We start from the raw sequence: 72089 nt of genomic DNA on the forward strand, positions 1-72089 counted from the left end.
TTCTACCCAAACATAGGAAGCACTTAGGACCCCAAACACACATGATAAGAATCTCTTCATTATAACATTATAACCAAAATGTTAAGGTCATAAAACAAAGAAACAATATTAAAAGATGCATGAGGAAAAACATAAACAAATAACAAACACATAGAAAGGCCACTTCAGGAGAATAACTTCCAACTCTCGGCAGAAACCTTAAAAGTCAGGAGAAGGCCTAAGGGTGTGCCTCAAGCCCTGAAAGTAAATAAATGCTAACCAAGAAACTTTAGTAAATTCACGTTTACAATTGAGGGATAAACAAAAGAATCTTGAGACAAATACAAACACAAATCCCTAATTGAGACGATGAATGCTACAAAAGATAGGTATGAGAATCTACCCAGAGGGAGCAGACAGACTGAGGATCAAAGGTGAACCGTGTAAGAACCAACGAGGACCAAACTCATTAAACCAGCAAGTCCCTAAGGCAAAGAGGGGTCCGAAAGAAATGCAAAACAAAAATAAGAAACAGAATGACGGGAATTAGTTAACACCTCTTAAAAACAACTACAAATGTTGATGGACTAAATTCTCTAATAAAATAATACAAGCTGGTTGGATTGAAAAATGAGATAGCGCTCTTTCTTGCCCGTGATAAATACGCTCGTCAGCACTGACACTCACAGTCTGAAAACACTGAGATGCAAATGCTATAGTTCAGCAAAGTTAAGCAAAAGCCAGCTATGGCTATGCTTCTAGCTACTGAAGTGGCTGTCAAGTTAAAACCAGACAGAAGAAACATCAGGGTGGGGGAAATGACTCATTAGTAGCACTTGCTGCTCCTCCGGATGACCTGGGTTCAGTGCCTCAGATCCATTTCAGGTGGCTCAAAATGGCCTGTGACTCCAGCTCCAGGGGCTCTGACACCCCCTCTTCTGACCTCCTCCGGGGTACTGCACTCAAATGCCCCGAACCACATACAGACACACATACGCACATAATTTAAAAATAAAACTAAGATCCTTTCTAATCTGGGAAGACAGAATAAAGTCGGTAATTGTTTTTAAAAGGAAAAACCCACGAAGGATAGGTAACAACTGAAACGTAATGCATCAAATATTGAAACCCCAGATTTCCTGAAATAAACACCGCTGGACAGATCAGTCAAGACTGGACAGTAATGAGTGAGGCACATACTCATTTTTCCTCAGTAGATAGATCATTTAATCGCAGACAGAGAAAATCAATCAGCAAAAAGACTTTAGAGTTAAATTGCACTGTAGATCAAATGAACTTGATAGGAGTCAATAGGATTCTCCATCACAGAGCCACGGAAGACACCTTCTCCTCAACAGCCCTGACCTTTTGCTGAAGTGGATGAGAGGTAAAATACGTAGACTACTTTTAAAATACAGAAAATGATTTCCTGTATTTTTACTTGACTCCATATAGTGGAACAACACCAGACACCAGTAGAGGATTCACTAAATCCATGGAGATTAAGGCAAGTGCTCTCAAATACTAAACCTGGCATTGAAGCACCTGAGGAAAACTTGAATCCCCAGAGTCAAGTGGAAGCAGAAGGGTAACTTAGAACTTTGGGGAAACACCAAAGACAATTTTACAGAGGAGACTATAGCTTTGAGTGTTTATATTAATTGTCAAAGAGCATACAGAAAAATAACAAATGTAAACAATAGAATAAAATAAAGGGGGTAAGGAAGCAAGGAGGACACCTACACCAATCCGTTTCCATGCATCTCCATGGAGAGCACACCCTGGAGCTGCAGGGCTTGACCAGCAGCACCTTACCAGCACGTGCATGGATGTGTTACATGTGGTGGAGATGCTCCTCGGGCAACTGCATTCTGCGTGTCAAGTCCATGCATCCATTCAGATGAATACGAGCAAAGTGGACAGGGTCCCAGGCCGCTTTAACGACCAGTTTCAAACGTATGCTACCTGCTGTGCTGTGCTGTGCTGTGCTGTTCCCAGGGATGGGCAAGTCAGGTGATTTTATTCTCTGATTGGCTAAGGTTGATAGCATCATATCAAATAACTTCTGACCAGGGCAGACTGGGGGAACATTTTCATAATAAACAGTGTGAAACTGCCCCCAAATAAAGTATTTATTGTCATCACAGAATGGTAGAATAATTTACACGCCCATGGAGGAAGCCACGGGTGGAGACATGATTCTCCCTAGCCTGTCTCAGCAGCCAGCTAGATAGAAAGCTACCATACAGAAGGAAACGGAAATGTTAAACTGCAACTTGGTGTCATGGTTTCTACTAACCATGGATCCATCCTGTCAGCACAGTCTGTCCTCCTAGCTCACCCTCGCTGTACTCTCTTGGTTCTGCAGCCAGTTTCTGTTGAACAGGTGAGCTGCTGATCCTGGAGCTCCTCCCCCTCCAGTCGTCATCCCTCATACTGATTTCCTTCCGTGCTGAACTTGTCCTGAGATGGCTCCACTCGTCTCCCGTGCTACCTCCTGCTCACAATCTCTGGAAACTTTGAAGAAGCCTAGAAGTTGCTCCTGCCAGACAGTGTTTATGTCTGCGATTTTGTGACTCACAGTGTGGCTTTATCTTGGGGGTAGCTGTTGGGAAGTCATGAGCCACAAAAATCCCATCTTCCCAATTAGTGTATTTCACGGCCTCTCTGAGCTGTCATCACAAGGAAGACACAGAGAGGCGTCTTCCATCCTTTATAATCTACCTTGAAGTTAAAGGGAGTTCTAGCCACGAACCAGGAAGTGGCTTCGCACAGCTCGCAGGCTGAGGACCGTTGCCTGGAGATGCCCACATGGCATTGATGAATCTTTAGTCCGGCATTTCCTGCAAGTCGCTTACACTTGATTACCAGATTTTACAGGCTGAGCTTGTCAGCTCACAGAAAACAGCGTTCTGGGCTCTAGAGAGCTTTGCCTCATGTTGGTCCAACTTCCCCTTTACTATTTATGCCTTCTTCCAGCCCCTTCACTTTTGTACTTGATGGCTTTCCAGACTTCATGTTGAGCCAAAAGAATTAACAGATAACCCAAGGCAACGACTTCATTGCTACGGACTCCGAGTCCTGCCATCACACTGAAGAACGTAGGATTTTAAGGCCTCTCCTTTCGAGAGTCCATCCAAGAAAATGTGAAATCCAGCGGTTATTAACCATCAGGAAGCTGACAGGGCCAGGGCTTTCGGCAGTGACTGCTCCTTGGCATAGTTTTGCTACCTAGGGAAAGGGGAGCTCCAAACTCTCCTGCTGGAGTAAAGGGAAGCTTTATTAAACACTTTGACATGAGGCTTGGCTTGTCCTCTCAACCAGTTCAGCATGTGTGGCTCAGACAACACCTCCTTTCTTTCGCTTTACGTAACTTGTTTAAGATTTGTAAATTTCCTGGACCAAAATTTTGTGGCCTGTCTGAACTCCTTTTCTCCCACTAAACTTCCATCTTCTCTTTCTCCGGAATGAGAACTGGCAAGGCGAAGATGGTGGCTCTTCAGTGGTAGAAGTCCCTCTAACATCCCCAGGGGATGATTTGAAGCAGACAAAGCCCAATCCGTGCATTAAGGGCAGCTTAATGACTTCATTGTGCTTAGGATAAGGTGTCGGCCCCTCAACGCAGCTTCTCTGTGTAGGATGCCATCAGAGAGACTGGGAAAAGAGCCTCCAAGTTTACACGCCTTCCCAGCCACAGGTCAAAGTGGCGTTACCACTGTTGGGTGTGCAATTTTGACCTGAAGTCAAGAACAGGGCCCTGGGAAGAGGGGGATAAAGAAGGGAAGACATGAGAGAGCAAACATGGGGGAAAGGGAAGAAATATTTTCTGAGTCATACAGCGTATTGGCATGTGGCTTTATGAGATGATTTCCATCTGAACTTGAAAGTTGGCCTTTATAAGTCGAATCTGTTCCTAGTGAATGTATCTCTCTGTGTCTCTGTCTGTCTGTCTCTGTCTATCTCTGTCTGTCTCTGCCTCTCTCTGTCTCTTTCTCTGTCTCTCTTACTCTCCCTCTCTCTCTCCCTCTCTCTGTCTCTGTCTCTGCGCATGTCTGTGTGCATGTGTGTGTGTTTACATGTGTGCGTGTGTGTGTTCGTGTGTGTGTGTGTGTGTGTGTGTGCATGCACGAACACATGTGCACGTGCATGTGAACGAGTGTGGGAGGGCCTGTGTGTTTGGTGTATGGAGGCCAAGAAATCATCCTCAAAAGCATCACCTCCCTCCTTTGAGAGAGAGTCCAGGCCTGGAGCTCACCAATTAAACTAACCTGCTTGGTCAGTGAGCTCCAGTGATCCTGTCCCTGCCTCCCTGGTGCTGTGATTCTTTTTTTTTTTTTAAAGATTTATTTACTTCATGTATATGAGTACACTGTCGCTGTCTTCAGACACACCAGAAGAGGGCATCAGATCGCATTACAGATGGTTGTGAGCCACCATGTGGTTGCTGGGAATTGAACTCAGGACCTCTGGAAGAGCAGTCAGTGCTCTTAACCGCTGAGCCATCTCTCCAGCCCCCTGGTGCTGTGATTCTTAGCCCAGCATTTATAAATGGTTACTGGGGATTGAACTCAGGTCCTCATAGTTGTGTCAAATATTATTGAATGAGCTATGTCTCCTGCCTGGGCTCTACCTCTTCCTAGCTATGATGAATCGGGCAAGCTACCAAATCATTTTCTGCCTCAGTTTCCTTCCCTTGCATGGCTTATGTGTGGATTAAATAAGATATGTAGCAAGCACTTTACTAAGTGGGCTCTCCCCAGGCCCAGCAAACACACCCTCAAATTCACATTCACTGTCTAACAGAGCTCAGCTGTGCTCCCCAACTCTATAGCTAGCTCTTCAATCTACTGATCATTCCCTTTGGTGTTCAGAAGGTATTTTAATTTCCTGTAATTTCATCTGTCAATTTTTGGGATTACATTATATATATATATATATATATATATATATATATATATATATATATATATATATATGAGTCCATTTCAGATGAGAGGTCCTTGTCTAGGCCTGCATCATGAGCGTTCTGCCTGTATTTTCCTCTAGTATGTACAAGGGCTAGAAAGAAGACCATAAAGAAATGAAAGATCTTATAGGAATTGGATAAATGAGAGAGAAATGATTCAGGGACATGCGACATTGGAGCAGAGGGCGACTATTTGTGGAGAAAGGAAGAAAAACAGCAAAGTATGGGCAGGGTAGAGGGGGAGAGCAGCAGGAGACGGAAGTAAATAACAAAGTATGTTGACACATGCTTACGGAAATGCCAATGAAGCCCATTGCTTTGCAAGCTAACTAATAAATAATAATAATAATAATAATAATAATAATAATAATAATAATAATAAAGCAAACAAAGAACCCTTTGTTTGCAACACAACTAATCTGGGAAAGATCACCCTCTATGTGTGAGAAAGTAGAGTCCTGTAAGAGCAAACCTGGGAGGACCAGACAAGAAGCCATGCCAATAAACCAGACAAGAGCTAGAGGTGTTTACAACAGGCTGTGTCAGCCCCTGGCACCCACCAAGCACAGCAGACAGGAGATTGTGTGGGAGATCTCATGTGTCAGATCCCACCTTAGAGCTAGGGATCCCTGTATCCTACCAGAGTACCTCATGAACAGAAAGTGCCCAAGTGTACTTGGGAGAGCCTCCGTCTCTCCAGCCAAACCAAGTCAGTGAAGTGATCTGACACTGTGATGGAATCCCGGACAGTTTCCTTGGGTTTGGAAACATTGTACCCTTCAGATCACATGCAAGCTGTTAGCAATGCGAAGTGTTTCAACGACACCGATTACAGTGTTGCTATTTACACTGCTCCAACCACAGGACTACATTTTTCTCTGCTAACATGGGATTCCAAGTGCTTTATAGCAAGCTCGAGAGTTTGCTTACTGAAAGCTGGCATGCATAGGGAGTCATAAACTTCTTTTCAATTTCCTGCAGAGATTCCATCAACCCTTTCCCAGAAAGCAAAGCTGGAATTGTAAGTAAGTGTTTGTATCATCAAACTTGTGAGTAAATCTGCAGGTGAAGAAATGGAGATTTTCAATAAGAGTTTGTTCCATTAATGGCCACGGAAAACTATATCTGTTGAATTGTTCAAATCCCTAAATTCTGCTTAATTTAGACAAGGATTTTTACTTTTATTTATTTATTTTTTATTTATTTATTTATTTATTTATTTATTTTTTTGGTTCTTTTTTTCGGAGCTGGGGACCGAACCCAGGGCCTTGCGCTTCCTAGGCAAGCGCTCTACCACTGAGCTAAATCCCCAACCCCTTACTTTTTTTAAAGGAAAAAAACATCATTATCTTTGATTCTTAAAGATAATGTCAACATTGGATTTGATTTTTTAATTTATTTTCCTTTTATTAAAAATATTTTTTTTCACATGCTATATTCTGATTGTAGTTTCCCCACCTTTCCCTCCTTTCCCACCTCCCCTCCCATGCAGATCCACACCTTTCTGTCTCTCACTAGAAAACAAACTGGCATCTATAGAATACTTTTAAAATAAAATAAGATAAAACAAAAACTAACATATCAGAATTAGACAAAACAAACAGAACAGAGGCCAAGAGAAGACACAGGAACTCATTCATCTACACACTCGGGAGTCCCATAAAAACACTAAACTAAACTCTATACATATATGTCTTTTATCTGTAAATATACAAGTTATATATTAAATATATTTAAAATTAAAATAAAACCAATAAAATTCTTTTAAAAGAAAAGAAACAAAGAGCTTTGACATGGAAAGGACCCCCCAAAGATGCCCTTGAGATCTCTCTATCTGCCATTGACTGCCGGGCCTGTGGCCTATCCTTGAGTTCAGTCTATCGGCCATCTACTGCTGAGCGTGTGGCCTGTCCTTGAGAGTAGTTTCATTCCCCAGTGAGACTTCCTTGAGTGAAATTAATATTTCATTTATGAGTGGTTATCTATCAGAGATAGCTTCTGGGCTAGAGCTAGGGACACATGTTCACTTCTTTTAGCTTGAGGGCCCTAACTGGTGCAGACCCACACAGGCCCTGTGCACACTGCCAGAGTCTCAGCGAGTTTATACCTATCTAGGTCCTGTTGGTTTAGAAGGCCTTGTTCTCCTAGTATCCTCCATGCCCTCTGGCTCTTTCTCTCAGGCTCCTCTTCCACAGGGGTCCCTGAGTCCTGAAGGGTGAGATTTGATGGAGACATTCCATTTTGGTCCCTGTCTTAGTTAGGGTTTTATTGCTGTGAACAGACACCATGACTAAGGCAACTTTTATAAGGACATTTAATTGGGGCTGGCTTACAGGTTCAGAGGTTCAGTTCATTATCATCAAGTCAAGAAGCATGGCAGCATCCAGGCAGGCCTGGTGCAGGAGGAGCTGAGAGTTCTACATCTTGTTCTGAAGTCAAACAGGAGAAAATTATTGTCTTTAAGACAGTTTAGGAGGAGAGTCTCAAAGCTCATCCCCACAGTGACACACTCTGTTCAACAAGGACACACCCATTCCAACAAGGCCACACCTACTCCAAAAGGCCACACCTCCTATGAGTGCCACTCCCTGAGCCAAGCATATTCAAACCACCACAATGTCTTTCCAAGGTCTCTTTCTCCCTGTATAAGGCCTGGGTGAGAGTCTCTGTATTTGTTCCCATTTGCTGCAGGAGGATCTGCAGCCATCTGATGATGGCTAAGCAAGGTACTATGAGCAGAGCAGAGGTCGTTAGGAGGCATTTGATTGCTACTTTTTATTTTTTTTAATTAAAAGTCCCTGAGCTCTCTAGACTCAGACTCAGGCTCTTGGTCACCCACGCAGGGTCAGTTATGGGCCCCATCTCATGGAGTGGGCCTTCCTAAAGAGGGAAACAAGAGCAACCATCTTAAAACCCAACGTCTCACATTAATCTGTTGATTTGCCTCTTCTTGCCAGAGGAGACTTAAGAATAGAAAGAGTCTGCTCGTTCATTCGGCCACATTCACAGGAGCACAGTGTCTCAAGTCATTTCACGGTGGTTAAGCAAGGAGCAAATATAATGCATCTGTGTATGTGGAGACCAGAGGTTTGCTTGATCCTCCTCAGCTTATGCTGTTGCTTGTGTTGTTTTGATACAGCATCATGGGGTCTCCTACTTGTCCTGCAGCTTCATGTTAGGCTAAGGCACTAAGTCCCAGGGATTGACCTGTGCCTGCCTCTCTACCCCTGAGATTATAAATAGGTATCCTTGCTCCTCACCTGGCTTTTATATATGGAGTCTGAGGCTCAAACTCAGGTTTTCATGCTTGTGTGGTGTGGAGGTCTTGGTTGTCCACCAGACTGGATCTGGGATCAACTAAGCAACAAGCCTCGGGACACAGCTGTGAGGAATATGCTCAATCAGGTTAACTGACGAGAGATGACCAACCCTAAATGTTGGCAGCATTTAGTGGTGGCATGGATATAAGGGGGTCTGAAGGAAAAGTCCTTGTCTTTCACCTACTTGGCCTTTCATCTTACTGGCAAGTTCCTCTCAGCATCAGGTAGGGATTGCTAAGTCAGCTACCAGGTGAAGACAGTTATTATTGGAAAATTATATTGGACTATATTGTATAAGCCAGTCTAATAAATTCCATTTGTAATATACACATATCCCATCCTTTCTATGAATGCAGCAGGTTAATACACACACACACACATACACGTGCACACACATACACGTGTGCACACACATACACACAAGCACATACACATACTCATATGCACACACACACGCACACACTCATACACACACACACACACACACACACACACACACACACATCCCTGTGAAAATTCACATCAAACAGTCAAGGAAAAAGAAAAAAGGTGCCCATCCATTTCTGGCTAATGCTGGCCCACACAGGAGTTCTTTGCAGCTCACGTAGACCTGGCGTTATATACAACACTTCGCATGCACTTTCCCCCCTCTTTCCTCTAGGTCTCAGCCCCAGGTTATAATCTGAGCAGTTAAACATGTCTTCCAGAAACATGAACCGCAAGCTTGGCTATTTTGAACAAATGGAAGCTCTACAGAGCAGAGATAGCATCCCCGTTATCTCTAAGACAGACTGGCATGAGATTTACCCCTCCAAGGTACCGCCATAATTACTCTGTAAGTAGACCAGTGTTTCTCTCTTGGGGTAGCTGTTATCCAGAGGCATCCTGCCTGCCTGTTCTTCGATACTGGAATTGGCTCTAACTCCCAATCTTGGTGGATGAATCCAACAGAGGTACACTGTCAGTAAACCTCAACTTCAATCGTGCTGGCCGAAGGAGCAAAGCTTTCCTTCCTACCCGTCTGGTTAGTATGATATGAACTACCACAGTTCTACTAGAGGCTGTGCTCCTTTGGCTAAGCCTCACTTTGTGAACTTAACATTTTTGAAGCTAGTTCGGCAGATCCTTGTCTCTTCTATTGAAAATAGACCCATTTCTCAAACAAAGATCCTGATTACAGTTTCCCCTCCTCTACTCCTATCAGCCTCCCTTCCCTCTACTTTCCCTCCCTTCCAGATCCACTCCCTTTCTGTCTCTCACTGAAAAGAACAGGCTTCAAGCCAACAAGAGGAAAAGAGTTCCAAGAGCAGGCAAAAGAGTCAGAGACCCACTGGTTCTCACAGTTAGGAGTCTCAAAAGAATGATAAGTTAATATTTATGTGCACACACACACACACACACACACACACATACACACACACGCACACACACACACACAGGACCTGGTACAGACTCGTGCACACCCTGTGCTGGCTGCTTCTGTCCCTGTGAGCTCATATGTGTTTAGTTGCTTCAGGGGGTCTTGTTCTGCTCTCTTACCCACTCTGACTCTTACACTCTTCCAGCCTCCTTTTCCATAAGGTTTCCTCAGCTCTGAGGGGAGGGGTTTGATGGTAACCTTCCATTTAGAGTCTCTGTGTCTGTGTCTGTGTCTGTGTCTGTGTCTGTGTCTGTGTCTGTGTCTGTGTCTGTGTCTGTGTCTGTGTCTGTGTCTGTGTCTGTGTCTGTGTCTGTGTCTGTCTCTCTCTCTCTCTCTCTCTCTCTCTGTAATGTCTGGCTGTGGGTCTCTGCATCTGGTCCCATTTACTATGGTAGGAAACCTCTCTGGTGATGATAAGGAACATTTCTGTGAATACAGCGGATTATCATTAGGAATCAATTTTACTGATTTTTGTTTGAAGTTCCATAGTGTTTGGTTTTACCCTAGATCTCTGGGCTATATAGTCTCTCTGGTTCTTGGTCAGCCAAGCAGTGTTGGGTATGGGTCCCTTCTCAGGGAGTGGGCCTTAGGTCAAATCAGACATTGGTTGGCTACTCCCACATGTTCTGGGCCACTGTCCTGGCCGATTTTGCAGGCCAGAAGTAGACCCTTTCTCTCATCTCTTTAACATTCTCAGTTTCGCCGTTATCACTGTTCCTGCAGAGAATTCTAACATAGAGAACTAATAAACATAGCAAGCAAGCACTTCACTAAGTGGGCTCTCCTGAGGCCCAGCAAACACACCCTCAAGTTCACATTCACCATCTGACTAACAGAGCTCAGCTGTACCTGGGTAACCCAGACAAGGGGCAGGATGGGCTCCCATTTTCGGATGGAATGGGTGTCTGCCATTTCTTTGATTTCCTTTAGGCCACCCACGGGCACGAAGTGTGCGGAGCAACGGGACCATTTTCAAAAGGTGCTTCGGAGAGGTTTAAGAGACAATAAGAAAATAATTTGTTAGTTCGTAAGTCAGCTGACAGGGCTTTTGATCATTCGAACAAGACAGTTCTGCCTGCGGGGTAGGGCGGGGGAGGGGTCAGAGTTTTGTTGTTGTTCCAGAGACTAACAGCAGCAGATAGAAATCAAAGGAGGTGTTCTTTCAATAAAGGGAATTCCAGAAGAGAGGCCGGGGTTTAATTAAAATTGAAGCCTTTGTTTCGGAGAGGGGGGCTTTTCTTTCTTTTGCAAGAGGAAGGATACTGAAGTATACAGCAGCGTGCCCCGGCTGGTGAGCTACAGGTCTCCAGCAAGTGAGGATCTGCCTGCGCCGTGGAGCACCTCAGCGAAGGCTTGGAGGGCGTTGTGCCTGGAGTCCCATCTGACTTAACTCTCAGCACACATCCTCTTCACAATATAATGAGTGTTATTACTTCCTCGTGTGGCCTGTGGGCTTTGTTAATTAAAGAATGGAAAGGTACGGGGGTTCCAACCTTTTGCTTTTAATTAATCAAAAGATGTGGTTTCCATCTTCATGTGGCCGGGCAGCAAAGTATTTAGTCTGCCTTCCAAGTCTGAGAAGAGTCTGGCGAAAAAGCTCAGCTGCTGCTTTGAGGTTGTGGACCCGGCAGAACACAGGGACCGGCTGTCCTTTCCTTTTGAGATGTTCAATCAATGATACTGGCCAGACAGATGCCTACTATAGTATCTGGAGAAAAAAAATATTAAAAGTTGTCCCATGTCATCATGTCAGCATAAATCTGCTTCTTAAAGGAGACAAATACCCAGGTTCTTGGTTATTCATCCCAGGACTAGACATTCAGTCCCAGGAGAGAAGCAGCTTGTAGCACCAGAGTCTGTGCTCTTTGTCCTGTTGGACTGTCTTCCTGCCTGCCAGACTTACGGAAACATCTAGCGTCAGGTCATTTCTCCATGTTCAAATAGTCTCTGTACTTAAAATAGAAATATCTTAACCAGGAGGAAAACACAGCGGTGCTTCAGCAAGGGAGCCGTTGAGGGCTGAGTAGGTGCTGGCATCCGGCCTTCTAAAGGGAGGGTGGAAACAGTCAGGGTAAAGGTTGGCAAATGGAGTATAGCTGGTGTGCCAGTCCTGTGCTTTTAATGCTGAGGGATGCTGAGAGCTCTCTTCAAGGAGGTGCCTGGGAAGTGTCAGTCCTACAGGAAAGAAAATTGTCACCACTTAGTGACGTCACCCCTATGGAGTCCATAGTAGAACAAAGTTCCCACCACTGGGAAAACTGACCACTAAGCTACCAAAAGAGGTGAAGCGGCCCAAAGTCAAACCAGTCTCCTCTCTTAATAAAAGACCAGGTCGTTATAGGATGATGATGCTTGCAAGACAACCTCTGAGGAGGGGGTGGGAGGAGGCAGAATGGAGGATCCCCTGTCACTCCTTCTTCCGGCCTCCCATCAAAGCAAATCAAGAGGCGCCAACCACGTTCCTGTGGCCTCAACACATCGTCTGGCTCCCATGAAGGCAGAACTTTTTCTCTCCATAGCCAAGAGTCTGCCTGAAGCAGCTGGACTTGTTTACAGAGAGCCTCTGGAAGGGGCTGGAAGGAAATAGGTGCGGAGAGAAGATGCCCCTTCAGTAGGTCCCGTTGGAAGCCAGTGCCCTTTGGTAGTGTCTGTGAGAGTAATGGCTTAAAGCATGAGAGGAAGGATCGAACAAGCAACGTCTCTCAAAATACACTTGGAGTATATTAAAACAAAACAAGTGTGAGTTCTACTAACGTATGGGATTCTTGACGTGTCCGTTAAATAGGGGACGATGAAGCTGAGGATGCAGCTCACTTGGTACTTCCCACACAAGCACAGCAGCCTGAGCCCTATCCCCAAGACACTCATGAAAGAGCATAGTGTGGGGACGCCTACTCGTAATTCCACACAGGGCAGACAGAGAGAGGTGGTTTCCTGTGGTCTGCCACCCAATGTCCCAGAAAGACACCCTTTTGGCAAAAAAGAAAGAGAGAGAGATAAATGGCTACAGAAGCTAATGTCTCCCACATGAAAATATGCTAATGTGTGTTGTTGTAAAATTATAAAAAATGGTGTCTTTTACCCTCACTATATCTGGTACCACAGTGCCCCAAGCTATCTGGTAGATTTCTTAATCTCAGTCAGCAAAGCCTCTCACCCCATATCTGCTCCATCCCAGGTCACACTGCTGATGGCCTCTCTCTGAGCCTGGCAACAATCTCTCTACCCATCCAGTTCCCAAGGCAGGCTGCCACCATGCCAGACATACACATCCCAACTCCGTGGCGGCCCAGTGCCACCGCACACGCTCTTAAACTCAAATCGTCACAAGAAGGAACACACAGCACAGTACCCTCTGACCCAATTGACAAGCTATAACTGCCCATCTAGACACACAAAGCCCTGTGTACATCCATTCCTTAAGAACACTCATAACAACCTGTAAATACAGAGTGGAATCTTAACATCCACCTCCATGTTCTCTCAGCGGCTTCTTTTCCCATCTCCTTCCATTCCAGTCTTCTCTTCCCTCAAACTTTTCTCCTGCCCATCCTTCCTTCTCATCCAATGACAGGCCTCGTTCTGTCTTGTACCAGCCTCACCTGTATGACATCATCCTGCAAACATGTGCCCACGTGAACATGAACCTGCAAATACACACACACACACACATGCACACACACATAATATAAGTAAAAAATAAGAGATACTACATTTAAAGCAGAGGCAGGTTTAACATTTTTTTAAAGGAAGTTTTTAAAGATATATAAAAACTATTGGTCTTTTTTTTGTCTTTGCTATTGTTTCAAAATGTTGTACATTTATTTAATGCATGTGATTAAATCCACCCCCTTCTAATTCCCTCCCCTCCAATTCTTCACCTATAACCTCATAAATCCACATGCTCTTTCTCTGTGTGTATGTATTTGTTGATTTTTTAACTTTTTATTGATTTTTTTTGTGAATTTCACACCATGCACCCCAATCCCATCCCCTCATATCCACCCTCTGCCCTTGCAACCTCCCTCTGAAAAGAAAAGAAAACAAAACAAAAACAAAAAACCTTCATGGTGAATGCTACAGTGCGTCACAGTGTGTCACACAGTATACCTTTTGTCCACACATCTTTATTTTATGCAAATGTTCGTTGCTGTGAGTCATTGATCTGGTTTTGTGACCTCTGGCTTCTGCTTCACTGTCAATACCAGATGTTCACCTGTTGTTGACCCATGTCATGGAGATCCTGCAGCTTTGGATCTATAGGATAAGTCCCTTTTTGAGCTCCAGCAGATGGGTAGTTGTTGGGGTGGGCCTTGGGATACAGAGACAACTTATCCCAGCATCTGTCCAACACTGCCCCGGATAACTCACCCTATGCTGCAGACAGCAGGGGCAGGGTCAGCTCTCCAGGCTGCAGGTAGCAAGAAATGAGGTAGGTAGGGCATTTGATCCATGCTACCTCAGGGTAATCAAGAGGTGGGTCCAGCTGTCCCACACTCACATCCTGGGGTGGGGAGGGGAGGGGGCTCACCCGTGCCCCCAACCACAAGGTTGGCTCTACTGTGCAGCCCACCATGTGCTCTTTTTTTCAAAGCCCATTGAGTCTGCTGGTGCTACCAGTACATGCATGGGGGTCAGATCATCAGAATGTGGGTAACCTCTCAGTGCCTGCATCCCTGAAGAAAACTAAGTCTTCCTCTCCCAGAGCCATTGATTGCCAATTGCTTCTGGGCCCCTCCCAACAACTGTGCTGGGAGTTTTGTCTGGCTTGAGTCTTGTGTATGCAGTCACAGCTGCCATGAGCTCAGATGAGCAACTTCCCTGCTGTGTCTGGAAACACTACCTTCCTGTAGCCATCCCCTACCTCTGGCCCTTATAATCTTTCTGCCTCTGCTTCCATAATACTTCCTGGGTCTTGGGGGGTAAAGAAGTGTGATAGAGCTGTTGCATTTTGAGTGAGCATTCCACAGTCTTTTACTCTCTGTATGTTGACCAATGGTGGGTCTCTGGATTAACCACTATCTGTTAGGAAAAGAAGCTTTCCTAAGGCGAATTGAGAGGCACATTAATCTATGTGCACAAAAGGACTTAGGCACAGTCTATTACTATGACCATTTAGCAGAGTAATGGTGGTGGGTTCTCCCCTAAGGCCCTTAACTATCCATGGGTTCTTGGCCCAGCTAATGGTCTCAGGCAGGAATGCTGTCTTGTAGAGCATCCCTTAAATCCAACCTGAAGTGGTTGGTGATTTCCAGAACACTCATGTCACTGTTGTACTGTTGGGTACGTCTTGCCAAGGGAGTTGTCATTGTTGCTTATGATTCTATTGGTCTTAATTTGGATAGTGCAGTCTAGTTAGAAGTTCATAGTTATCAGTGTTTTCCCATGCAAATTTGTGAACCTCATCAAAGCAGAGTCAGAACACTCAGTCAGGAGTGTTCAGGCGCTGGGCCAATTTATGTAAAAAATGTTTCAATTGCATTCATTGTGGGTACCCAAATATCAATAAGCTATGTTGTCCATGCGTAAATACAAAACCTAGAGAGTCATGGTAGTAACTTTCTCAACTTGGCAGGTCACTCGAGCAGCCCCTGTGTGAGCAGAAGGCGATGTACGATGGCTTCCCTATTTGTAAGAAAGAGAAAGAAAGAGAAGCCTGTTTGCAGAAACCCGAAAGGATGGGGGTTGGGGTTTTCAGTTTTCCCCTGGTCCTGGGCAGAAGCTCGGGTGCATGGTGTCAGTGAGTAACATGAAAGATGAATGAATGACTGTAGACATGAGCAGTGAGTAGAACTCATCCGTACTCCGCCTGGATTTCCTCGGACCATCATTCCCTCTGTGATGCCCACTCCCTCTTTTCTTATTTATTTATTTTTTCCTGGCTTCAATGCTGTTCATGAGTTCTGACTCGTCTCTTTCCAAACTCCCTGAAATGGTATTGTTTGACCACCGCCATGCACCCGCACACAACGCACGCACATTCTAAACCGTGTGAAGTCCTCAGACAGTGCCTCTGCGGGGTTGATTTTTTTCCCTCCTTCCTCCCTCCCTCCCTCCCTCCCTCCCTCCCTTCCTTCCTTCCTTCCTTCCTTCTTTCCTTCCTTCCTTCCCTCCTTTCTCTCTTTCATCTTTTCTCCTTGCTCCAATGCCCCACCACGTTGGGGATTTAACCCGGGACATCTCTCACAGGCTAAGCAAGCACTCTAGCACTGAGCCTTCAGCCTTGTGGCAGAATTTCTGACTGAGATGAGCTAGAGGCAATGACTAGCATGAAGTGGGCACTCCTCCTGGAGATGTGGGCAGACTGAGTAGTTTTGACTTGGAACGCTGGCTTATTAGGAGAGGACTGGGGGATGGGGGAATTAGTGGGGCAATCCAGTCATTCTTTGGCATCCTCCTTTCTGAATTGGGAAGGATAAGACCGTACCATATTTGGGCCCCAGAGAATGAAGGAACTCACTACAGAACAAATGAATACCTAAGCGTAGGGGCATGCTGAGGCAAACAGAATGAAACACCAATAATCAATAGAACTGGAGCATTTATCTGCATCCAAGTACAAACTCAGCCCACCCTTCACAATCTCCTGTTTCCCAGACATTTCTCTGAACCAAGTTCCTCCATTGCCAGATAGAAGAAGTTCAGCCCACAGCCAATGGGCATGCAGATCTGAGCACTAGTACCAAGCTGAAGAAGTACCCGTCCCCATGCTCCAAGGTGACAAACAGCAGCAGCACATCTATCTCCAGGACATGGAACGTCTAAATGTAAGTTGTGGGACGACTCTTATACAAGAATGGGCGATACGCACCATGTACTAAACGGTTCGTAGCGATGGAGCAGTGGACTGTGTGATGTTAGCCAAGCAAATTTAAAAAGTGACCTTCAAGGAGGAGAACCTAGACGCTGACACCCACACGACACACCCACTTGGAAATGGGAGTGCACACTTGAAACCCCGGTGCTTGTAGGACTGAGACCGAGTCACTGAGTTCAAGGCTAGCCTGGGCTACAGCGTGAGACTCAGTGGCTCGGCTATGAACCAACCTGAGGTGTAACTACTTTAACATCAGCTGCCTGAAAAAAAGAATTTTTTTTCTCTAGATCTCCTAAAATATCTGAAATCCTAGAAGGTAGCAAAGTCATATTACTGGAGGCTGAGAAAGATGTAAAAACAAAATGGGGTAAATAGCAAGACGCCAACAAAAAAATGCTCACGAAAGCCCTGCTGGTCATAGAATAGATTGAAATGTTCTTATACAATAGAGACTGGAGACCCCAGAGAAGGGGGATTCCCCAGGGGATAGCACCCTCTAGAGGTGAAGGGAAGGGCAGAAGGGTGAAGAAATCTGGGGGGGGGTGGGCAACATTTGGGACATAAAATAACTAGAACAAGAAAAGTTTGTTAAATCGTAGTGCTTAATTATTTTTAGATAAGAAAGTTCATTAAACAAACTACAGAAAAACTGTGACTGTTACAGCTCAGACAGAACAGACAAACAAAAATGTCACCCTGGATGCTAAGACCTCATCAGCTCTTCTTTCTGAATCTGACCCAGTTCTCCCCAGGCCCACAGATGCTGATTCTCCCTGCCCAAGACACTCAGCTTTTTTTCTGTCCAAGGAAGTTCCTTTTTGGTTAAAAAAAAAAAAAAAGCCCCAACCCCACAAAGAGATTCTTCCACACTGACTTTACGTGAGTTACCTACAGTGTGGCCTGCTTTAAACATCATTGTATGCCCAGCACCAGCAAGATGGTCCAGGCTTTCCTACACAGAAGTCCTCCCTGCTTCAGTTTGGTCTGAAAGTCAGGTTCTTAAAGCCTAAGAGTGGTTCTCAACCTTCCTGATGCTACTGTTATGAATCATAATGCAAATGTCTGACATGCAGGATATCTGATATGCGACCAACAAAGGGATCATGACTGACATGCTGAGAACCACTGCCTTAGCATTGAGACCCTTACCCATTGAGATAACTCAGTGGGTAAAAGCACTTGTCATATTAACCCGATGACCTGAGGCCAATCCTTAGAGCCCGTGGTAGAAGGAGAGAACCCTTGACTTTCCTTCCCTACTACACACAGGCACACACACACACACACACACACACACACACACACACACACACGATCAAGTGCATTTTGAAAAGTAAAATCAGGCCCTCCAAAACAAATACTTAAACCAAAAGAAATACATAAGCTAAACAGCTTAAATCCAAGTATAGAGAGGGAGCACCCACCCCCTCGGGATCCTACAACCAATTCAATCAAATAGAAATAAATAAATAAATAACCCACTAACCTACGGAGAGTTAAACATCTGCCTCAGACTTTCACTGCATCCAGTCAGATAAAACTTTAAGACAAGCAGAAATACGTCAAATGTATCTACAGGGTGTGTGTGTGTGTGTGTGTGTGTGTGTGTGTGTGTGTGTGTGTGTGTGTGTGTTTAGCATTCTGAGGTGAACGATTACTTCCAAACACTGGTGCTAGGTAGAGGGGACAGGTGGAGACCTCTATCTGATCCTTCCCCTCAAAGTTTGGAGAACACTGTGGAAGAGGGGGAGGAGCCACTGTTGGAGCCAGAGGAGTAAAGGACACCATGAGAACATGGCCCATAGAATCAACTAAGCAGGGCTCATAGGACACTGAAAAGACAATCACAGAGCCTGCGTGGGTCTGAGCTGGGTTCTCTGCAAAGACATTGTGGTTGTTAGCGTGCTGTTTCGTGGGGAGTCCTGACAGAGGGAGTAGAGTCTGTCTCTGACTCTTAACTAGTCTTACTGTATTGTGCTATGTGTGCCATGTTTGGTTGACACCCCTGAGAGGCCTGCTCTTTTCTCAAGAGAAACAGAGGAGGCATGGATCTTGAGAAGAGAGGAGGTAGGACAGGGACTGGGAGGAGGGGGGAGGGGAAGGCTGTGGTTGGGGTGCATTGTACGAGAGAAGAGTTAGAAATAAAAACCAGAGGGGACAGAGGAAAACATGCCCCTGGGACATCACTTACATAAGTTTGTCGTGTAAAATGAGCACCAATCCATCCCAACTGGACACTCCAAGAACCTCAGACTAAGAGTCTATCGTATGGGGGACCAGATGTTTAGTGCCCTCAGTCAGGTGATAAAAACAAGCACAAATTCACGACAGAAGAACCTCAGTGGAGTTCATCCTATAAAACCAGGGCAGCTTCCAGTAAGAACAGAACAAAACAAACAAGTGAACGGAGCCAAAGAAACCACAGACCACAGATCGGAACCTTAGTGACTCCAGATACAGCCATCCAGAGGACCGCAACATCAAATGAGTGCATTTAACGGCCTCTTGTAAACAGAAGGCTCTGGAAAGAATGGTCCCAAGAGAAACAAAAGAGAACCTTCTGCAGATGGAAAGTTCAGTAGTTGAAATTAATTCAATAAAGCAACCCAACGCCTACGATACATAACCACAGTTCGAGGGGTGGGGGTGGGGTGGGGGAGTAATGACTCGGGAACAAAAACTGAGGAAATTATCTAAAATTCAATCTGAAGATGAAATGAGAAGGGAGAGTAAGGTACACGGAGATGGAGCCTTCCAGCATCGTGGGGGAAGATCCTAGACCTTGGTGCTATTATTATAAAGATAGGAGGACAACACCCGACAGATGCCCAAGCCTGGGAGGTCTTGAAGGATGACTCCACAGTGACTCATCCGTTTAAAGAGGTGTGGCAGGGCAACAGCTGAGGAGGAGGAATTTAAAGACCTTGCTTGGGTTAAGAAAGGTATTTCACTGAGGGTTTCAGCTCTTTGATTCAGATTTTATTGAGATTTTCAAAGGGAATTTAAAATTGAGAAGGAAACAACCACATCACAAGTATGAAGTGATCCCCCCCCCCCTTGAATGGAAGCCTCTGATTTATTTTATTTATTATCGGAGGGTGGCATGCCTGTCATTATATGCTTGTGGAGTTCAAATGACAACTAGGCTCGTGATTTTTCTTCTTCACAATTCTTTTAATTGACTGATTGATGATTGACTGGTTTACTTTACATCTCAATAGAAGTTTCTCCTCCCAGTTACCCCCTCCTCCCCTCCTCCACCATCTCCTCCTCCCCCTCCTCCTCCTCCTTCTCTTCCTCTTCCTCTTAGAAAAGGGGAGGCCTCCTGTGGAAACCGACCAGCCTTGGCATATCAAGATACAGTAAGACGCATCTTCTACTGAGGTTAGACAAGGCAGCCCAGTTAGGGGAAAAGAATCCCAAAGGCAAGCAAAGAATCAGAGACAGACCCTGCTCCCCCTGTTAGGAGTCCCACATGAAGACCCAGTCTCACAACTGTCGAATGTGTGCAGAGGACCTAGGTCCATCCCATGCATGCTCTCTGGTGGTAGTTCACATCTCCCCAGGCCCCTCACCTCCTCACACCCCTCCCCGACCCCCCATCTCCTTCCCCATAAGTCCTCTTTAACTTTCATATCTTTTTGTTTTAAAGTAGACATACACTTTAACCCAGGTTGACCTGAATATAGTCCAGGCTGATCCTCCTATCTCAACCTCCAAAATGCTGGGATTGCAGGCACTTGACCACTTCCAGCTTCACAATTAAATTTCTGGATATTATTGACCACATAGGATTTGAGGTTCTCCAAAGCAGGGAGATCGTTTGAAGCGCTATGGAGTGTACCGACTTTTCATCTTACTGGAGGAAGGTACAAAGGAAGATGGATTAAAATAAATAAGCAAGAATTAAAAATAAGTGTGTTAAAAGTAGAGCTGCTTGAAAGAGCAACAAAGCATTGGGAACTGCAATTTAGTCTAAGTGGACTAACTCATCAGATCAAAGGCAGAGATTGGTCTGCATGCATGTGTAAATGTATGCACAAGTGTGTGCCTGTGCGTGCGTGTGTGTGTGTGCGTGTGTGTGTGTGTGCGTGTGCGTGTGTGTGTGTGTGTGTGTGTGTGCGTGTGCGTGTGCGTGTTGGAAGAGATACGTCTTCTCTTCATAGTAGAAGACAGTCTGCTCCTTACTCTGCATGCACAGTGAAAAGGTTCCTTAGTCTTCCAGTTTTTGTCTTATGAAGGCCTGAAGGTGCCATAGCGTGAGTGTGCTCTGTCTTCACGGCTACCCCCTTGTGTCCACAGACCTGCCTCCATCCCTCAGGGGAATGTCTGCCAGGCATCCCTTAGACGCAGCCCCGGAGAGCAGCAGTCTGTCTTCTCAAAGATGGAGGAATCCTCGCTCAGACTCTTCCAGCAGTCTTCTCGGCAGTTTTCCGTGGCGACTTTCCCTTGTTCCTGTCCAGATACCCCCTAGTGTAGATAACGCGTGCTCGTGGCCTACTGACATGGTGCCTGCCCCTGGATAGAGCCATGCAAGGACACAGAGACACACGTGGTAAGTAAATGCTCACAGAGACGGAGGGAAGGAGAGAGGGAGGGAGGAGAGAGGGGGGCTCAGAAACAAAGAAAAGGAAAAGTAAAGAAATGGCATCAGCGTGACCACATCGCAATGCCTGCTGGGAGTGACAAGGGGGTGTCTCCCACAGAGCTGTCGAGACTGCCACTCACAGCTCCTTGAAAGGGTCTGGCCTGAAGAAAGCACTTCTTGAAGTTTATTCTTCCTTTCTTTTTCTGGGGCACGCTCCCTTTTCCTCTGATTTAAGTCTGGGCGTTTTCCTTCCCTCCTTTTATTAACTTAAAGCAGTGAAACCACAGAGTGTAGCTGGCCGCCGAGAAAGTCTTGACCTGGAGCTGACAAACCATAATTACCCCTAAAAACTACTGGTCTAAAGTCTCAACTCCACACAGAGCGGTCCAGCCTGAGGAATAGTTGAATAGGGTTGGAGATCTACCTAGTAGCTGTCTCCACACCACTGACAATCACTTATCCTGAATAGTCAATCTGGTGTATCATCACAATTTACACTTAAATTACTATTATTATTATTATTATTATTATTATTATTATTATTATTATTATTGCTTTGTTGTATAGATACAGTGAGCACACAGAGATATTTTTGAAATGTCAGTTTAGAACTCTCTCATTCATATGCACACACATAATTTTCTAGAGAGACTAGCACACTTAACCCCAAGCACACTATATGCTACAGAGTGTCAAACTATAGCATAGTAGAGAATTCTCTTATTTCACTTAGGGAAGCTAGTTTTCTTAAAATGATAATAGCAGTTAAAAGTTACTGAAGCTCACAGAAACCAAACACGCTGCTTTGTGCTTTCCACTGATTAAATTAGCCTAATTTGATTTAAACGGATTTAATTGGGGTGAAGAAACCGAGATACCAAGATTAAGTAACTTATTTGTGATCACAAGAGTCAAACAACCTCACACTGAGGAACCTTCTCTCACGTTCCTCGTACTAAGGAACGTTTTGCTTCCGAACTCTTTTGAACTGAGCGGTGGTGTCTCCAAGCCCAGAACTCAGTCTCTGCTTCCCTCGTCTGCTCCCTGTACCTGGGACATATTTAGCATCCACCGTTACCAATGGATCTCCGCTTTTCTTTCTTCCTTCTCTGCTGACTCCAGCTCAATTCGCCTCTCTAAAGGAAGACACACTCATAAGCACATGCATGCCACACTGTGTCCAGTGTGAACCGAAGCTTTGGTCCACTGACCTTCTCTCCTGATCAACCTTCTTAGCATGCGCTGGGTGACGTCTTTGGAGTGATGATGAAGGGACTCAGCTCTCCAGAGATAGAAAGAAAGATATATTCATTCCATCCTTTGAAACTAGAAATGAGCATGACGCTTGGCTCCGCTAACTTCACACTAGAATGTGTTATAGTTGATGAGGTCCATCTCTGACACACTTCAACACCCTGGCACTACCCGTGCCATCTCTTTTTTCAAAATGGCATGGCCTTCCTTTCCTTCCTGGTACAACATTGGAATTTGTCAGGAGTGTGGAAAAGATAGATGTAAATACTGTATTCCACGAGGAGCAGAGGTAAGAAACAATGCCCACAGCCCCGTTGGAGACCTGTCCCTCTTAGGCACTGATAACCACCCATGTCACCGATCAAATTCTCCTGCCCGGTCCTGTGTTTCTGAATCTAAGCAACAAATTTTCTAAACATTAATCATTCCAATACAGGGTATTAATTTTTTTCCTATTCAAAGCTAAATTGCTCCATGGAAGGCAAATGGAGGGGTCTGGGTAAGAATGAAGTCAGCACATGTCTCTAGAAGAGAAAATCTAGACAAGATGTGGTGGAGAAAACCGACTACCACACTTCACTTTGGGGATGAGACTAAAGAGTAGGAAGGTCCATGTGGGCTTCTGAGGTAGGACAAACTCTAGTGAGACGGTTCAGAGAGACACTGAACCATACAATGCTGCTCACTCTAACTGCTCAGGGAACGCTTGTTGCAGTACAAATAAAAGAGTGACGAACCAGTGGTTGTGCTAGCTCTGGCTCACTAGTTCTGGCTCCGGCGGGCCAATGGAACTAGTGCTAATTTATCTCAGATTAGTATCTCTCCTCGCAGCTCTCTGGTTCCAGCTACCCAGCAAAATCATGGTTCTAGAAGTGCAGCAGAGGCTGGCCTATCTCGGCTCCCTGCCAGGGACTGTGCCCACACTCCCAGCACCTGTCCCCTGGTATAAACTCCCAACTTCCCGGTAAAATCAAGACTCAGCAAACTGTGACCTAACAATCAGATTTATGTGTTAAATCCTCAATCCACAATACATCCACAGAATAAACTCACTGCCAATTAATAAAGGTAGAAACTGCCCACCTAGACAAGGTAAAAATTGACCTAGACCACCTGGATCGGATCCTCCTCCTCTGTCTCCATCTTCCCCCTCACTCCTCCTCTTCCTCTCTCCTTCCTCCGTAGACTTTTCCCCGCCCATCCTTCCTTCTCATCCAATGATAGGCTTCGCCTTATCCTGGATCCACCCTGCTGCGTAATGACATCATCCTACAAATACTCAGCACGATAAATATGGCCTGTTATTGTTTCGATATTAGAACATTCTTTAAGATGACTATGAAGGAATATTGATGCCTGCCAAGTAAAAAGAAGGGACAGAAACAGACAAGCTTCCCAGGGACAGATCATTTATGGGTCACATGAGTAACAGTAAAAATAACCCATTTTTAACTCTTTGAAATTTTATTTTCCACTTCATTACTTGACACTTATTCCCTCCTCTCTATCGTCTCTACACCTCTCTTCTCTTTCATATTTTAAAACATGTGATTGACAGGCAGAAGCCATGTCTATTTCTAAGGTGCACAGTGTGATTTGATACACGCACGCAGTATATATATATCCTGATTATCAGTCAAAACGTCAGAGCTATCATAGCCCACTGTCATTATTTGTGTATGGACTGTGGTGAGAACTCTTAAAATCTGCTCCCTTCAACAAATTTCACAGCAACAATATGGTATCACCATCACATGGGAAGACAATACTTAGACATCCCATTCGCCCCCTCATATGCATGCATTACACCCTCGAACCTCCTTCTGAGCTCTCTGAGGGAAGAGCTCTATATTTTAGGTCTTGTTTTAGTGATTGTTGTTTTGGTTTTGTGCTTTGTGTTCTTGTTTGTTTGTTTGTCTGTCTGTTTTACCCAGAGCCTCACACGGGCTAGGCACTCTGCAACTGAGCCTCAGACCGTGAACCCTGTCTTCTTAGTTCTGATGAGCCCAATCTCTTGCACCCTGCTCAGAACACAGTAAAAACAGAAAATTTTTTAAATTGTTCAAAAGTATCAAGCATCGAGAGAACTTGAATAAAACATTTAAATCCATGCAAAGGAAGACACAAACTGATGGGGTGAGTTGGGGGTGGGGGAGCATAATCCCTGTGTTCTTAAAGGCACTGCTATGTTCTTAAAAAGCACTGTTTCCTAAAGTACTGTGGTGGTTTGTATATGCTTGGCCCAGGGAGTGGCACTATTAGGAGGTGTGGCCTTGTTGGAGTAGGTGTGTCAATGTGGGCGTGGGCTTTAGGACTCTCATCCTAGCTGCCTGGAAACAGCCTTCAGATGAAGATGTTGAACTCTCAGCTCCTCCTGCACCATGCCTGCCTGGATGCTGCCCTGCTCCCACCTTGGTGATAATGGACAGAACCTCTGAACCTGTAAGTCAACCCCAATTAAATGTTGTGCTTTATAAGACTTGCCTTGGTCATGGTGTCTGTCCACAGCAGTAAAACCTGAGACAAGCACAATGGTTATAGCCATGTAGCCTACATGATAGGCAGTGGACTGCCAGCAAGTGTATCAGAAAACTGTCCTTGACGGAGAAGCCAGATACCTTGAGGACTAATAAACTGAGCTTTCTGAAGCTGGGAGGAAAGAATGGAGGAAAAGAGTCCACAGTGACAGGTCCCTCATCACGTAGCAGGTCAGATATTGAGGTAGTCTTCTGTGACTGTTCTTCAGTCCCTGGAAGTGTAGCCTCAGTCACTGCAACTCAAAGGGCTTCGGATCACTCCTTGTTTGATGTAAGCTGGAACAACATCAAATAGCTGTGATAAAGAGTGCATCTAAAGGGTTTAATCTGACTGGGGCTCTTCATATTTCTGAGGAAGGACAGAATGAGAAGCAGGCTTCCTCCACTGTTATTGTGGTTGCTCACACGTTTTCCATTTACTACATGAATTTTAATCTGAGTCCATTGTATGAAACTAAACCCAGGTTGGAAACACATGGTCTGACCAATGTTTTCTGTTCTAGAAAAGGCTTATTCCAAGGCACTGAAGAAACAAGTAAACAAACTGTTGTTTGTCACTAAAAGAAACTCAGACATAATAGACCCTAACACGTTTTTAAACACACATTAACATTGTTTGACAGACTTCTCCCAGTCCAAGGGGAGCAACTGCAAATACAGATGAATAAGGTGTATTTAGTCCTCTTCTGTTGAGTTTAGATTTTCTCTCGAAAGCTATGAAAATTCTGTTTCTTCTGCTTTCAGATGGAGGCTGAGAACCAAGGAGATGATGAGGGAAAGCATATTAATAATAAGAGGGTTTCATTGGTACAGGAGACAATTTCCTGAACAGAGCATCAATGGCTCAGGCTCTAAGATCAACAGTTGATAAATGGGATCTCACAGCATTTTCAACAAATGGTGCTGGTTCAACTGGAGGTCAGCATGTAGAAGAATGGAAATTGATCCATTCGTACCTCCTTGTACAAATCTCAAGTCCAAGTGGATCAAGGACCTCCACATAAAGCCAGGTACACTCAAAATATTAGAAGAAAAGGTGGGGAAGAACTTCGAACCCATGGGCAGAGGAGAAATTTCCCTGAATAGAATACCAATGGCTTATGCTCTAAGATCAACAACCAACAAATGGGACCTCATAAAACTGCAAAGCTTTTTTGCAAGGCAAAAGACATCGTCAATATGACAAAACAGAAACCCACAGATTAGGAAAAGATCTTTACCAATCCTACAACCGATAGAGGGCTAATATCCAATATATACAAAGAACTCAAGAAGGTAGACTCCAGACAATCAAATAACCCCATTTAAAAATACAGAGCTAAACAAAAATTTCTCAACTGAGGAATACTGAATGGCTGAGAAGCACCTAAAGATATGTTCAACATCCTTAGTCATCAGGGAAATGCAAATCAAAACAACCCTGAGATTTCACCTCACACCAGTGAGAATAGCTAAGATAAAAAACTCAGGTGACAACAAATGCTGGTGAGGATGTGGAGAAAGAGGAACACTCCTCCATTTTTGGTGGGATTGCAGACTGGTACAACTACTCTGGAAAACAGTCTGGAGGTTCCTCAGAAAATTGGACATAGTACTACCTGAGGACCCAGCTATACCACTCCTGGGCATACACCCAAAAGATACTCCAACATACAACAAAGACACATGCTCCACTATGTTCATAGCAGCCTTATTTATAATAGCCAGAAGCTGGAAGGAGCCTAGATGTCCTTCAACAGAGGAATGGATACAGAAAATGTGGTACATCTACACAATGGAGTACTACTCAGCTATTAAAAACAATGACTTCATGAAATTCATAGGCAAATGGATAGAATTAGAAAATATCATCCTGAGTGAGGTAACTCAGTCACAAAAGAACACATATGTTATGCATTCACTGATAAGTGGATATTAGCCCAAGAGCTTGGAACACCCAAGATACAGATCACATGAAGCTCAAGAAGAAGGAAGACCAAAGCATGGATGCTTCAGTCCTTCTTAGAAGAGGGAACAAAATATTCACAGAAGGAAATATGGAGACAAAGTGTGGAGCAGAGACTGAGGGAAAAGCCATCCAGAGACTGACCCACCTGAGGATCCATCTCATATAAAGACGCCAAACCCAGACACTATTGCAGATGCCAAGAAGTGCATGCTGACAGGAGTCTGATATAGCTGTCTTCTGAGAGGCTCAGCCAGAGTCTGACAAATACAGAGGCAGATGCTCAGTGCCAACCATTGGACTGAGCTCGGGGTCTCCAATGGAAGAGTTAGAGAAAGGACTGAGTTATCTGAAGGGATTTACTACCCATAGGAAGAACAACAATATCAACCAACCAGACCCCACCAGAGCACCCAGAGACTAAACCACCAACCAAAGAGTACACATGGAGGGACCCATGACTCCAGCTGCATATGTTACAGAGGATGGCCTTATGGGTCATCAATGGGAGGAGAGGCCCTTGGTCCTGAGAAGGCTCGATGTCCCAGTGTAGGAAAATGCCAGGGTGGGGAGTTGGAAGTGGGTAGGTGGGGAGCACCCTTATAGAAGCAGGGAAAGGGGGGCTGGAATAGAGGAGTTCCAGAGGGGAAACCCAGAAAGGGGATAACATTTGAATGTAAACAAATAAATAAAATATCCAATAAAAATAAAGACAAAAAGCTCGTGTAACCAAAGGACACTGTCCATAGGAAAAGCGGCAGCCTACAGACTGGGAAAGAATCCTCACTAACTCTCCATCTGACTGAACGCTAATATTTAAGATTTATAATAACTCAAGAAGTTAGATACCAGCAACCCAAATAACCTAATTAAAAAATGCAACATGGGGTTGGTAGAGTGCTTGCCTAGCAAGCGCAAGGCCCTGGGTTCAGTCCCAAGCTCAAAAAAAAAAAAAATGGTAAAAAATGCAACATAAAGCCAAGCAGACTTCTCAGCAGAGGAATCGCAAACGGCAGAGAAGCACTTAAAGAAACATGCAAAGTCCTTAGTCATGGGGGGGGGGGGAATGCAAATCAAAACAACCCTGAGAGTCCACCTCACACCAGTCAGAATGGCTAAGATCAAAACCTCAAGAGATAGCACATGCTGGCAAGGATGTGGAGCAAGGGGAACACTCCTCCTTTGCTGGGGGAAGTGCAAACTGGTACAACCCCTTTGGAAATCAATTTGATGGCTTCTCAGAAAACTGAAAAGACCTCAAGAGACACCTATACCACTCCTGTGCATACACCCAAAAGATGCCCCACTCTACCACAACGACTCTTGCTCAACTCTATTCATAGCAGCTTTATTCATAATAGCCAGAAACTGGAAACAACCTAGATGTCCTTCAACTGAAGAAAGGGTAAAGAAAACGTGGTTCACCTACACAATGGAATACAATTCAGCTGTTAAAACAAAGACATCATAAATTTTGCAGGCAAATTAATGGAACTTGAGAATATCATCCCGAGTGAAGTAACCCGGTCCCCAAAGGACATGCCTGGTATGTACTCACTGATAAGTGGTTGTTAGTCATAAAATACAAGATACCCATGCTGCACTCCACAGACCTAAAGAAGCTAAACAAGAAGGAAGGCACAAGCCAGGATGCTTGAATCTCACTTAGAAGAAGGAATAAGATAGTCATGAAAAGACAGATGAAGGGAGGGAACTGGGTGGGAGAGAAGATGGGGAAAGGAAGGGGGGAGGGCATGGGGAAGGACAGGAGAGAAGCCTAGATGGCCATGAAAGTGAATCAAAATCTGCAACTGATGGGGGTGAGGAGATGGGGGTACTCTCCAGGACAAGACAGAGACCAGGGATAAGGGAGGTACCCAAGAACCAATGAGGGTAAACTTAGCTGTGACTCACAGCATTAGGGATATGGAAACTGAAGAGGCCACCTCCTGTAGCCAGGCAGGAACCCCATGAGTGATAGGGACACCAACTCACCCACAAAATTTTCCACCCAAAATTTATCCTGTCTACAAGAAATGCAAGAATAGGAAATGGAACAGAGACTGAGGGAATGGCCAACCAATAACCAGCCCAATGTGAGACCCATCCCATGGGCAAGCACCAATCTCTGACAGCATTAATGATACTCTGTTGTGCTTGTAGGTAGGAGTCTAGCCCGCTGTCCTGAGAGGCTCCACCCAACTGCGGACTCAAACAGATACAGATACTTGTAGCCAAATAGTGGGTGGAGCGAGGAGATTCTTATGGAAGAGTTGGGAGAAAGATTGCAGGCCCCGAAGGCGATAAGAACTCTACAGGAAGACCAACAGACTCAACTGAACCCTTGGGACTCTCAGAGACTGAACCACCAACCAAAGAGCGCACACAGGCTAAACGTAGGCTTCTAAGCACATAAGCAGCAGATGTGCAGCTTGGTCTTCATGTGGGTCCCAAACAACTGGAGTGGGACCTAAAAGCTGTTGCCTGTCAGTGGGTTATGTTCTTCTGGCTGGGTTGCCTTGTCTAGCCTCAGTGGGAAAGGATGTGTCTAGCCCCTCAGAGACTTGATGTGCCAGGGTTGGAGGGATAGCCAGGGGGACTCCACCCTTTCAGGGGAGGAGAGGGAGGATGGGAGGAGGATTGTGGCATGGGTGACAGGGGCAGTGAGAGGGATGTAAAGTGAATAAGTAATTAATAATGATAATAACAATAACAATAATAATAATAATAAATAATGGTGTTATCTATTGTTTGTGAATTCATATGCAGTTGGTGTTTGTTAGGACCTGGGCAAAATATTAAGGCCTAAATGGAATGTTAAGGCCTAGATGCAATGTTAAGGCCAAGGTGAAATGATAAGGCCTAGGTAGCTGTTACCTGGCTAGCCTACCATTGTAAGGAAAGTTTCTCATGTGTTTCTGCTGTTCCTAGGCAACTTTCTAATGCCAAGATTGATTACATAGTCTGTTATATTTTGTGCCCTTAGAAACCAATCATGATAGGAGTCAGCAGAACTGTTTGTAGATTTGGGACTTAAAAACCATGCAGAATCATAACTCAGAGACACAGTTCAGATTCCGAATCTGGACTGGCCCTAGTCGACCACTCCCGGGCGTATGCTCAATAAACCTTCCCCACCTGACTGGGATTGGTGTTCATGTGCTTGTGAGGCTATTTCAGGACCCTGAAAGTGTTCTTTCTTTCTGAACTATTTGGGATATTTTAGTCAGTAATCTATCTGGGCATAGATTTTTTTTCCTAATCGGAGAATTTTAAATATAATTTCTGTAATATATAGAACCATGCATATCCTATCTACAAGTAATATTTGTTTTTAATTGAGTTATTTCAATTTCATCTAAGGTGTTTGTCAGTATAATATTGACTGTAACAGCTACATATTACTGCTTTAGACTGTAGGGTCCCTAATGATGCCCTGTTTTTACTCTTGCTATTGGTAATTTGCACTTTATCTCTTTAAAACACATTTTCAAATACATTTAATTTTAAACTTATTTACAGCCTTTTTTTGTTATCTTGCCAATGTTTTAGTAAGTATTTGATTTTTTATAGTAGTTCTTTCCGTTCCCTATTATGTCTTGCCTTCCCCTTCATCGATCTTTAAGAGCACTTGATTTATTATAATGTATTAAAAAATATGTTCTTACTGGGTGCTGTGATGCACACCTTTAATCCCAGCACTCAAGAGACACAGGCCAGAGGCTCTCTGTGCAGCAAGTCTGCTGCTTTCTACAGTGAGTTCCAGGCCAGCCAAGGATGCGTAAAGAGACATTGTCTCAAAAGCAGCCTCTCCTCTTCCTGTGACTCCTTCTTTGAAATGCATTGGTTAATTTCCAAATACTTGATGATTTTTCTAGATGTGTTTCCTGTCTTGTCTCAAGAACACACTCTGTACAAATTCTTTCTTTTTAAATATTGCTTTTGCCTGACTTAGCCCAGTCTTGGGATAGTCGAAAATAACTAGCGCTTAAAAAACCAACAGTAAGCATCGTGCGGTTGCTGGGCAAGGTGCTGCACAGCGGCTGGGAACATCACTACTGACAGAGCTGTTCGTGTTTTCCTTGCACTTTCTAACTTTTTGTCTGTTTATCTCTTAACTAAGAGTATCTGATGCAGGAGGCAGAGGCAGGTGGATCACTGTGAGTTCGAGGCAAGTCTGTCTACATAACAAGTTCCAGACCTACCTAGAGAGACCCTATCTCAAGAAAAAAAAAAGTATGTTCTACTCCAACCATTTAAGGTTGTGCATTGTGAACTATGTGTCTGTCCGTTTTGTTCACATACTTTGAAGCAGAACACACTTAGAATTATTGTCTCCTCTATTTTTTCCCTTTCTTTCATTGTGAAATATTCTCATTCACTGGACTATACTTCTGGCTCAAACTTCCTGGTCCAAACCTAAATAACCTGCCATTGATTATAGATACATTGCTCATCTATCCTCAAGGTGACTTTTGCTTCTGTAATATTTGATCTAATGCTAAACCAATATGTTGAGTTTCAATTCAAACACTGTATTTTTCAATTAAAAAACTATATTCTGGTGGGTTTTTCTGTTTTTGTTTTTGCTGGTAGTGGGTGTTACTTGGTTTTGTTTGTTGTTTGGGGGGGTTGTTTTTCTTTTCTTTTTTTTTCTTGAAATACCCTATCTCTTAAAAACAGAAAAACAAACAGTAGGAGATAGAGTCTTTCTTACAGGAGAGCACGCCAGTTGGTTAGTCAATACTAAATGGTAAGCACTGAAAATGTACAAATAAGTAACATTATATAGACTGAACAGATTGTATTTGATATGTAGGTGAGTGTGTGTGTGTGTGTGTGTGTGAGTGTGTGTTTGTATGTGTGAGTGCATGTGTCTGGTATGAGTATGTATATTTGTGTGTGTGAGTGTGTATGTATGTGTGTGAGTGTGTATGTATGTGTGTGAGTGTGTGTGTATGTGAGTATGTATATGTGTGAGTGTGTATATGTGTCTGTGAGAGTGTGTGTGTATGTGTGTGTATGTGGTTGAGTGTGAGTGTGTATATGTTTGTATGTGTGTGAGTATGTGTATTTATGTGTATGAGACTGTGTGAGTGTATGTGTATATGTGTGTATGTGTGTGAGTGTGCATGTGTGTGTATATGTGTGTGTATATGTGTATGAGTACATATATGTGTGTGAGTGTATGTATGCGTGAATGTGTGTGCATGTGAGTATGTGTATATGAGTGTGTGTATGTGTGTCTGAGTGTGTATATGTGTCTGTGACAGTGTGTGTGTATGTGGTGAGTGTGTATGTGTTTGAGTGTGTATGTGTGTCTGAGTGTGTATATGTGTCTGTGACAGTGTGTGTGTGTATGTGGTGAGTGTGTATGTGTTTGAGTGTGTATGTGTGTGTATGTTTATGTGTGAGTGTGTGTTATTGTATGTGTGTGTGCATGTGTGTGTGTGTGTGTGTGTGTGTGTGTGTGATGAATTTGAAAAAGAACAAGGAAGAATACATAGAGGGTTTGGAAGGAGGCTGGGAAAGGGAATATGATGTAATTATAATCTCAAAAACTAAAAGAAATACTTTTAAATAAAACCAGCTCTTCTCTCTGGATTTTTGTCCCTCAAGATGTCCTTGCACAAACAGCAGTTTTCACTAAGTCATACAGAAATTCTCCTCTGTTATTTCCAATGCAGGAACATCCACAGCGACTGAGTTCTTAACTATTGTTTTAGACCAATTCCCACCACTGAAAACACAAACCATTTGCAGCTCCTATTTGGGCAAGAGAGCAAAGAAATAAAATATAGTCACAAAAGGGTTGAAGGGCTAGCAAGTTCATATTAAGAAAAATTAAGGTTTTGAGAGATATTACTTTAAGCATGAACAAAAGGCAGTACAATAATTGTTTTAAACTAATTATTCAGATCCTCTCAGCCTCCCACTCGTTTATTCCTGGGAGCAATCCCACCCACGCTTCCCAGTGCCTGCTGAGTCATTATCTTTCTGCAATATTCTAATTAACTCTATTCACATAAGTTAACTGGCAGATGGCACTAATGTGCTCTTTAATCTAGGAAAAAAATGGTTTCTATAAATTTCAAACTAGGTTCTAAATTATTTTTTTCTCTCCAATTAGGATTTTGGTGACAAACTACAATAAAATCCTCTAATTTTTCTTATTTATTTACTTATTTGTGTGTGTATGTGTGTGTGTGTGTGTGTGTGTGTGTGTGTGTGTGTGTGTGTGTGTGAGACAAGTGAGGCAGGTATGTGGAGGTCAGACAACATGCAGGGCTAGGTTCTCTAGTGTCATCGTTTGGGTCCTAGAGATTCAACTCAGGTTGTCAGGCTTAGCCGCAATACCATAATCCACTGAACCATCTTGCTAGTCCTGTTGTCACCTAATCTTCGGAGTCAGGCCATGGCCTTGGTGGGGGTGGAAAGACATGGGTCCCACCCCCAGGACAGGCACAACAGGGCATGGGGTCTCCAAGAGTGCCATAGGTGCTGTGCATGTAAGGCTTATTGGTATAATCATGTCTATATTTTACCTTCAAGGAATGATCTCCCTGTTGACCTTAATGACTCCAGGATAATCAGAGGCACCATGAGTCCAGGAGACAAACTCAGCAAATGTTTCAGCAAAAGTTAAAGGCTAGGATCTTCAGGACAACCCTAAGGCTGTGGAAAAGAACTCTAAAAACATGGGGTTAATAAATACATAATTTCTCAAAATATAAGGATGCAATATGAATTATATGAGGGGCTTCGTGAATCTAAAGGAACAAAAGTAGCTACATAATGAGCCAACTTGTCAGAAAGATACTAAGGAAGGAGACAAAGAGATTTAGGGAGTGGCTGCATTTTTTTTGTTGTTTATGCTTACAAAGGCAGACAGATTCCTGAGTTTGGGGCCAGCCTGGGATGGAGCAAGGTTAGGCCCGGGTGTGGTAGAAATGGTCATTTCAGGCCGGGGTCCCACCCAGCTTGCTTATCATCTCTGTTTAACAGAGGCAGGCAGATCTCTTAATTCTTTCACAGTGTTAAAATGTGTGCTTGCTGTCTCCTGAGAATTAAGGGGGGCTGGGATCCTGGGATGCTGAGTCAGGATAATCAAAAGAGAACCTGGAGTAAATGACTGGATTGATATGGGGGAAAAAAAAAAAGAAACTGGGCTTATGATCTGCAGGAGATGAGCTATCCAGAGAAATTTTTAGAATAGCAGGAGAGAACTGCTTGAAGATCCATGAGCAGAACATAGATGAGAAAGAATGATCTAGAGATCTTAGAGAAGGCAGAACAGAGAGAACAATATGAAAGCTGTCTTTAGCAGAACAGGCTGCCAGCTCGGACCCACGATTTGACTTTGAGTCGTTTGTTTTCACAGCTCCCAGACACCCTTTCTCTCAGAACCCTCTCCAAGCTGGGCTGGTCCTTGGCACCAATCTTTTCCCAAGGTGTATTAGTCTGCTAAAGCTATCATCTTACGTACCAGAGCCAGTGTAACTCAAACAGCGGAAATTGCTCTTCCGACAGGATACTAGGAGGACAAGTTCCAAGGTCTGGCTATGTGGTTTGAGATGAGGGCCCTCATCTTGTCCAATGGACAGCCATCTTCTCCTCATGTGACCCTTTCTTAGTGTGTGTACATGGAGAAAGAGTACTGGATATACACCATTCCTTATGAAGAATACTAATCCTTTGGGCTCAGGCCTGGCCCTACGACCTCAGTGAACCTTAGTTACTTCCTGAAATGCTCCCACTTTCAAATTCAACCACACTGAAGACAAGAGGGCTTCAGCCTGAAAATTTTAGAAAGTACAAAATTATCTTTAGCAAAAAAGTATTCAATCCCAGTGCTGTGTGGTCTTTGACGTCATTGGTTTTTAATGCATCTCTTTATAACTTCTGACTTCTGTACAGACTCACACCCAATACCCATACACACAGTTTTACAGAACACATCCAGCATTGCGAATAAAAATGTTCCAGAGCATGAGCTAACCGCAGCACAATATGGGAAATGTCAGCCTGTGGCCTGCGGTTTATGCTTTCATCTCAGGAACATAGATTTATGGTGTTTTAGAGTAACAGCGGTCCAAGGACTGAGAAACACGATTTCAACAGAACGTTTTTTGGTTTTGCCCTAAAATATAGTATATTAGTATATTCAGCTGTGTCCAGGGGAAACTAAATTACTAACCAGCTCCTAAAACTTGAATAATCCTCCTCCTAAAAGATACGGCCTAGCCAAGTGTTCTTGGAATACCTTCAGTATCAGTTCAAACCAATTTTGTCAAAAACCTCAGAAGTAGCCATATTTTAAAAGATGTGTTCAGTGGCATCAACTCCATCTTGACCCGGCTCCCTCTTCTTCTCATGTCAAGGGTTAAGAGAGACAGTGTAATGGCTATGAGTGTTGGCCTCGGTGACAGATGTGGACAGAATTCCTGTCACTCACTGGCAAGTTGCATGTGATTGTTTTTGTCACCTTGACACATGTTAGAGTCCTCTGGCAAGAGGGCACCTTAATTGAGAAAAGGCCTCTGTCAGATTGCTGGTAGGCAAGGCTATGGAGTATTTTCTTGATTAACGATGGATGTGGGAGGACCCAGCCCTCTGTGGTTACAGATGCCACCTCTGGGGACTTGGTCCTCAGTTGTTTAAAAAGCAAGCTGAGCTATAGCAAGCCAGTGAGCAGCAGTCCACTTCGGTCTTTTCTTCAGTTCTGTCTCCTGGTTCCTGCCATGGGTTCCTGCCCTAACTTCCATTCATAATGAACTCTAAGCTATATGCTGATAGAAACCCTCCTCTCTCCCCCAGGTTGCTTTTGGTCTTTTTTTTAAAATCATAGCAACAGGGAGTAGAACTAGGACACTGCTTAATACTCAGCTTCCTCATTCACGAGCCAAGAATTTATTGAGCAGTAAATTGTCCCTCAGCCACTCTGCTAAGCACCTATAAAAAGGATATGTGAAGTCTCTCAACCCGCCACCCCTACCCCCAGAGCTCAAAGCAGGGTCACGAAGAACTATTTCAGGACATGATTTTACAGGGGTGAACTACGTGACGCTCGGACCTGACTGCACAGTCGAATCCCTGTGAATCTCTCTTTAAAACAAACAAACAAACAAACAAACAAAAAAAAAAAAAACTCATGCCCGAGCTGAAATACAGCATTTATTTATCAATTATCCTTCAAAGAAAACAGTTTTATTTCTTGTTAAGGGGCTTGGTAGAGTGCTTGCTAGCCTGCACGAAGACCAGGGTTACCAAGCCCTCAGGAAATCAAGACAGGTGGATAAGGACTTCATCCTCCAGGGCACAGTAAGTAGGAAGCCTGGGCTACAGGAGAACCTATCAAAAACAAGTTAATTGTTAAGAAGATAGGATTCCTGGCAAGTCCTTTTAATGATAATAATAACAACCAAACCCAAAAGACAAAACGAACCAAAAGGCCTGAGAAAACTTCTGGAAGTGACAAGATAGGCTTACAGCCTCGATTTTCTGAATGTTCACATGTCTGAATTCATTAACTAGTAAGCTAGTTTTTGTATACTATACTAACTATACCACACTAATGAGAATATAATAGTAGTGATAATTATTAATAACAATAATTATAATGGTATAATCAAATTGCCGCCTACAATCCAATGCAGAATTTTTAGAGTTGAGACCCAGGCCCAAGGTGTCTCTTTACCCCTAACCCCAAGAGTTTCTGTGCATAGAGTTGTCAAGCAACTGATCAGATGAAATCACATGGAGCCAAGACACAAAGGATGGATTATATTTCTAAAGGTCTAGACAAATTCACCACGTGACGGGAAAACAAAACTGAAGCTAACAGGGAAACAATCAAAGAAAGGAGAGAAGCAGTGGGAGATGGGAGCAGGGAAGGGGGCATAGGTTAAGCAGGACTCCCAGGTTCTAAAGAGTATCCTATAGAGTCAGTCTTAAGACAGGCCAGAAAGCAATGGCTGTGACCTAGGCACTATAGGGGAGGTGAGGAGAATTTATCAAACCACAGATCTGATGCAGTGAAAAACAGCATTGGATGGTGCTGGATGGTGCTGGGTAGTGCTGGGTGGTGCTGGGTGGTGCTGGGTGGTGCTGGATGGTGCTGGATGGTGCTGGGTGGTGCTGGGTGGTACTGGATGGTACTGGATGGTGCTGGATGGTGCTGGATGGTGCTGGATGGTGCTGGGTGGTGCTGGATGGTACTGGATGGTGCTGGGTGGTACTGGATGGTACTGGATGGTGCTGGATGGTGCTGGGTGGTGCTGGATGGTACTGGATGGCATTGGATGGCATTGGATGGCATTGGATGGAGTTGGATGGCACTGGATTGCGTTGGATAGTATTGAATAGGTTTAGATGGCATTGGATGGTACTGGATAACATGGTTGGTATTGGATGGAGTTGGTTGGCATTGAATGGCTTAGTTGGCACTGAGTGTCTTTGGATGGTACTGGATGGCCGTGGTTGGTGTTGGATGGCATTGGATGAGGTTGGTTAGCATTGAATGTCATGGGGGTGCATACTGGGTAGCATTGGGTGGTGTTGGATAGCATTGGGTGGTATTGGATAGCATTGGGTAGGGTTGGATGGCACTAGATGGTGCTAGATGGCATTGTTTGGTCATGGAAGGCATCAGATGGTACTGGTTGGCATTGAATAGTGTTGGTTGGCATTGGATGGGATTTGTTGGCATTGGGTGGAGTTGGATGGTGTTGGATGACATATTAGGGATAAGGCACAGGAAAGGAGTGGGTGAAGACGGCATCAGACAGTGTGGACTGAGCAAACAGCAGACTCGGGCAGCTGTTAATTGAGATGCGAAATCTGTTACGGTTGGTGAATGCCCCGTCCTCATAGAATGAGAATGTGATCAACAGGCACGTTCTTATTCATAGCAAGTGTCGCTGTGTCATTAAGCCTTCGTGCTTTTGTGTATTAACAGTCATTTATGGGGAGTATGATGTGCTAGGCTTTGCGGTAGGTATTCTGAATCCAAACATGAAGTAATTTGACCCAAAAGATTTACAGGGACAGAATGAAGCCCAAGTGGGAACTTGTAAGACCTCAGAACAAAGCTGCCTTTTGGGGACATTTGCTTGGAGGCAGAGGATCCTGCTCTAATTAAGTAACTATTCTCTTACTGGCTGTGTGGTCTTGGGTACATTAAACTTGCTGGATCACAGGATTGTAATTAATCTATCAAGGAATATGATTACTCTGTAATTATTAATTTCTTCTCTCCTTACAACTTATAAAATATGAATTGCCCAAGTATATAACCCAGGCTTTGTTTGTCCATAGAGGAAGAAATGAAACTTCATCTTGACTCCCCTGACACTCTGTGCAGATCAAAAGCATAGTGCTTCTGAGATGGACTGCAGGCTCCCACCTCCCCATCTTGCTCCTTCCTGTGGATATTGTTTCTTTTCTTGTTGCTATGACAATCCACTGGACAAAAAGAGCTTAAAGAAGACAGGGGTTATTTTGTTCAGTTTGAGTAGATAGAGCACATCATGATACAGGAGTCTTGAGGTACCTGGTCACATTGTCTCCACGGTCACAAAGCTAAGAGAAATTAATGGCCGTGCCTGGCTTGACCTCTCCGTTTTATTCAGCCAAGAACCCAGACACGGACACGGGATGGAGCTACCATTTTTAGGGTGGGGTTTTCCATCTCAACCAACCCAATCTAGAACCTCCCTTACAGACATGCCCAGAGGTATGACTCTTGGGTGATTCTAGACCCTGTGAAGTTGACAATCAATGGTTACTATCACAGTCAGGGTCCTTCTCTTTTCTTTTCTTTTCTTTTTTTTTTTTTTTTTTTCAGAGCTGGGGATCGAACCCAGGGCCTTGCGCTTGCTAGGCAAGCGCTCTACCTCTGAGCTAAATCCCCAACCCTGTCAGGGTCCTTCTCAAGGGTCACACATACTAAACTCTCCTCAGGCAAAGCCTGCTGACATTTCTGGAGCTAAAGCATATGCAGCCTTATACATTTTCAGTTAGAAAAATATCTCTTGCCAGATCCCTGGCATATGAAGACTCAGCCATGAGCTGAAGGTGTGGCAGCATGAACATGGGGGACCCCACAAAAGCCTAAAGGTAATCTGAACATCTAAGTAGACTCACCTGGTTTCTCCTTTTTTGCCATGAGCTCCTGTAGTTTTGAGCAAATTTCAAGACAAAAAATCATGGTAGAGGCATGTCATGAAAAAGGCTTCTTCACCTCAGGATGGCTAAGGAGCAGAAAAAGGTCTGGGTTCCAACCCCCTCTTCAAGGACATTCCCCCTAATGAACTAGCTTCTTTTCAGTAGGTCTCGCTTCCCATCAGCACTATGGACTGGGGCCCAAACCTTCAATACAGAGACATTGAGAGACACATCCAAACTGTAGCAGTTGATCAAGAACCACAACAAGGTCATGAATATGCCTTGGAGGGTCAGAGTAGGTCACAGCCAACATGATGCTTCGGCTGCAGGAGGATCCCCTGAAAACATCTCCAATAGTGAGAAGGCACATGTTCAGGAGAGAAGCAATACATGTTTTCAAGGGAAAGCTCACGTATACATGTATGGTGACTATGTGGGGACAGCCACAGAATGGTGACACAACAGTCACTCATAAACAAGCAGCACGAATAGGCTGAAGTGTGGGGGTACAACCACAAGCCAATACGGATGGGGATGCCTTGACCATAAGAGGAGGAAGTGAGGAGACACAGAGCTCCACTCCACCCTGCCACCCACATTTGGCTTCCCTTGCTTCCAGCACTGGGTTTAAACAGCAAAAGGAGGGTGTGGTGAGCAGCCAAGCTCATGGAAATAAGAGTCGTTATGAGATAAGGGTTGATCAATTGCAGGCCCCAAGAAAGCAGGCCACACAAGCAGGGATGCCCTCAGTTCCGGCCTAATACAGTTCTCCACCTTCTTCTTTGTCCTCTGATGTTCTCCTCGTGACCTGTTCCTCGGGGTCACCTGAAGTTTTCTCCTAGGACTTGGGCCAGATGCTCACTCTGCATGGGATGGCTCTCTCAACACTTGTCACAGAAGATACTCTTAAATGTTTTTGTTATTAAAAACAACAACAACAACAACAACATAGGGTCATTTGTACATCTTCCCAAAATTCAGTTGTTGTTTTTAATCACACATAACCCACCACCCACGTATACTTTTGTCAACTTTTTCATGTATTTCTGTCAGGTCTTTGGTTTCAGACAAGTAAGAGTACATTTCATATACAAACATGCAATCTGCAATTTGTTCTCCCCACCTAATAGTCCTTCATAAGCTTTCTCCGATATCATAAGATTTCAACATTTCCCTCATGCTGCTTCAGAGGACTCTGTCCTCTGCTCATGTCCCAAGAAGTTCTGCGTGGCCTTGGGTCCTGCACGACTGAGGCAAGGGTCTGAGAGGAACAGAAGGTATCAGTTCAGTCAGCAGCAAGCTTCCTCCTGAGTGTCCTGGTGACCCCGAGAAGGGTGCAGACCAGGGAGCGCACATGACATCTTGGAACCTTGTGGAGCCACTCTTCACGGACGTTGTTTCATCTGTCGGGGGAGTCTAGCTGGTTCTAACACCGAGCCAGGTCAGACAGCTGTAAGCAACTGGTAACAATGAAGCAACCTTAAGAGGAAAGAAGAATAGGACAACCAGACTCTGAGCTCCTCCGGCTCAGGCTGTAGAGCAGTGGTTCTCAACCTTCCCAATCTGTGACAATTTAATGCAGCTCCTCATGTCATGGTGAGCCCTCAACCATAAAATTATTTCTGTTGCTACATAATGTAAAATAAGTGGTTTCTGATGGACTCAGGCAATCCCTGTGAAAGGGTTACTTGACCCACAGGTTGAAACTGCTGCTATCGAGACTATGTTTCCAGGTCTGCCTCTGCTTCTAGTTTTGAGCCATTCTGACACATGCAAGAATCAATCAGGATAGTGTCAATGTTAAGGAACTTCAGGACCACAGTGTGAGAACCGTAGTACAGCTCTGTCCATGCTGTGATAGTCACCCAGGGAGACTGGACACTTTCTCCCTGGTCTTCAGAGTAAGCTGACTAATAGTAGAGGTAATTCATGGATCCCTTCTATGGTTTTGCTGTGTATTATGTTGCTATCTTTGTTGCTTTATATTAAAAGTTTGTATGAGTTAAGCCTGCAACTGTTTATATACAATTTATTAACCAAGAGTGGTTTTTGTACTTTTAAAATGTCATAGGATGGGGAAGAGGAGAGGAAGAAGAAAAGGAGGAGGAGGAGGAGGATGGGGAGGAGGAGGTAAGGGGAGGAAGAGGGCCAGGAGGAGGAATTGAAGGAGTAGAGGCAGGAGGAGGTGAAGAATGAAGAGAGGAGGAGAGGGGGATGGAGGGGAAGAAGAGGAGGGGGAGGAGGGAAAAGGAGAAGGGAGGAGGGGGAAGGAGGAAGAGGAAGTGAAGGAGTAGAGGGAGAAGGAGGTGAAAGATGATGAGAGGAGGGAGAGGGAATGAAGGAAGAAGAGGAGGAGGAGGAAGGAGAAGAGGAGGAGGGAGAAGGGAGGAGGAAGTGAAGGAGTAGAGGGAGGAGGTGAAGGATGATGGGAAGGAGGGGGGATGGAGGAGGAGAAAAGGAGGGGGAGAAGAGGAGGGAGAGAAGTTGAGGGGGAGGGGAATAGGCAGGGGGAGTAGAGGAGGGAAAGCAGAGGGAAGGGAATGGGGAGAGGGAAGAAGAGGGTTGTCTGACATCTGCAAAGCCTAAGACAGGTCTTATCTGGGCGGTTTGAAGGGAGGCACATGTGAGTGGACGCACGAAGGGCAGAAGTTAATAGCGGGTATTGCTCCCCAGGATCTGCCCATCTTGTTTTAGGATAGGACTTCTCATTAGCCCAAAACTGACCAGGAAATCCCAGGGACCCTCCACCCCCCGCCTCTCCAGCATTGGATTTGCAAGTGTGCGCCAGCACACCCAGCTTTAATGTGGGTTCTGGGGTTAAAGCACTTGCTTGTGCCAGCAAACCCTTGACCAGTTGAGCAGCTCCCTATCCCTTCTCACTCATTCCATTTCAAAATATATGTTCTGCCCCTCTAGTTAGAATAAGCCCCAAGTCTTAGTGGCTTTGCACATGCAGGGTTTTGGTTTGCTTTGGTTTTTTTACTGTGTTACAATTCTGAGTAGGTAGTCCTGGTTGACAGGAGGTTTTCCTCCACACAGTGCCTCAGAGAAGCAGGCTTCTTAGATCTTGAGGTCCCCCACCCTCTCCTGGAGCACTGAAGTGCACTCTGTCTCTGTTAGAATCTCAGAGGGAAGCACACCACCAGGGAAGAAACGCATCTGCTTCTCGGAACTCCAGCCCACAAGTAGAACACATTGACTCACTTCCGGTCACCAAGAGGCAATTGCATGGCCACACACAGGGCAAAGGAGCCAAGGACTGTAGCCTCTGTCTTGGTGGCTTCTCTGTGATACTTGTCTCTCAATGCTGCAATCATCATGGGTCTCCTCTATAGGACAGAAAGAATATCTTTTGGGGAGGAAAAACAGACCTTTTGGCTAAGGCTCAGGCATGGATATATATGTGTGTGTGTGTGTGTGTGTGTGTGTGTGTGTGTGTGTGTGTGTGTGTGTGTGTGTGTGTGTGTGTGCGTGTGTGTTTATATGGGGAATGTCTGGAGACATTATTAATTTTTTAAGTGACCGTGTTGTTAACGTCAAGAGAAGAAAAGGGAAAGGGGCTAACTTGCAAGGATTCAGTCTATAAAGAGCTTTTACAGAAGCAATTGTTACTGTTGTGCTGGGAAGAAGGCTGAAACATCACTCGTAAGGGAAAGACAGCATCAGACAAAAATCTGTCAAGAAAACCCATGGAGCCAGAAGATGCCCGCACAATCTCTGTGGTCTCCCAAGCCTTCAGACAAGGTCCCCTCCATAGTCCGCCCAAATGAGAGCTTACTCTTCCCAAATTATGGGAGAGGATGTAAGAGATCCCCTGCCAAATTACTTGACACAACTGTCACGTCCCCTCAGCCTGCACACTTCTCGCATACAAGCTGCAATTATGAAAAGCTTTCGACCAGGGCTTGGGAGAGGCCACCATGCCTTGCCTATTCAGTGTCTTCCAGACTAAACGAGACATGCTGGTGATGAAGCAGATGAAAGCAGAGACCCCATGAATTCCCAAAGCATCTTAACACCATCGAGCATGTGCCCCTCTCCATTGCTGGAGCTTGGCACGGGAATAATTTTATGGTTGAGGGGTTACCATGATATAAAGCTGGATTAAAGGGCCACAGCACTTCAGCTGCACTGGGATGGGGACTGTGGAGCTGGATACCAGTGAAGGGAAATAGCATGGGTATGTTTGCAAAACATTCTAGTCTTATTCAGTGTGTGCACACACACCACAGTCTGTGCGGAAGTCAAAATACAATTTGCAGAGGCTATTCTCTCTCTCTACCATGTGGGTTTCAGAGATCAAACCCAGGTCACTGGTAATAGTGGCAAATTCCTTTCCCTGCCGAGCCACCTGGCCAGCCTACAGTTGGGACCGTTTCTAATGTATAAAGTATATGTTAGATGTGTTCAGGATAATCACACACAGTGCCTTCTCACATGCCCGTGGGTGCAAAAGTCAGTTGCATTTTATGGCAACTGATACCAAGAAGCAGAAGCCCAGGTATCTGTATCTCTGGGGAATATTACACAGTGACAGATTCAGTCTTCTCCTGAGGGCCTTGAATTCAAAACACTGAAGATCTGGTGGTATAAAAGACAGGAAAGGAAACTGAGTCACAAAGAGAATGAAATGAATGACGAGATGGCCTGGGTCTCAGCAAAGCTTAACTAAGAAGTTTTGGTTTAGAACTATCAATAGATCTGTTATCCTGACAAGTCTCAAAAAGGTTGAACAATATTCTACAGGGAAGATTAAAAAAAAAAAAAGAAACAATTGTGGGTTCTCGTGTGTCTTAAAAATACAAAGCAACCTTCCGGATATAAATTTTAGCATCATTGTGATATCTTCTTATTCTTTGAATCGTTGCTAAGATCAGTTTTTCAGACCTATCACCCCCCCACCATCATTCCCTATCTGTAACCCCTAGCCTTGGATCCTTGGGAAAACTCATAATTGTCATCTGGGTACTGATGTTCATTTTATTTTAATTATCTGAAGATAACAGTATGGTGAAGTTTGTCCTGGATAATCTGGTAACCAACTGCCTTCACTAGACATAATCTAAAGACACCAATAATCCCTAAGTCACCACACTGACCATGAACAAAGTTGCAGTATGAGTCAGTTGTCTTGGCAACTCTTCCTTTGTCCTCTGTCCTCTCCTTGTGTTTTGTCACTTCTCAGGACATTCTGTACCCTTGTATTACCATGCCTGACCCAGACATGTCCTAGCCAAGTACCCTGTACCCATTGCCCCGTCCAGTGTGTCAGTGAGATAAACCAGTTGATAGAAGATTGCAGATGAATGTGCTTTTATGGTGAGCTGTCTTTTTTAAAAGGTTTCCACTTTAGGGGGAGCGGCCCTTGAGGGAGGTTGATGGTTGCTGAGGAAGGAAGAGTCAGTCTCCCTCTGGGATGTGGCTGCTGAGAGGTTTCCATGTCCTGGTGTATTTCCTCACGTCTATGTGCCTATGGGCAGCACTAATTGGACTCAGGGAGTTATTAATGAAATAATCAAAAAAAATGGAAGTCATGATGTTTGGGAAGGAGATAGAGTGGGGGACGCTAGGATGAGTGGGAGGGGGTAAGAGTAAAGCGTTTGACTGAAATTCATTGTCTAAATGTACATCAGATCAAAGAACTTTTTTAAATGCTTAAGGCTTCCATGGTATAAAAATGTGACTGAGTCAGAAGAATCCATCTGGATTAGTAGGACTGATGGTCAGTTTACCATTCATAAACATGGTGGGTGGGTTTCTGTTTGCCCAGCACAGAAAGATGAGACAGAAGTTTTAACTGAAAGCATGAGTGTCTGCTAGGCATAAATCTCTAGTCTTGAGGCAGGGGGATCTCATGTGACTATGATGTTTGCTGAAGAGGAGAGAAAGAGAAGAGACCATCCAAATATCACAGGGGCAGGCTCTCCACAAGTTGAAACTTGGTGTCCTGTCATTGTTCTTGAGTTTCTATCTGGCGGAAAACACTGCTATTCTCCGTGTTACAAAACAGACAGAAGTATAATTTATGAATCAGTTTATGAACTGGCTTAGTAATCCTCATGCTTCATACTGTCATGTTTCCCTGGTCTCCAGTACTTTTCCTTCTAGCACATTTGTCATAAGGCACTGAGTGCTGAGACAGAAGGGAGTTGGGCATTATGAGATATGGGGAAGCTCTTCTTGACGCCCCAGAATGTTGTTTGTGGTTCTTTACTGTGCCAGATCCTTCTCTGGGGACTAAGAATCCAGTCAACAGCATGTCAGAAAGGTCGACATCTATGATGGAGAAAAGCGACAATCAGAAGTAAGCAAACAGGTACAGGAGAACCTTGTTTCAGAGAAGCAGTTTGAAGAAAATTAATTAAGGCAGTTCATAAGATGGTCCAATTACCATGCCTTACTTCTTTAGCAGGGCCTTTTACTGAAGGTGCAACTGGTTTGTCAGAAGTCACAGGAAATTTGACCCAAGGAGAAAGACAGAAAGCGCAGATGTCCTGAACTGGGAACAAGTTTGAGGTGCACTCCATGCGGGAAGGAGGCACATAGGGTGATTTTACCACCCATTTTGTACATTCCTCTGCCCTGCTTCCCGTCCTCCTCCTGCTGCTGCTGCTGCTGCTGCTGCTGATGATGATGGTGGTGGTGGTGGTGGTGGTGGTGGTGGTGGTGGTGGTGGTGGTGGTGGTGGTGGCTGATCCCCCTCAGCCACAGACCAGCATATTGGCATCATTTTGTTTAGTATGTCAAATAAAACCCTGTCTAGCTTCAGCGCAGAAGATTTATTTACTGGGACTCTGGAAATTCTGTTCCTTCATTCATGTTCCTAAGAAGAACCAGCAGAGTAGTTCCAACTGGACACCAGCCTTGAAGCCTGAGGTAAAGAAGACAAACACAGGGCAGCAATCGTGGTGGGTGGGGGTGCTTCAGATTTCCTGTTTTTTCCTGTTTGTAGGAGATGTCAGGATGATTCTCGGGTAAACCTGACAGTACAGCCACAATGAAAGAACAGTATATTTGTGGCTTTCTGAAATTTCACCCCAAACTCTAGATGAAGCAATAAATTAATTGGGTCACTAAATAATCTTCACTCATGCTCTGGATCTGTGATTTCTTGCCTCTAGTTCTGAAATGTTTTAAGTCTTTGCAAATCGGATTCTTTTCATAATTCATGTGGTCGAGATGCGAAAGCACTCCTGCCCTGTCATAAGGTGTGTCAATATCTATCCAGTTGTAGGGACACTAATACGCTTAATGGAAGATAACAGTACCTATACCAGAGACATTACAAAATCTATAGTGCTTCCATTTTAGCTGTATAAAATCAGGCATTATAAATTCAAAAAAAATAAAATAAAATCTGACCCAAAGTTTGCAAGAGCAGATTGCCACCTGTACATACCTGGGGATCTCTGACCATCAGCCTAGCCTACTGCAGAGTGAGCTCCAGGCCTTGAGAGACCCCATGTCACTAAACTAAAGGTGGATAGCTTCCTGAGAAACCATACTAAGGGTGTCCCATGGCCTCCACACTCCAGAACATGTGTGTACATATTACATATACTCAAACACAGAAACACACAGAGAAAGACACACACCTTGTCTCTCAAATGAATCTCCTTCATTTTCCATAACTACAAAAGTCACATGCAGCCTGCCAGGTCCCTTTGCAAATCAAAGTGCTCCTTGTGGGAACCTGGGTACTTAAAGAACCCCAGAGAGCCAAAAAGGAAAGTTTCTAACCTGTGAGGTTTCTGGGCATCCAGAAAGAGGAAAAGTACAATTTGGGATGGATGAATAGAGCTACAGGCCACTGACAGTCTTGCCTTCTTTCCTAAGCCTGGATTGACTTCATCATTGGGGAGTGGCTCTAGAATTTAGGCAACAAGTTTTAAAAACAGTTATCAAAGTCATGTTTCTGCTCTAAGGTTGGCTGCCACTTGGGGAAATAAAAACGTCCTCCTCCCTCTTAGAAGATAAGCAACCCTTAGCTAAGCTGAGTCTAATGGTCTCTGTGATACCCAGAACTGTGTGGCAGCATCCCAGGAACCCTTGCAGATAAGCAACCTCTGGAGAGAGGGGAAAGGTGAGAGAGGGGAGGAGAGAGAGAAGAGAGCTAGCAGCAACTGTAAGATGTAGATGAAGCTTCACGAAGGAAATCAAAGGTAGAAGAATAGCACGTAGTTTCTACTACCCCGCTTGAAGCTCTGGGTGGACTATGTCACCAGACCCTGCCCTGGTTCCCTTGGAGCCACACATGAAAGCCATACACATGAGCTTATTTTTAATATGCATTTTAGTTCAATGACTGGGTACTTGTAAGCCTCCTGTGGTTAATATGCCCTCCCAACTCAAGCCCTCTAAATCTGCCCTCAGCTTAGTTGCTCAGTTACCTTTAGTCCTAGCTCAACACCCCTAAATCTGCCCTAAACTTAGTTGTGTTTCTAATCTCCCACCTGCTACCCCAGGCCCAGTCAGGGAAGTGGCCAATGACCACTCTACTCAAGATCTCACATGGCTGACGATTCTCTCTCCTTCCAAAGCATGACGAATTCCCTTTCCTCTTCTGGATCTTCTAGCCTGCCTGTGGGAACCTAGAAGTCCCACATTTTCTGCCCAGCCATTGGCTGCTAGCATCTTTATTGGTTGATCAATAACCAACTAGGGAACAGGACCTTCAGATTCTTGATCAAAGCATCAGATCCACCCCCTACATAGAAGTGTTCTTCCTCCTGGTCATACCCATGAGCAAGTATCATAGGTCAATGAGGTTATAGAGAAGTGGGCTGGTGGAGTAAACTGGGTCACAGCCCCAGTGACAACAATAAAACCAGCAAGGGAATAGCTCTCATACCTGACGATGGCTAATATGACCTGAGGGAAGAATATGTTAAATTGCTTTGCCATTAATAAAACTACAGAGCAGGAAGGCCAGCTGTACCAAAAATTAATTAATAAGTTAATTAGTAAAGAAATAATTCCACCCACACCTCTGATATAAATCCCATCAAACTGCATAGCACGTCTATATTTTCCAATGTCCATGTGCAGTCATTCTGGCTTTCAGCCAAAACTTGGCTCTGGATATATTACCATGAAGCTGGACCAGTCCTACTTGATGGGACATACGTATCTAATACAAACTCTAAAGAGAAAGGACAAGATGAAAAAGGAGAAGTCCTTCAAATTAGGACCATTTTCTTCATGAGATGCTGTTTCTCAAACTAATGACTGCTGATGTAGAGACACCACATTCTCCTCTCAGGATATTTGAGTTACATAACCTCAGAAGGAAGAGTAAGGATAAATGAGACACAGATAGGGGTGTGTGTGTGTGTGTGTGTGTGTGTGTGTGTGTGTGTGTGTGTGTGTTAAACTACACTATATATAGCTGTCTGTACAAACAGGTATAAAGCCATGGAGTGGGTCACAGATGAAAGCTTCAAGCCTAGAATTTGACATTAGATCAGACAGACTGGAAGAAGGAATGCCAACCAGTTTTACAAGAAATGAAGAAAGAATTTTGGAAGATTTCTCTCCAACTTCTTCCAAATTCAGTGATAGGACCAAGTATAGAATCTCACTTTGTAAAGTTTTTTTTTAAATCACATATTTGCATACCAGAAGCACTGGAAAAGACGACACTGGCGTGTTGCCCTGTGAGAAAAGCCGCTAGAATGGATGTCTGGGGGCTGTAGGGTAAGCAGCATGAGACCCTGGTTGGTCATATTGGGTGTAAAAAGGACGGCTCTAAGGAAGAGCCCACTAAGAAGACTCTAGTCCCAGACTTCTCCCGGAAACCCCAGGCCTGTCTATAAAAGGGCTTCTGGCCAAGACAAATAAATCAAAGTTCCAAGATTGTAGGACAGACTTTCATAGCCCAGAATGCAAAAGTTAGCATAACAAAAATTTTACCACCATAAATAAGATACACTCTACACATGTACCCGTGTGCACACACATACACGGTTATAACAAAAGCACCTCATTGTTTCCAGAATTTTATCATCACCCAAACACCATGAACAATACCAATCTTGGTTGCCTGTGGGGTGCTTTCATTTCTCAACCATGGTCCTTTAATTTCAACCACTTAAAAATCACCCATCCGGACAGGTAGGTTTGGTGGCACATGCTTGTAATTTCAGTACTTCAAAGGTAGAAGCAGGAGGATCAGGAGTTCAAAGCCGGCCTCATCTATACAGTGAGTTTGAAGGCTCCCTAACCTATATGAGACACTGTCTCAAAAGGAAAACACCTATCAGCACTTGACTTCAACATGCCAGTCGGACTGAAATTGTTATACCCTAAACCCCATGTAGAGAAACCCCATCCATCTGTGCTGTCAAGTCTAAAAGAAACTCAGGACAAATGGCCAGCTGTGGTGGCTATCAGCCTACCAAAATGTTGCCAGGCTCTACGTTCACTCAGTACCTATGGCTCCTCTCAGCTCTTCTTTGCTCCCTATCCTGAACTTCTCCAACTCATGGGCTTCTCCTTCCCCAGCTTCTCATTCATACACAACCCTGTCATTTCAGCCATGTGCCCTTTTGGCTGATTCTCTTGCCCATCTCTCTTGATCCTCCTTTTGTCTTCCTCTCATGATCTTCCTCTCTCACTCTCCTCCTCTCCTCTCATGGCCTGGTTCAATCTATTGGCCATGTTTAATCTACAACTTTCTCCCCCACTCCAGACTCTTCCAGATGCCTCTGGTTGTACTCTTCCTCACATCTACAATGAAATACTTCCCCTCGCCCACACCTTGGAGTGTTCATGTCATGTCTTTACTTTAAACATGTGTCTCCCTATGAAGACAGTTAAACAGAGAAGAGAAGGGCTGATGGTTTAGACCTTCCTCTCAACTGGAAATTCAGATTTTAGAGAAAGGCCTAGATAAAGTTCATCCTAGAACTCAGTGTATCCATTGAAGAAAATCCTTTCTTCAAAGTAAGTATGTTCTTTTGCTTATTTAAATCTTGGCCAATCCATTTGGAATTACTAAGAACTCCACATGGAATCAGAGGGTCTTTCCAACAGCATCCAAAGCCAGCTGTGTCCAGGAAGACGGACAGCAAAACCCTCTGCAGAGACCATGTGTCAGAGATATCCAGCAAAGACCCACACCTGCTTACACTGCTTCTGGCTGCTCCCCACCCTGGGGCAACCTGGATTAGATGGCTTTCAGGATGCCTCCTTGCCTAGAATGCCAGAAAAGTCCAGATGAAACCAGGACTTGTCTCCAATCAGTCTACTGCCTTAAGGCCTAAGTCTATACCCAACACTCTACCACAGCCATTGCAGATCATTTGTTCCTGAGTAAAATCAGGAATGAAGGGCAAATGATACAATACAATGTCCCTCCTGGGAAAACACTGAGTGACTCAGAAGTCAGTAGAGGATAGCGTTTTAGTTGGACTTTTAAAAATATTTTTAATTATATGTTATTATATTGTTATAAGTCATTATAATTTGTATTATAAATTATTATAGCCAGGGATTCGGTGGCTCTGGTTTCCAGCCCAAAACAAAGCATTCATTCTACTATCTTTTCCTTTATACACGAGCTGGGCTATCTTGAGGTAAGTATGCCAAGCTTAGCAGGTTCTCACTCTTTGCCTGGTTTATTGATCAGCTCACATGTTTGCAGATCCTGATACTGCTGCAAATCAAGGGTTTCTCATCACAGAGCCCTCTGACAAACTGGCGTGATAAAATTATGCTGTTATTAAAGAGGATTCATGAGGTAAGTAAGGTATTTAAGAGCCACCTTCCTCTGAGCAAGCTGTCATAGGTCAATCTATATTAAGTCTCGGGCGCACAGTAAACTACAGTGCACAACAGAATGGCCTTATTTGTACTCGTGGGCAGGTCTTATGCAGTCTCTGAAGGACTGCCTTCCAGCGCCATGCAACACACCCCAGAGCTCTCAGCTAAGGGCTCATATTCACCACACACAAAGCCAATCCCAGTCACCCCCTCTCTTGGCAGCCATGGCTCCAGTCAGCTATAAAGACTCCCAGAGGCCTTTTGTCAATTGTCCCCTGAAGAGAATCTAAACATCCCCATGCTGCCATTCAGTGGACATCCTGTTTACATGGTGAATGAGGATCTTGCTTGCTTTCCCCCTTCTCTCTTTCAAGCCTGTAATTATGTTTACCCAAGGCCAGCAGTGGGTGCCAGGAGGGCTCTGAGTCGATTTCCCTGGCTAACAGTGCAGACGACTGGCGGCAGCCCCACTGACCCTTGAATCCAGGCAGCAAGCCAGCCTTGCACACACCAACCCTCTCTTCACAAAGAAGCCATTCTCACCGAGCTGTTTTCTCTGCGGGCATGCTGGGATGCTCTGGGTAATTGTCTACCAAATGTCCAAATATGTCAGTGCTATATACTTTCTGGTCAACCAGATGATAGAGGAGAGAGAAGAGAAAAGTTCTGGGCTCTATGGTAGGCCTCCCACACACAGTGCGGCCGTATTGGAGCCATCTTGCTCCAGGATGTTGTTTGAGCAAATGCCAGCTCTTCCCAGAGAGTTACACATCATTACCTGGTTTTCCTAAGAGAGGAAATGTGGCATGTTAGTGTTCTGCTAGAGTCTTGTATGTAGTTCTGGAATCTAAGCTTAATCCTTCTTTTTGGAGAGAGATGAATTTTAGAATCCTTACATTCCTTTATAGAAATACAAATACATTGCTCTGAACCAATGAATCAGGAGAACCTCCATTCTTTCCCCACACACTCTAATGTATTTTCAAACAACACATTAAACATAAGACACAATTCTTCCTCTTAGATGCCAAAACCTATCTGTGGTTATTGAACTTAGAGATCACAACCTGTGTCCCAAGACAGTTCCATCTGCCCATCCTCAATATGCCAATTAAAAGAGCTAAAAGTGGAAAGCAGAAATGGGAGAATTGTTCAATGAGGTCACATTGAGAAGAGGAAGCCAGAGAACGCCCCACCCCCAGTCCCTCTTTGGGGTCCTGAAGTGATATCGAAGATTAACTAAAGGGCTTAGTAACTCATCTAAGAAGGTCTGGTCAAAGTGTCTTTTCACCCACCATCCCCCCATGCTTGTGCGGGCTCCAGTCTCATTCTGTAAAGTGGTCTGGCAAGTTACTGCAATTGTGTGGAATCTCTCTGCAAGAGACAAGTGCCCGCTCTGCCTGGCGACTGTTCCTTCTCCAACATGAGGGAAATTCCAATTTCTTTGGGGTTCGTTGTTTCAATAGTCTTTGAAACAAACTGCTTCCTTAGAATATTTTTATTTGTGCTTAACCAGTTACATACTAACGATGGCTGACAAAATGCTTTTTTAAAACATGTGAGGATTTTGGAAATAAATAGTGGATAGGTTGTTCAGAAAGATGAAGTTTGGAATCTAGCAAAGTATTAGCATGGAGATGAATTCTCCTTAGTTTGGTTGATGTGGTAGGTAGGTAGGTTGGTGGGTTGGTTGGTTGGTTGGTTGGTTGAACTGGCTTAGTTGGTTGCTTTGAGGATTTGACTTGTTGGATTAGTTTAGTTGGTTGGTTGATTTGGTTTAGCTACTGGCTAGTTAAGTGGTTTAGTTGGTGGTTGGTTGGTTGTTGGCTGGGTTGGTTTCATTTGTTGGGCTGGATTGGGTATGTTTAGTTAATGGATGTTTGGATTGATTTAGATTGGTTGGCGGAGTTGGGCTTGTTGGTTGGTTGGTGGGTAGGTGGGTGGGTTGGACTAGCCTAGTTGGTTGACTGGTTAGTTGGTGTCATTTGTTTGGTCTTGGTGATTAGGTTTGTTTTAGTTGCTTGCTTGCTTGCTTTGGTTCTTGGTTAGATTGGTTTGGTTGGCTGGTTATGTTGGGTTCAGTTAATAATGGGTGTGTTTGGTTGCTTGTTTGGTTGCTTGTTTTGGGTTAGTTGGTTGGTTTGTCAATTGGTTCATTTGTTAGTTGGTTAGACTGGTTTAATTAGTTTGTTGCTTGGTTAATTAGTGGGACTAGTTGCTTGTTTGGCTGATTTGGTTTTAGGTTTTCCTTGAGGATCGGTCACTGTCATAATGTGATACCTTATGTGTAGAAAATTTCTGAGAGAAAGTCTGATACCTCTTTTAGTGAGGGTATACCGGAAAGGCACAAGTATCAACTGCACTGCTGCTGAGGGAGGAAGGACCCAGAATACAAGAGGTCCAAACACAAGGCTCCCCACATTCTTTACACACACACCACTGAACCCAAAGCATCAAAGACAAAGTTTATATATCAGGTTATTTATATAGTAATTGTCTACCATGACAAAAGCATCATATTCTTCAGAGGACTAGAGTATAGCACAAAGGCCATATGAACAGAGCGGTCCAAACAAGGTCATAGTAAACATGTGACCTTGCTCAGCACAGGCCATCTTCTGAGGATCCCATGATCTCAACCTTTGTCCCACTGTTCCCTCTGATAGATGGTACTTATTGCTAACTTCCTCCCAAGGTGTTCCTGAAGCTTTAAGATTGCTTCCAATGATCCAAGTCCTCTTTATCTATTCCCATGTAATCCTACCACTACCACTGACACCCTGAGTATGGGCTGAAATTAGTGACTAGATTCTAACAGGTGGAATAGAGAGAATGAGAGGTGTCACTTCCAAGATTATAAAGGTTATAAAAATATCACATTCTCTCTGTGCCCTAGTTTGCCTTCTATTGCTATGGTAAACACAGTGATTAAAAGCACCCTGGAGATGAAAGGGTTAAAGGGTTTACTTCCCTTACAACTCTCAGATCACCTCCCAACACTGAGAGAGTCAGGGAGGAACCTGGAGGTAGGGAATGAAGCAGAAACCCCACCCCCACCCCACCCAGTCCAACACTGCTTACTAACTTGTTCCTCCTTGTTTGCCCTGGAGTAGCACCAATCATAGTGGGCTGGGCCCTTCTACACTAATCATTAATAAAGAAAATTCCCGACAGGCTTGCTGGTGGGCCCATCTTACAGAGGCATTTTTCTCAATTGAGGTTCACTCCTCTCAGATGACTCCGGTCTGTGTCAAGTTAATTCAAAACAACAACAAAAAAACCTCACTTCCTCTTCCTCTCTCTGTCTCTCTGTCTCTGTCTCTTTCTGTCTCTGTCTTTCTCTGTCTCTCTGTCTCTGTCTCTCTGTCTTTCTGTGCCTGCGCATGTTCCCTTTTCCCTTCATTCCTCCTGCTCCTCATTCTGGGGAAAACAGGGTGGCTGTCATACTGTGGAGAGTCCTGTGGAGAATTCACAGGTCAACAGGCAGCTTTTTCCAGCCAGGGAGGTTGTGTCCAAATGGACTTGCGGGGGAGCCTGGAGCAGTTCTCTGGTAGAGCAGAGAGGTGATCCCCCACCCGGGGTGACATCTTGCTTACAGGTTTGTAAAGGGTGACAAATCAGAGGCTCTCGGCTAACCCACTGCACACAAATAGATTCCCAATCCACAGGGGCTATTAAACAACGTTTGTTACTTTAAGCCATTAAACTCATGGCTAATTTATTAAATGGCAATAAATAACACATGGAATAGGGGCAGAGTCTAAAGGAGAAGCTATGAGAGGATACCAAGGTAGCCCATCACTGCCTCTAATTCTTGTAGACCCCGGCTGTGACCTTCAAAAATTAATTAATTAATAAGGAAAGTTAAACCTGCTTAACAACATTTCCTAACAGGACATTTGCAATTTGATTGTAAGTTATCAAGCTGTCGGAATTTTGCTTTAGGGAAAGGTAGGACTTGCAGAAAGTGTGTAGTAGAGGCTGCAACAACGCAGAATGGAGTCAAATATGGCCATGGTCCTCAAGGAAGAAAGAGTGACCTACAATCAATAATACTATAATGTGTTCAGTGGGGTGTGAGAACAACTTGTGCTATACCCTGTGGAGAGAACTCGACTGGATAACAGTTTGTGCTACACACAAGGACATGTTACCCGTAATGCATCATTGTGACTCCGGGAGTCAGTCCACAGGGAAGACACCCACTATAAGCTAGTCAACTGTGGACTTTATAAAAGAAAAGAAACTAAGAAAGGACTAATGTGAACCAACATGACAACTCCTAAAGGAAGACTGTGGTTTGATTGGCTCGTGGAATCCTCAGGCGGGCCCCAAGCACAGCAAGAGAATGTTTATTGCGAAACAGCAAAACTAGGCCTCACAGCACTGTGGGGTCCAGGCTCAAAATGTACTCCTTACTGTGGTTAAGAACTGTGGCAAACTGAATAATGGCTCCCACACCCACATCCTCATTCCTAGAATTTGTAATGTAGCTTTGTTTAGAGACAAAGATGATGAGAGGAAGGAGGTAAAGCCAGGGAGGTGATCCTGGATTGCCTGGATGAACCTGGCATCATTACAAGGTTTGGAGGGGAGGTATGGGGGTGGGGGGTGGGGGGAGAGATAGACCTGGAAGATGTAGTCCCCTCAGGACCTGAGGTGAGGAAAGCTAAGACTGGAGTGATTACTACTTTAAGGACTGAGAAGTGAGGGTCACAAGACCAAGTAGACAAGCAGTTCCTAGCAGCCCTAAAGGAAAAGAGGACAGATTGTCCCCTTGGAATCTCCAGAAGGAACCAGCCCTGAGGAAACGTTAACATTCACCCTGTGAAACCCCGCTCATCAGCAGGATGACCTCCAGAAGAATAATAGGATTAATTAGTGTTGTTTCTGCCTCTAATGTGGCAAGAATTGCAATGTTGCAGGAGCCTCAGGAAGCTAAGGGAAACCATCAGGAAGCAGTCAGAGAGAAGCATGAAGGGAAATTGCTGGAGCTTAAGCAAAACTATAGAAAACAATGGCAAAGCAGTTAAAATCTCCAGTTCCTGGACAATCCAGTTAAAATCTCCATTCCAGGGAACCCACACTTAAATTGTCTCTGTTGCTGGGGCTGAAGACCGCAAGCTACAACTGTTCTTACCCAAGCCATTATCTTCCAATCTCAAGAGCATTTCCTTTAATAAGGGGATTAGAGACATGAGAAGAATTAAATGCAATTCAAGGTGTTTGCACCCCGCTGTTCCTGGGGGCCAACACTTTTTACACAGGAAGATTTCCACTCAAAATGAACCTTGTCTTTCCCTACAATATTCACTATGACTTTCGGACAGTGCCTACATATGCAAGTAGGTAAATTATTTCAAAGGAGGCCTTTACCTCTGCTTTACTCTATAGCACAAGGAAACATGATACTTTGTAACTATGCAAATGCTCCAGATTTATACAGATTAAAAAAGAAACACCCTTAAAGTAAAAATTTAAGCAACAGAGTTAAAAGTATAAGTTTACAGCTAATATAAATTAATAAATAATGTGGTCCATGTGTTAATGTTTGCTGATTCACATTATGAAATGTGGAGAGTTCAACCCAACTGCACAACTGTGACTAAAGGTGATCATACAAAGTGAAACTTCAGAGACAAATAATTCTTTCAAAGAACAACCTGAGCTGGCAGCGACGGACGCTGTAGTATCCGGAACTCACGGGGAGTGGTAAGCTGAAGCAGAAGGTCCCTTTCTCTCAGATCTCAGTTGTAGAGTCAGACATATCCCTCAGCATAGCTGTGCTGAATGAACTCTGTGCTCATGTGTACCACATCTATAACCTGCCTTCCCCATAGTCACCCACACTAATGTGTGTGTATATGTGTGTGTGTGTGTGCATTCCATGTGTATACTAATATATATATATGTATATAAATGTGTGCCAATACATACTCTAAGATAGGCTTTGCTCTGGAGGGCAAAGGCCCCAAACTAAGATACCAGCTGAGATGAGGGCAGAGAGGGGTGGGTAACGGAGAGGGAAACCTAAGGACCCAGTTGTATGAAGAGGAAATAATGAGGCCCCTCATTTTGTGTGCTACTGGGTTTCAAATGTGACATGTCCCCCACAAGCTATGGGTTTGAACTGTTAGGGGTACTATTTTGGGAAGTGGGTGGGACCTGTAGGAGCTGGGACCTACTCAGAGGAAGTGGGTATCTGGGGATGAACTGGATGGGTTATAGCCCAAGTGCCTTCTGCTTCCTGGCAGTTCACAGATGCAAGCAGCTCCCTCACACTCCCACGGGGCAAACAACCCCCTCTGATGTGCCTCCCCCACCATGATGGCCTGCATTCTTTTAAACCAAAAACCAGAGTGACTTGCTTCTTTTGGGAACTTTTTCACAACGAAGAAAAGTTAATAATACATATGCTAAATTAATAATAATACCAAATAGTCACACTCCCCTCAGAGGCCCTAAAGGACATCCCATCCCTCACCTCTTTCACCTTCTGGTGGCTCCAGGTCTTCTCCAGCCTGGTATGCATCACCCCTGCCCTTTTCAAGTAACTACCCTCTCCATCTCTACCTGTGTCTCTTCCAAGGATACTTTGCATTAGGTTTAAGGCCACATGGACGATCCAGAATGATCTTATCTTTGGTCCTTACTTATGACTGCAAAGATCTTTTTTAAAAAGATATATATTCACGGGGTTGGGGATTTAGCTCAGTGGTAGAGCGCTTGCTTAGGAAGCGCAAGGCCCTGGGTTCGGTCCCCAGCTCCGGAAAAAAAAAAAAGATATATTCACAAGCTTTGGGATTTAGACCTATCTGTTGGGAGGCCAGGCCACCCCTTTAAATTATTATAATATTGTTAAAAGTTACAGTTCGAGAGAGTCGAGTTGGTGGCCCAAATGATAACATGCCTTCTGTATAAGCATGAAGACCCGAATTTGAATCCCTAGCACCCACATAAAAACTGGGAATGTTGTGTGTCTGCAAACAGTGCACTGGAACTGGGAAACCAGGAAGAAACCGGATCTATGAGGTCATTAGTGAGTCAGCCTTTACTAATCCATGAGGCCTGGGTCCACTGAAAGACACTTCCATTCAAACAACGTAAGGGATCTGCAAGATGTCTCAGTGGGTAAAGATGCTTGCCACCAAGCCTGACAACCTGAGTTCAATCCCCATGACCCACACTGTAGGAAAGAATTGATGTCCACCATTTGTCCTCCACCTGACCCCACAATGTGCATTTGAAAATAAATAAATGATGTAAAAATAATTATGCTATATGTGAACAATGGAGAAAGACACAACACTGACTTCTGGCCTCCACATACAGACACATTTATAAATGCCTATATTATATATATTATAAATTTATAATTATAATTATATATATTTATATATGGGGTGGGTGTTTATATGTATATATGTATGTATATATGTATTCATATGCAATCATAAGTATATATGAAAAACAATACCCACTACTGTATTTTGCATGGTAGCAGCCAAAATAGCACAGCCTTCTCCCTACCTGCTAATCAGATACACATTCTCTGCTCTTAGATGCCAGTAACTGAGGCACAGCAGCACCAATGGCTACAGCTTATGGAGCAGCCTCATTGTGCTAATGGAACCGATAGCAGTAGCCTTGTGGTTCAAGCTTCACCAGCTGTGTAACCCCAGCAGTGATTACAGCAAGGATGCATAGGATCCATAGGTGTCCTAGGAGCTCTCTAAGTCTGGGTAGAACACTTTCCTTTTTGTTGCCCCCAAACATATTTATAATCATCTTCTTGTAGCAAGTCCCTAATGACTGAATGACTCAAAATGATTTCTGTTTTCCAAGCTGGACACTGACTGTATACTTCTCACCCTGTTATGCTCTTCCTGGAATGCTGCTTGCCTTCCAATACCATTTTAAGCATATTGTCATATTGTCCCCAGGCTTTGAACACATAAGATGATCACCACTTTCCCTTGCAGGCTCGGTGATAATTGATCTGGGTATAAAACTCTGGGAACCTTGTTCTTGTGGATGTCTGACTGCCCTGAATCCGAGCATCAGTTACAGCTTCTGAGAGGTAGGAATAACAACTTACCCTTGCTCCACTCAAGGTCACTTATCCTCTCCACAGTCATTTATATTTCCCTTTTTCTTTTGAGGTTTTAAATTTACCTATACTGTGTCTGTTTATTTCTTATGTCTACTTGAATGACATTCTAGAAGCCCTTTGAGTCTAATACCATTATCTATATTTCTTTATCATTTACCACAAATTCTTGAAGAATTTTTCTTCACCATCTATACTTTCTCATTCTGAGACTCCCATGTTATAAGACTTCTATTTCTACATCCAATACCTATTAACCTTTTTTTTAAACCTAGTTATTCCCCTTACCAGCCCTTAGTTATGGCTAAAGGGCTGGAGACATCCAGCTTACAGACTAATCCAACCAAGATCTGCAACCTGCTGTTCAGTCCTTCCATTGAATTCATCAATTCACATACTGATTCATTAACTAATGTTTCTACGGGACCTTTTCTTATGAATGCTATTTTTTGTATTTTTTTCTCTTTTCTTTCTATGAAGACATTTGTTGTGTTTATTATTTATTCTTCTGCTTAACCCCCACTGAGTCCATAGGACAAATAGTAACTAGCTTCAGACTTACTCACGCTTCCCTTTATCCGCAGATATAACGTCCGTTATGCTATGTCCATGCTGGGACATAGTCAGTGGGTCTCCACATCATCAGAAAAAGACTCCTTGATGCAATATTTACTTTGGTCTGCCCCTATTTCTCCATGCTTTCCTCTATCTGGGATCCTCTAACTTTCTTTTAAACCGTTCTTTAATTTAGTACCTGCAGCTCTGGGTAGGTTAGCCCTCACCACATAACAACTTGTCCTCAGTGGAAGCAAGTGTGTGTGTTATGTGTGTGTGTGTGTATGTGTGTGTGTGTGTATGTATGTGTATGTGTAGATAGATGTGCTAAGGTGACAAGCTAATGATAATATAATTGTTCATAGCTAAGAAAAAAAGGAAAAAACCTATTTCATATACAAAAGAGGAGACACAATTCACTATCAGTAGGGCATGTTTCAGTATTGTCAGAAAATGGTTGCCAGAGCCAGCCAGCCAGCCAGCCAGCCCTATGACCCTTGAAGTATCAAGACTTTATACTTCCAAATTTGTCTTACTGGTGTGAAGCCTCACTTAGGAAATTAGGGCATTAACCTTGCCGTGGTGATCTCCTCAACAGTGTATCAAGACACAAGAGCTAATCTGGGTAAAGGGGCACAGGAAGATGATATAGCCTCCCTAAGCATGCAAGTCATCTCGCTTAGGTTGCCAAGCCCGGGGCCAATGTAACAGTGTGCGGTTATAATCCCTGATGTTAAATCGCAAAGACGTGGCCGCTCAGTGGGAAGTACAATGGGTGTCTAAAGACTTCAAGATAAACTCAGTCAGGACAAACAGAGCACATGTTTGCTTCCAAAAGGAGAAGCAATCAAAGGACAACCGGACTGGATTTCCTTTGATGTTTTCAGCATTTGTCTCTGGAACCAGGGTCGCTTCTTTGTCAACTTGGCCAAGCCTTGGAGAAGGGTAGAGTTGCCAAGCAGGACTCTGACTCCATAAAAGTCTGTTTATGTCTGCATGACAAACAGCGCTTTTGTGTACCGAGGAGGAAATGCCAGCCTAACAAGGGAGGACCACGAATCCACAACATTTTAATTTCTAGTTTGGAGAGAAGTTGGCCTCCCATTCATGTTGTTGTATTACAGATTTTTGTGACGACTTTAAAGTTCGCCATGGTAGTTACGGTAATTTCATTACCCACCACATCTTCATCTTTTAATTTCTTTCCTATTTATAATTATACAACGGTAATTAAAAGGTATTACCGCTACATGCTATCCTAGCTAAAACTCTGGCCTGCCAGGTTTATAATATTCAAGACATTGCTCTGTCTTTATTTCTTTTCTCCATTTTTGGAGGAAGAGTGGGGGATGGTGGGGAGACAGTGGAGACTCTGGTCATTATAACCTCAAATCCTTTCATCAACCTCTCTTTGTTCCTTTAAAAAAAAAATAGGATTTTTCCAAGTAGCTCCCCCGCCCCCCACCCAACACACACACCAAATGAACTGTTTTGATGTAAGAGTTTCCATTTCAGCCTCTCTTACCACATCTGAAGTGAAGCTCACTCAGACTCACCAAGAGCAGGCAAGACCTTCAAGTGTTGCTGAAACTTGGATCTAATTCCATCTTCTGGTGCTCATGCCAACGGCCTCAGCCTCCATTGCCCCAAAGATCTGGAGGCTGAGTGTCACCACCAAGGTGCTTCTTGGCTGTCGTTTTCAGCACAGAGAAGGTACTTGTGAGTAAAGTCCGCTCCTCAGTGAATTACCGCTCGTAAATCTAAGAGAATGACTTGGAACTAAAGACGCTTAGCACTCAGGCTGAACCTCGGCTGAAAGAGGTACTGTGGACCAATAATTATCCCCACTTTTTAATATCTTCAAAGAAAGTCGAGACCGCGGAGCCAAGCGGAGCTGTTGCCCTGAAGGAGTTCGCACGTTAGCTGGAGGAAGGACACACATGTGTTTGGTTTCTGCCAATCTCCTGCCATCTTTCCGCTCAAGAACTGATGGGCTTGCTTGCCAAGTCCACGCAGACCTGATATTAATCATCTACGTAAGGACCAAACCCAGGGCCGCACGACCAGCAGAATTACAGCGAGTCTGTCACAGTTATAAGGTGACTCTGTTTCCCAACTCACCTTTGCATCCCAAAGATTCCACACATGACCTTTCCCATCAGTGCCCTTTACAGAGTCATCTCAGCCAATCTGAACCTGGAGTCTCAAGAAGCAGAGGCTCAAATCTTGATCACATCCCTCTTATAAGGGCCTTAGTTACTTCGAACCTTGCCCTCTGTGAGGTCTCGGGACTCAGGAAAGGTTCCCCTCCACAAAGTACTTCCTCTGTGGCAAGGAATAAAAACTGGTTCTAGACTCCTCACGGAATGACAAGAGCTTTTGTTTTCTGCTCCCAGGCCAGTGCCCCGCAACCTTAGACCTACTTTGGAATAACCCAATGAAACAAATGACTGTCCACGCAGATTCCAACGCTGAACCCCCAAACCCCAAGTGGATTTCTTTGGAGTTAGGGCCTTTGAAGAGGTAACTCAAATCAGAAGCCTGCCCAGGGCCCTAATCCAACTGGTCTGGTGTCTTCCTAATAAGAGATACCAGAGATCTCTCCCTGAAGACAAGGAAAAGCCCCTGTGAGGTGTCCAAATGCTAAGACAGGAAAGAGGATCCCCACCAGAAACCAGCCCCCCTGCCCACTGCCAGCACTAGAGCTAGGAGAAAAATAATACTACCATTTCAACTGCACAGGGACTTTTTTAATGGGGCCTTGACCAAACATTGAGCTCTAGAAAACTCAATACCCAGGCCATTCCCCATACCAGCTACCAGAATCTCTAAATGAAAGGACCCATGTACCATGAGATGCTCCCCTCTGGACCCCAGATTGGGCACAGACCACACCCAAACACCCATTTCCAGACATAAACCAAACACAAAGAGATCCTTTATTAAGCAAGGCAAAGGGACAAGGTGGCTGAATCTAAATCGGGCGGAAACCACAGCAAATCACTTTGCAGAGAGTTCATTTAAGAGGGAGAAAGGGAAGGTCAGTGTGAGAATGAGCAGGGTGGGTTGGTAGGTTCTGAGTGGGTATTTTAATTAGGTGGCTAAATGGGAATTTCTTCTTATTGCTGGATGTTGATTTTTGATAGTTGGACCTTGGTGACCACCCTCAGGAATGAGTCAGGGAGAAGAAAGTGGCCAAATACACGAGTAGACGGTGGCAGCTAGCCTTAGGAATGTAATCTAACAGTCAGCAAGGGAGAGGGAATGGGAGAGGGCAAGACCTGCTGGTGCTGTTTGCCATGCTCAGGCCTGCTAGAGCGCTTCACTAAAAGTGGAAATTGTAAGCCTCCCAAGATAAGGCCCATGTGTAGCCATGTCATCCGAGAGAAGGAGTTACTGTCAACCTCGAGACACGGTCTTATTTCTCTTTTGAGCTTACTTAACCCATGTTTCCCTTGATGAGACGAGGGTTTTATCAAGTTACATTTGCTCCATACATTCTGTCTCAGTTTACTGCCTATTTTTCTAGTTTTGTCTCATATATACACATGCATAGAGAGACGTTTGTATGTATACACATCTATGAGTGACATAAAGGTATGCAGGTGTATGGATATACAAACACGCATATACAGGCACACATAAACATACAGATTCAGGCACACATAAACACGCATATACAGGCACACATAAACACGCATATACAGGCACACATAAACACGCATATACAAGCACACATTATAGATATCCTCCCTTTTCAAATATGATGGAGAAGTGAGCAGAACTGCAGACTGACAGAAACAGGCACAGCTAACTTTCTGACTGGCCTAGGAACACTCTCATCTCTTAAATCCTGAGTGACCATAGGAGTTCATTCATGGAAGCTTTAACTGACTCTTTGTTCTTCTCAGCATTGACATTACGCTGAATACTACACCGGATGCTGAGGAGGGAGTCAATACCCAGTCAGAACCTATCCAGTCCCTGCCTCAGTGGAGTAAGCAGCATCTGGATAGAGATTGACAGGCACACTGAGGTGTGTACCCTGGGAGAAGGGAACTCCAACCAAACGCTTCAACGTACCTGACAGACTCAGAAATCATGGCAAGCTTTCTGAGAACACACCAAAGGCGTCCTTTACTATATGGGATTCTTTATTTTGTGTTTGTTGTTATGTCTGTCTGGGGGCTGTAGAGATGGCTCAGTGCTTAAGAGTACTGGGTCCTCTTTTTTTTCTTCTTCCATCTTTATTAACTTGGGCATTTCTTATTTACATTTCGATTGTTATTCCCTTTCCCAGTTTCCAGGCCAACATCCCCCTAACCTCTCCCCCTCCACTTCTATATGGGTGTTCCCCTCCCCCCTCCCCCCATTGCCGCCCTCCCCATAACAATCTAGTTCACTGGGGGGTTCAGTCTTAGCAGGACCCAGGGCTTCTCCTTCCACTGGTGCTCTTACTAGGATATTCATTGCTACCTATGAGGTCAGAGTCCAGGGTCAGTCCATGTATAGTCTTTAGGTAGTGGCTTAGTCCCTGGAAGCTCTGGTTGCTTGACATTGTTGTACTTTTGGGGTCTCGAGCACCTTCAAGCTCTTCCAGTTCTTTCTCTGATTCCTTCAACGGGGGTCCTATTCTCAGTTCAGTGGTTTGCTGCTGGCATTCGCCTATGTATTTGCTGTATTCTGGCTGTGTCTCTCAGGAGCGATCTACATCCGGCTCCTGTCGGTCTGCACTTCTTTGCTTCATCCATCTTGTCTAATTGGGTGGCTGTATATGTATGGGCCACATGTGGGGCAGGCTCTGAATGGGTGTTCCTTCTGCCTCTGTTCTAAACTTTGCCTCCCTATTCCCTGCCAAGGGTATTCTTGTTCCCCTTTTAAAGAAGGAGTGAAGCATCCGCATTTTGGTCATCCTTCTTGAGTTTTATATGTTCTGTGCATCTAGGATAATTTGAGCATTTGGGCTAATAGCCACTTATCAATGAGTGCATACCATGTGTGTTTTTCTGTGATTGGGCTACCTCACTCAGGATGATATTTTCCAGTTCTATCCATTTGCCTATGAATTTCATAAAGTCATTGTTTTTGATAGCTGAGTAATATTCCATTGTGTAGATGTACCACATTTTCTGTATCCATTCCTCTGTTGAAAGGCATCTGGGTTCTTTCCAGCTTCTGGCTATTATAAATAAGGCTGCTATGAACATAGTGGAGCATGTGCCTTTGTTATATATTGGAGCATCTTTTGGGTATATGCCCAAGACAGGTATAGCTAGGTCCTCAGGTAATTCAATGTCCAATTGGAAAGCAGGGGCAGGTTGGAGACCAAAATGATTTACATAACAACTTCCAGGCCAATTAACCTCTGTGTGTGTGTGTGTGTGTGTGTGTGTGTGTGTGTGTGTGTGTGTGTGTGTGATTGCTTTACCACAAAACAGTCTGAAGGCCATTCTGTGGTGAGGGGCGTTGCTGCTATAGGTTGAATGATTCTGCTTCCAGAGTCCTGTGCTGAGAGCACTCGCCCTGAAACAAGGCTATTAGGGAGTGAGTTCTTTGAGCCCCTGCATCCTGAGTGAGGTCACAGCCACACGTACCTGGGTGAACCAGAGTGTAGGCCTCCCCGACCTTCTGATATTAACCAGAAGGTAGACCTTCACCATCTACTAGGCATAGAGGTTTATTATTCTCAGCCCCTGACAAATAAAAAGATCCTATTTTTGCCTTGATCTTAGATTTCCCAGCCTGTGGAACTATGGGAAATAAATCACTGTCGTTTACGAGCTGCCCAGTGTACGTTATCCTGGTGTAGCAGGTTGCATGCGTTTAGGCACTGACAAACAGAGTCAGAGAGCAGAGAGGTAAATTTGGAAACGTGGTTTGATGTGCAGCCACCACTCCAGTGAGCAGAATTATCCCAGTGGGCCCAGCCTTTAAGCTGTGTGCCTGGACAGTCAGTGGAGTCCGCCCAATCTGCCTTACCAAGGTAGGATCCGGCCCCTTTGGCATTGGAAGTTAACATACTCTGAGCTCTGGGGGTAACAGTGTGATCAGTCACAGGTATAGGGTGAGTGTTCATCCGGATTTGCTCTTTCCTGACTCCAGAGGAGCCAGAGTGCTCCCCACTGGAAACCAGTGCTGTGTAAAGTCTAAGAGCCCCGGATGTGTATTCCACCTGCTGTTGGCCGCACCTCTGGAAGCCGTTGCCTCCTCTGAATGATTCCAGCTGGTAGACCTTTTGTGCTGACTTTTATGAGCTGCGAGGATGGATACATAAGGTGTAGGTCAGCCTTTTAGAGAATGTAGAAGTCTTGCCCTCCCACTCAACACACGCTTCTCTTTTCCTTCTGGAATTAATATGGATAGGGGCTGCTGAAACATCTAATGAAATGCTCGTCTACAATCCTGGCTGTACGCATACACTCTCTGTGGGAGGAGGGGCGACGGTGATATTTATGTTTTCCTGTCTCTCGTCTGAACTCATAAGCAATTTTCAGAATAAAATCCTCACATGTTTTTCCCATCAATTCAAGAATTTAAATATATACTGTAGGCAGAGGTTTCGCTCTCTTTAAACCCCTATCCTTTACCTCAACGTTGTGCCCACTACAAGTTAGTATCATAAATCCCAATATAAAATTCCCTACTGCTTAACTTGCTCATAAATGCAAGCACATAACCATGCTATACAATTCCTGACCGGAACATAAATTCCTCTCATCCGGTGGCGCTTTAAGGAGGGCCTGGTGCGTTCACCTGATTGCTTTCTAATATATTAACCCAAAACAGATGAAATAAAGAAGAAATTCCAATATAATCTAAAGGTGGGTTCAAAAGGATGACCAGAGCCGTCTGGAATGTTTCACGACTGCCAATCTCCAACACAAGGCACTGGAGAATCTCAGTGGCGTTTTTAACTTTCCTGTCTTTTCAACCCTAACTTGTCTTCAGTGGGGAGTTCACTGTTCTCAGACACTGGTGGGTAACTGAACCATTCACTTCTTCTAAGTCCAGGTCAACAGCCTCCAATTCCTTTTTCTTTGCCCTCCCCAGCCTGCACCCTGTCCGTTCAACATTTGGGTGGTGCTCTCTCACATATCACCATGCACGATGAGCTGGGGAGTTAGGAAGTCTCTGGCTGAGTTCTCAAGATGGGCTTTTTACTCTAGACTTCAAATAACTCTGCAGATAACCGCCTTGAAGAAGTTGGGTAAGGTGCAATCATTTCTGTAGGCATGTAAACAAAGCCTCCAGTACAATGTGACAACGTGTATCGGAAATCCTTAGAGTAATGAATCTTTTTGGCCCACCCTAGGAAATAGTTGTGCAAACAAAGAAACATACAGGCACAAGGACAGTCATCAGAGTGTTGTCTAACAAGAAAAACTTAAAAGCAGGGTTGGGGATTTAGCTCAGTGGTAGAGCGCTTGCCTAGGAAGCACAAGGCCCTGGGTTCGGTCCCCAGCTCCGAAAAAAAGAACCAAAAAAACAACAACAACAAAAAAAAAAAACCTTAAAAGCAACCTATGTGTCCAGAAATAGGATCCAAGTTGAATAATCTGATTTATCCATGATGAGAAATTTTAGATATAAAAATAAATGTGGATATCATAGGTTTTGACAAGAATGGATGTTTACCATACATTCATCTATATACATGATTTGTGGCATTTCTCCTCTGAAATTCATTCAGTGGACCACACGTACTGGAGTTCAATTGCACACATTAGGCAATTTTCACGCTAAAATACCATTATGTTCTCCCCTCCAATTATAGTCAAGTAAAAATCAACAAGAATTTCCCATGAAGGCTTGAGCTTTTGAAAACTTCCCCCATGTTGGGTTCATTATAGCATGCTATTTCGGGGTAAATATGACATACATCCGTCTTCCATTTTGAAATATTTTTCATTTTTGAAAAATAGGTCTTGTTTGTGGAGGCATTTAGGAATCCAGGCATAAAGAAGGACACACACATCAAGGACATCTATTTCCACAGAGTGTCAGAAAATATTTCATTATAGTAGTGGCTTCTCTTGAATGGGAGCCAAAGCCAGAACTGGGATTGGGTAAAAAGAAAATGTCTTAGAAGCAAGATTCTCTGAAACAGATTTAGCATGCATTTCTGTGAAAGAACTCAACACACATTTCCACTCTAATTAAAAACATAATTGGCAACATGTATCTTTCTGCTATGAATATTTTGGTAAAAGAGATGCAAAGACTAGCAATGACATCTATCTCTTAAAAAATAACAACAACAACAACACCCTAATTATCCACCTTAGGCAAAAACCTGGAAAAAAAATCTTAAAACTGCACCAAAAGTAATTTTTAATACTAACTGTTGACATGAGAGTCTCCATTTCAGTGATTTACTATAAATGGTGCTACAAGTGGAACCCAAAGGCAGAGCTTCTACTGAGGCCACCACTGTAACTTAAACTCTGAGGCCCAACAAGATGACCACTCCCTTGCAATTCTCTGTGTGTCTGGAATGAGGCCCAGACATCAGGAAGTGTTGAAAGCCTCCTAGAAGCTCTACTGTGTAACCAGAGTTTAAAGTTCTATACCTTTAATAGTCCCTGGTGGAATCATAGTCTGAAAACTGAATGCATGACATGTTACAGGATGGTTTTGTTTAGTTGTTTGGTCAGTTTGGGGTGAAGACCAAACCCAGGGTCTTGTGCGTGCTGAATGCATGCTTTACCAGAATTATATCCACTCTGGAACCATCGATGGCTAAATGGGATCAAAATCTGTATTTATTCAAACCCTTGCTTTGCAGAGGAAGACATCAAGACTAACAACTCTCGTTGTCTTCCTTAGGTGAAAGGTCACAACCAGCCTTTCTTCAGGGTAGTCGTGGTCGCCTTACGTGTTTCTTCGATTTCAACCACCCTTCCCCTGATAGAAACACAATTCCACACTCACTACCTCCCTCTCTTGTGAGTGAGGAATATGAATCCTGCAGACAGATCAAGACAAAAGTCACCATTTTTTCCTGCACCGAGCACCACTTTCCACCAAAACACTCCAAGATAGGTACTGTTCTATGTCAATTTTAGGCAAGCAAACTCAGACTCCAAGGGGGCACACATCTTGCCCAAGGTCAGACAACTGTGAATTCAGGTCTACCCACCTTCAGAAACATCAGGAGAGAATGGCGAAGACATTTAGTATACTCACACTCCACACCCGACTTTCACTAATTTAGACATGAAATCTCAAAGAGCCCACTCAACCCCATCCCTCACCTTAGACACCATCTTAGTTTGCTTTTTATGGCTGGTATAAAACACTGACCAAAAACCAATTTGGCTTACAGTTCCCTCTTACAACCCATCATCTAGGGAAGTCAGAGCAGGAACACAAACAGGAACCCAGAGGCAGGAACTGAGGTACAGACCATGGATGAATGCTGCTTACCTGCTTGCTCCCCATTGCTTGTTCAGTTTTACTTCCTTAGACACCCTCAGGAGCACCAACCCAGGGTTGGCACTACCCACAGTAGACTGGGCACTCCCCTATCAATCATTAAGCAAGAAAACGTCCTACAGGGTTGCCTACAGGCAATTTGGTAGGGACAGTCCCTCAGTTGAGTTCCCCCTTCACAGATGGCTCTAGTTTGTGTCAATCTGCCAAAACTATAATGGTCACAGACACTGCCAAGATTGCAAGAAGGGAAGAATGGCAATTTGGTGGGAAGGAAAGTCCTTGGTACTAGGGGCAAAATTTTTGTTGCAGAAATGCCTCAAGCAATCACATAGATCTTCACTTACAGGGCAAAGCTTGCTGACATGACAGTTTCCATGGGAACGGGCATGACTATCACCCCTAAGTGCAGCCCAGGGCTTCTTTTCCTTTCAATGAGCTTCTGGTTTCATCCTGTCAATCCACACATGCTCCTAAGTCTACATGGGGCTTCTCTCCCCTCCCCCTCCACCTACCCTTCCCCTCCCCCTCCATACGGCTACCATCTGCCAGGGCCTCCTCATTTCTGGAGACCAGATGATATCACACTCTTTTATGAATCTATAGCATTCAATGGCGCTGCTCTGCAAACATACTGGGATGATGAAAATGCCCCCATCTCTGCTTGCCACCAAAATGAAGTTCCATGGAGTATGTGAGGCCTGCTTGCCTCAGAGCTGAGTCCTTCCCAGCATACAGCAGTCCTCTAAGGTTATGCAAGAAGTACACATATAGATGGATAATTGCATGTACTCTTCCCACATAGGTGGACAGAAGAAACATGCACGTGCTCCACTGAAAAGAGAAAATGTCATTTCTAAATCGGCATGAGAACCTACCTTACGGATGTCAATGTTTTGTTCTGAGAAAATAATTTTAGCAATGACTGGATGTAGAGCCGACGCCCCCTCTCTCCACTTCACCTCCCACCCTGAGTAGATCCTACATGTTAGCTAGAGCCAAAGGTACAGAGATGGAAGTAAAATACTCTGCATGGAAGAGGGATGCATGGTGGGTTTGAAGTGTTGCAGACAGCTCAGAAGGAGTGAGTGACAGGAGAGCAAACCGTCAGTGAGATGTCAAATCCACTTGTATGCCGTCACCTGCCACTGAAACTCCAAACGCAACTTTAAGAATAAACCTGCAAGGGCTGGAGAGATGGCTCAGCGGTGAAGAGCACTGACTGCTCTTCCAGAGGTCCTGAGTTCAATTCCCAGCAACCACATGGTGGCTTATAACTCTCTATAATGAGGTCTGGTGCTCTCTTTTGGTGTGCAGGAATATATGCAGGGAGAACATTGTACACATAATAAATAAATAAATCATCCTTTTTTGAAGGATAAACTTTCCCATTCTTCTCCTTTGGTATTGTGGGGAGTTTCAACCTCACTGAGGCATGTCCTCATTTGAGTTTCTATTGCTGTGATGAAACACCATGACCAAAAGCAAATTGGTGAGGAAAGGGTTAATTTGACTTCTGCTTCCATGTGTCCATGGTTCATCGCTGAAGGAAATCAGGATAGGAACTCAGACAAGGCAGGATCCTGGAGGCAGGAGCTGATGCAGAGGCCATGGAGGGATGTTACTTACTGGCTTGCTCTCCATGTCTTGCTCAGCTTGCTCTCTTATAGAACTAAAGACCACCAGCCCAGGGATGGCACCACCCATCATAGGTGGGCCCTCCAACATAATTCACTCAGAAAGTGTTCTGTAGGCTTGCCCACAGCCCAATCTTATGGAGACCTTTTCTCAGTTGACTGTGCCTGTGTCAGAGCCTGTGTCAAGCTGACGTGAAATCAGCAAGTACAGTTCACCCCTTGTCAGCCCGACACAAAACACAGAAGACATAGCTTCTCGTTGTCAGTTAATTCCCAAGATCTCAGATTAATAAGTATCACAAATACAAACCATATCACAAAATTAGAAGTCTCTACTAATTCAAACACTTTAAAAGTTCAGAGTCTAAGACCTTTTTTAAAATTTCAGAGTCTCTCAACTATGAGCTTCTATTTAAGAAAAAGCTTTCTTATTTTAAAAGACAATAGGACACAGTCGCAACCAAACAAAAACCAAAATCAAACACCAATAGTATAAATAACTCAACGCCCAATGTCTGGGATTCACTCACCATCTTCTGGGCTCCTTCAGGGACTTGGGTCACTTCTCCAGCCCTGCCCTCGGCAGCACACACAGGTTCTAGGCTCCAGCCTGCTCCACTCCAAGGTTGCTGCTGTTCTTGGTGTGATCCCATGGGGACTGCTGCAACCGGACTACGCTTTCACTAATAACTCTCTTGGCTCTCTTCATGGTGCAAAGCCTCAATTTTTCTTCATGGTCCCTTCAATCCTGGGGCCTTCAACTGCTACTGAGGCTGAACCTTCATCAGTGACCTCTCCTGGACTCTCCCAGTGCCGAGCCTCAGCTGCTGTCCCCGATCCTTTCATACTTTCAAAGCCAGTACCACCTGGAAGGCTCTCACACATGACCAAGTTTGGCTACCAACATAAGGTATAACCTTGGTCACCTCTGCACACCCTTGTATGTGCTGACTCTCAGGAAACGCTTCCCAGACTATTTCACCTCAGTGATGCTGGCTGTTTCTTAACTGCAGCTGATTCTTCAGCCCCAGGTGACCAGCATTCATTGTCCCAGCAAAGCAAAGGTTTTCTTTTAGTGGTTCTGGTCTCAAGTTAAACGCAACTGATTCTTCAGCTCTTTCCTGTGAAAGTATTCTTCACACAAATGGTCCAGTAGGGTCTTTCCTTCCCTCTGAAATTTCACAAGCCAGGCCTCTCAACACTCTTACCTACCAAGCTCCTACAGAACAGCTCACAGACCTCTCAATGCTCAACGGCTTTTCCAGTCCAAAGTCTCAAAGTCTTTCCCCGATTCTCCCCAAACTACACAGTCGGGTCTGTCACAGCAGTGCCCCACTATCATGGCACAACTTGTCCTGTTTGGCTTTCTATCGCTATGATGAAACATAAGCAAAAAGAAATTGGTGAGGAAATGGTTCATTTGACTTATATTTCCACATCCATAGTCCATCACTGAAGGAAGTCAGGACAGGAACTCAAACAGAATAGGGACCTGGAGGCAGGCGCTGATGCAGACAGAGGCCATGGAGGGGTGCTGCTTACTGGTTTGTTCCCCATGGCTTGCTCAGCCTGCTTTCTTTTTTTTTTTTTTTTTTTTTTTT

General features: G+C 44.3%; 1 long non-coding RNA gene across 1 annotated transcript; it reads right to left on the minus strand.

Moving 5' to 3' along the window:
• Window positions 1-1187: 1187 nt before the first annotated feature.
• On the minus strand, window positions 1188-12206 carry LOC134479597 (uncharacterized). The gene is made up of 3 exons (XR_010053137.1): window positions 10535-12206; window positions 7279-7374; window positions 1188-3736 (listed from the first exon to the last, which is right to left on the minus strand). It is a non-coding gene; the product is annotated as an uncharacterized LOC134479597 (long non-coding RNA).
• Between the last annotated feature and the right edge of the window lie 59883 nt (window positions 12207-72089).

This window comes from Rattus norvegicus, chromosome 7 (assembly GCF_036323735.1).
Source record: "Rattus norvegicus strain BN/NHsdMcwi chromosome 7, GRCr8, whole genome shotgun sequence".
Taxonomy (NCBI): domain Eukaryota; kingdom Metazoa; phylum Chordata; class Mammalia; order Rodentia; family Muridae; genus Rattus; species Rattus norvegicus.